At 34.4% G+C, this 72,089-nt stretch overlaps 1 protein-coding gene and 2 long non-coding RNA genes across 3 annotated transcripts in view; 1 reads left to right on the top strand and 2 right to left on the bottom strand.

Moving 5' to 3' along the window:
- Positions 1 to 14,314, bottom strand: part of LOC127843033 (uncharacterized) — a 15,751-nt gene extending 1,437 nt beyond the window's left edge. Inside the window, exons 1-10 of the long non-coding RNA XR_008032050.1 lie at positions 13,822 to 14,314; positions 12,899 to 13,529; positions 10,786 to 11,690; positions 7,226 to 7,724; positions 6,356 to 6,558; positions 5,751 to 5,824; positions 2,930 to 3,206; positions 2,431 to 2,534; positions 1,268 to 1,403; positions 1 to 814 (exon numbers count right to left, since the gene is read on the bottom strand). The exon at positions 1 to 814 is cut by the window's left edge and continues 1,437 nt beyond it. This is a non-coding gene — a long non-coding RNA (uncharacterized LOC127843033). The remainder of the gene's footprint in view (positions 815 to 1,267; positions 1,404 to 2,430; positions 2,535 to 2,929; positions 3,207 to 5,750; positions 5,825 to 6,355; positions 6,559 to 7,225; positions 7,725 to 10,785; positions 11,691 to 12,898; positions 13,530 to 13,821) is intronic.
- A 7,768-nt stretch (positions 14,315 to 22,082) lies between these two features.
- On the bottom strand, positions 22,083 to 65,977 carry LOC127840796 (uncharacterized). The gene is made up of 4 exons (XM_052369204.1): positions 65,760 to 65,977; positions 41,780 to 42,747; positions 22,182 to 22,305; positions 22,083 to 22,089 (listed from the first exon to the last, which is right to left on the bottom strand). The coding sequence occupies exons 1-4, from the start codon at positions 65,867 to 65,869 to the stop codon at positions 22,083 to 22,085; spliced, it is 1,209 nt and encodes a 402-aa protein (XP_052225164.1). The 5' UTR covers positions 65,870 to 65,977.
- On the top strand, positions 29,095 to 31,188 carry LOC127843042 (uncharacterized). The gene is made up of 4 exons (XR_008032060.1): positions 29,095 to 29,278; positions 29,750 to 29,831; positions 30,292 to 30,414; positions 30,798 to 31,188. It is a non-coding gene; the product is annotated as an uncharacterized LOC127843042 (long non-coding RNA).
- Positions 65,978 to 72,089: the final 6,112 nt, after the last annotated feature.

The following is a 72,089-nucleotide window of genomic DNA, read 5'->3' as shown; positions in this document are numbered from 1 at the left end:
CTTAATAAGATTATTGTATAGAAAAAGACAGACAGATCAAATAGGAAGCCTCAAACTCTCAACCTTTCTGCACAGTTATTTTAGCTAGCATTTCTATATTGCATGTAAAAACAGAAAACTGAAACATGCTTATTACATGAACAGAATCCAATACATATTTTGTGATTGCGTCCAAGTTATAAGCATTACAAGTTACATGAACCGAATCCAATACATATTTTGTGATTGCGTCCAAGTTACCAGCATCATTTAAACAGCTTTGAATTATCACAAGCTCAATGTATAAAAGAATGTCTGAAGTAAAATTTATTTTCCATGCATATAACGTTATCAGATGCAAGTGTCGTAATACAAACAAAGTAATTATATAGACGTGCAATATGTGGGCTTAAAGTATTACTTAACATACACGCCTTTATCAAGTTACCTTAATCTCATTATACTTAAAAACATTTAACATATCTCATCAATTGTTAATGACTGACAGCATCAAAGTTTCCATAATACATGACAGATTGTTTTTCTTCCAACAAACCATGGCTGGTCAAATTAATATATGGCTTTTCGCGTGAATTGTGCTTTTTCATTCTGCCATTTCAATCTGAACAAGGTTATTCATTTTCCACCCGTCACAAAATCCAAAGATGACACCTGTCAGAGTAAGTGCTTAACAGACCACGAGGTCTGTAGAGACTGGCACATCTTAAACAGTATTTATGTCTAAGCTTCCATGATTTGACTGGGGTCAATATGGTAACAACTGCTGCAACAGGCTTTGTTGCTGATTGGTCAGTTTGATTTCGTCAATTGGCGTCTGAAAAAAGAAAGATGTAATACAGTTTTTCCTTCAATTGTTGAAACCAAAGGAAAAAAGATACTTTTTGCTATCGGACAAATATTACCTAATCATAAATAACAATAAGGATGGGCCTACTAGATGATGGCCCCAAAAATATGCATTTGGCGAGAGTTTTTTTGAGAAAACTCAAATGACTTGTATGAAATAAGAGAAAGGTTTTCTACTTGTGTCTCAAAACTCAATTTATATCAAAGAAATTATGAAACAAAATACACAAGAAGGAAAGTTTGCATTATGGTAAATATATTTGGTTTCATCACACAAGAAGCAATACTTTTCAAGGTTACACTAGACACAAAATTTGACAGCTGGATTGATGTATCGACGGACAAGGGTGAATCTACATGCACCCACACATCTCTGAATTAGTGGGCATACCAAAAATAAACACATGACTTGAAAACTCACCCCTAGATTGCTCTGCATTATGTTCATAGACTGATGGTTCAGAGGCCAGAATCTCGAGAAGATGACTACTGTCGGTTCATGTACTGTGACTGCTAATGCATCCAGAACAAAATCAACGCTTTGTTATCCGGTTTTCCTGGAAATAAAGTCAATCATGTGCCAAATGAAACAAGAGCACTGCATAGCGGGTGCCAACTCTTGGCTGTGAAAGCTTGACAACAAGAGATGTGTTTGTCAGAAACACGAAACACAATGCCCCCTACTGAGCCACTTTGAAATAAAATTTCAATTTATCATTTGGCAGGTATAGACATCATCTCCCTTTAAAGCTTTATTACTTCCCTTGGATTTTGTCCAATCCAACCGGGGGGGGGGGGGGGTCTGTAGACAGTTAAAAAAGACCAAGCCAGAACATCACTGACAACCAAGGCCTGTGGTTTAAAAGAGATCATAGCTAGATTTTTTTTCTTTTTCATAAAATTTATTAATCACGTACCTTGGGGTGAAAAGCGCCCAAAGTATCCGCTTAAAAGACTTAAATTAATTATTAATTTTTAAATTATTCCAGTCTTTTCACGTCTGCACGTACATGTACGTAATGAAATGAATTAATATAAATCTAGAGAAATAGTAATGATTTTTAAAAAAGACACAGTCACCAACCTAAATGTTGCGGATCTTAATTAGTTCTTGCTGATGCCCTATGTTAGTGTCCTTTTCTTAACTGATAAAGATGGATCTTTATTTGCAGATAACGATGGATCAATATAAAATAAATGGGTTAAAGAATTTGCCATCTATTTTAATAGATAGAATTACAATGGAAATAGTACAGTTCATGGAATAACTTACAATAAATACACAATCTGTGAACAAATCCCTTTAAAATCATACACTTTCTTACTTCCATGACCATCCAAGCCCATAGACCATACAAATAACCCCCAGGTCAGTACAGGGGCAATGTGCGGGCCATTCTCAACATGGCAAGAAGAGGCAGAGTGAAATAAAACGAACACTTAATCAAAGCAAAGTTATATGTATCAATATGATTACAAATATTTTGATAAAATATAACAAGTAATATTAAATGGTTGAGAATAAACTAAATTTATACAGACATGTTTGCATTCATATTTCTTTATAGTTTTATGCATATGCACCAGTGTTGTTGATGTATTGCGTACAACTGCTGCTGCATCTGTTGTTGCTGCTGCGCTGACTTGGCTTGATTGCTAGGATACTGCTTGACACTGAACATGAACCACTGGAAAACAATTATATATATATATATTGGAACATTTGGTATAATGTAAGATTATTAATATTACAATAGTACATTGATTTAAAATCTTATATCACAATAGATGCAAGGGATATAATGCTTTCGTTGTTTTTAAACAAAAATACTCACACGGGTCTTTGCAACTGTGGGCACACGTTTAGTTACCCCCCCTCCCCTGAATCAAATATAAGTATAACAACCTCTGAATTCCCATGTATGGTGAGATACAGAAACAGTAAAATATTTTTATGCAAGACAGTGACTTGACCAATACTTACTAAGTTTTAACTTAATCCCTTTAGAAATGTAGATTTGGTGAGGTAAAAATATATTTACATAAAATTCAGACGAAACGCCCCTCTAACTGACCAACTTACATAAAATTGACTCCAATATAACCTCTCCTTGGTTTGTTGTGGGATTTAATGATCATTTATATACATCCCGCCCTACAGGTCATGTGAGGTTGGGATGTTCAGAGATAATTAAGGCCATAGGTGCATCATGAATCGGCCTCCCACGGCTGGGGCTGCTACTGGAGATCAGAGTGGTACAGATTTTACATTCCGCCTGGAATCTCATGTATATTAAGGTTCCCGTTTAGCGCAGTCGGCGAGGGTTTAGGAAGGGTGCCTTGTTCACTGGCATGTTGTCCTATGAAATCAAATATCAACAAAGTGAATATCTAGTTGCATCAGCAGAAAGTCATGCTTCTATTCACTGCAATGTCCTACCTTGAAGGCAAGTCAATATTTGACATTTAAATAGACACGTGCGATACACTATTCAAAGCATTACACAGTTATGCAATGTATGAGCTGTAAAAAAATAGGAAAATTAAATAAATTCTAATCGCATTTATGCTAAGACAAGTCGCAATTTTACAGACAGTTCGTATACCTAAAAATGAAGAAAAAAACTACACTACTCCAGAAGACTGGTTTTTATTAATCATTGCAGAACGGTCAATGTGTCTTCATTAGACGAGAACATTTTTATTAAGCCCACAAACATGATGGATAACTTTCATGAAGATCCAATTTAAATTGTCTTAAAACAGAGAGCAGAGGTTATAGGTGAGGCCACTGCCCAACAGCCCACATGCAGCTGCCACAATAATTCTATAATACATGAGCCTTGCTGGGAAAACCAAGCTTTTATTGCATTTTTCGTTTAAAGATAAATCTTCTTAGCAAAATCAAGTTAAGGGGGAATTTAGCGGTGTTTAATTCAAATGCCAAGAAAGCATTCTGACCATATTTCAGCATTATTGAGCCTTGACACCAAGTTTATTTTTACACAAGTGGCCCTGATTCAAACGCTGGCTAAGTTTCATCAAGATTGAATCTTAATCGTGACGTCTAGACTCTAGAGTGTCGACCATGATTTTCTGTTATTTGAATAGATGACCTAGTTTTAGGATGCATGTTAACACGATGCAAATTGGCTTAGATAATGTCCAGATTTCAGATCAAGTTTCATCAAGATTCAATAACAACTCATGCTTCTAGATTGGTAACAAGCTATAAGTTGAAGCAGCACACAGCATGATCCCTAACATAAGGTGATCACAATTTCTCACTTTGAGAACTTCGTGCTCAAATCAACTAAAATGATCATTAAATGTGTTGATTTGCAACACGTAACATTTAGGATTGTTCTGGGTGTAATAGTCATATGGGCGATTCCTGATGCAATCAATGAAAAGCTACTTACACTATTACTGGCATGTGCTTTGTTTACCATTAAAACTATAATCACATAGTGGATAGGTCACAATTGGTCATTAAAGTTGATATACAGATATCGACAACAGAAAAATTCATCTTATTCAAAGCTATAGACATCACTGAACTCTCTTATGCATCAATGGTAAACAAGAAATATCTTTTAAAATGATATAAGGCGTTGATTGTGGTTGGAGTTTATGAAAGGTAAAGAGTTCAATGAATGAGATCAAGGATAGCGAATGTCTTTTTCGGTGCAGTTCTTAGCTGCATCACACGCAGAACGGGATGTTACGTGGAGTTTTTGCGGCTTATTTTACATTATTACATCTTGCTGGTCATAAACCTATAGATACAAAACAGAAAACCAAAAGAATAATGGAAGTGAAATTAAAACATTTGAGTCAACCGGCCTCATGCGAAGTATCCGTACATATTTTAAATATTTATACGCGCGTTCTTTAAACAAACCTGTTTTAGTGGTTTGTCGGGCATTGCTATTTGATTCGAGTATAAACAGTATCGAGAATCATCGCGCTCATTCTTAATACATTAGTCAATATGGTGGAATAATTCTTGTTAAATTAATTAAAAATAATATTTATTATGGTATTGTCGAAAACACATAAAGAATCTATTATTGACATACCATAATTATATCGCTGGATATCTTCATTTAACATCTTTCTGGTCTTAAGAAAATTCCAGTTCAGCTAGTTCACGCTATAGCGTCTTTATTATATATAACGCAGCAATGACCTGTATATAAACTCTGACATTCACACGCACTAACCGCGAACTGACGATGGTGTAGAATCTACGCACAAATTGTATTGATGTGAAGAGTTGAGTGTAAAACTGTTTTATCTATCATGCCTTTTCATAAGAGATAAAATTGTTTCATGCTGAACATGCAGTAAAACTGTGTTAGAAAGACACGGCCGTGTTTCCAATGTTCTGGTGGTATTCTCAAATCAGCCAATGGACTAAATTAAGTGTATTCATTCATGGGTAGCCGCGGGCATTTTTATTAATGTATTACCTAAAGGACATCTTAGTTCAAAAGTGACATTAAACAGCTACGCAGAAAAAAGAATCATAATTACAATTAGTATGGGACCTGATTTTGTAAAGAGTTAAAGAGTCAAATATGTTGGTACCTGCTGATAAATTGTTTGTTGGTGGTGTTGTTTTGAGTGTTAATATAGCTCTGTATGATCAATTTAAAATGCAATATTGAGGGTTAAAATTGAAACTTCTTCTTTCTATATTCGATACAAGAGTTTATCGCTGAACTCCTAAATTGAAATAAGATAAACTGGTCAATTAAATGATGAGCAGAAACCAAAGTTTGAATTAGGTTTAACCTGCTTATTAAAGCTTTATTGCATCTAACGTCTTAGGCTATTGAGACTGGGTCTCCTGAATGCTTTGCCATAGTGGCCCCTTTTGCAATGGCACAAGAACTTACCTATTGAGATGAAGTGGCTGAGTTGCAGTTGGTCACCATCTTTCTTTGGACCTGAACTTTTGAGGATAAGGCTTCTGCGAACAGATTAAAAAATCTTAGTGCATCCCATAAATGTGTCCCATGTAAACCAAATTATTCAAAACATTCTGATATTGTATCAGTTATATTGGAAGTCAATCAATGTTGTTTAAGTAAAACATTTATAAGAAATACATCATGTTTGTAGGCTTTTGATACAAATGGGATATACACCAAAGACTTGATACAAACATAGCCATCTATATACTATACACTTGATTCTGACATGTTTCATCCCTCTGAAACCAATATTTATTAAGTGCAGTTCAACAACAAAAAGGTGGGTTGGACATAGGGAATGATGGAAGCAAGGACAGATAGAATTTACTGACAAGGATAAATCTTAAAGCCCCCCCCCCTTACACACTTTCAAGGCAATACAAAACAATACAAATATTTACGATTACCTGATGATTTTTAAAGTTAGCACCCATGAGAGAGTATTATCAATATATAACACACACAAACTATTTGAATTGAAATTTGGAGTAAAACAACTGCACATAATACAAAGTAAATTACACTACCAATCTACTATTTGGATAAGGTAATCTTGACCAGGAAAATGTGGAGCCCCATGTTTAGATTGGCTGCACTCTGCGAGTAGGACACGTTGAACTGCCAAAAAGTCCTTCGCCGAGAGCCACCCACCACCACCCATGCGAAGGAAGTGTCCCTGGGTGTCTGGGCCCAGCTGGCAAGAGAGCCTGTTGTACAGCTGGTTACCAATCTATGATTGAATAGAGTTCTGTAAGAACTGGCTCTTAAAACAAAATGCAGGCACTTAAATAAATATTAAAAATAAATAAAGAAAATTATTGTTTAATGTACTAAAGGCATTAAATAATTGTTTTACTCAAATTAAAACGAATGAAACAATTACATTTATTATATTAATTTTTGTTATACAATGATAAACTTTGGGTTCAGGGGCTGACCTTTGGCTGAAAAATAGACAACACTGTGCGCTGACCTTCTGTGATTTAAACTGATATGATATCAACCGTTATTTGCTTTTTATTTACCAAGTTTGATAAATTTAAAAACACCAAAATTCCCATTTGATGCTAGGAACTTTTCCTTAATCGGGCAGAAAGAAGACTGATACACTTATATGAGCCTCATTCTGGTAAAATGGGACTCAATGTATGCGCAGTCTGCACAGGCTAATCTGGGATGACACTTTAATAGGACTCAATGTATGTGCAGTCTGCACAGGCTAATCAGGGATGACACTTTAATGGGATTCAATGTATGTGCAGTCTGCACAGGCTAATCAGGGATGACACTTTAAGCAATATGACTCAATGTATGTGCAGTCTGCACAGGCTAATCAGGGATGACACTTTAAGCACATACATTGAAACCCGTATCCCAGAGCACCGCTCAAATACTACCTGTTTTTTTGTTATTTCTGCTGCTGCTGCCGTAGACAGAGATAGAGCAAGTCCTGACGCCAAATTCGTCAACCCAAAGCCGTGAATTCCAGACAACAACGGTTGTTAAATGGCCTTAATTGCTCGCAGACTGTTCTTCTGGTGTAAGGTTCGCATCATTTAAAAGCAACATATCAAGGTCAGTGACATTAATGGACACATCACTATAAGCTATCTGTTGGGTCAGATCGTTTCCGTTCGAGCGACTCGTCCCGAACAATTTGCCGTTGCCCAGCATCAATTTATTGCTAAGCCCCATCCACGCTGGAACGGAAGTCTAAATTACCAAGGATCCGCTGTTGGAAGTGTTGATGAAGCAAACATGGGAAAATATCTTGATAGGAAGCATGTAAGGCTGACACAAGAGGATTTCGTGCTGAATTTCTTGAGAGAGTTGTAATATTTTTGCAAAAGGGGGTCGGGATTGTACAATAATGTTTGTCTGGTTGGCTCATGTTTGCTGAAAAGGCAATGGAAAGCAAACTAAACCCAGATTGTATTTAGTGACGAATGAATATTAAAACAAACTTACTTTACACACCTTTTTTAATGACAAACATTGCGTCTATAGTGTTTTATACAGGAAGGAAAAAGGGCGTGGTGCAAAATTTCAAAAAAGGGCACTTTAGCGCGCGACATCCATAAAAAGGGCACACATATATCTGTATAGTGACTTAATAACAAGCTTTGTTACACACAAACATTGTATGTATAGTTTTGAGATTTATTGTTGAATAATTAAACCAACAAAATCCAGAATGTATATTTTATTATGTGTTTTATATTTTCATGTAGTAACAAAAAACAAGATTAAACACCATAGGATATATATCTTATACAAACTATAGCTTTTCAAAGAAGTCTTAGAATACTGTTAAATGAGTTACCCTCTTAAACAATTATTTATATTTAAAACGTTAAACACATTGCACAAACAAGTCCTTTATATGCATCTTAAATGGAGATTCACAAACACTAACACTTTGTTGAATAGTCAGAAAGTTCTGCGTAATGACATTGTTTTCATGACCTCGTGTTGTATTGTGTACATTTTGTTTCGCAAAAAGTGTAACTAGGAACGGCGCCGTACTGTCTTTTGTTCATTGTCAATTAATTCAATACACATTAATTGGTCTTCGATATAAACTTTTCTTGCTTACAATGCAATTTGCATTAATTTCTAATTTACGTTTTTGTCGAAAGTGGAATGCCAAAATCGGAAAGCGTACGTTGCGACATTCTAAACACGAATGATAAGTGGTACAAGTTCAATATTTTTTATAAAATTCATATCTGTGTTTGCCAATTAACATATTTTGACAAGTTACAGACGGGTCATAATGTTCTTAATTGAACCAATGGTGCAGGCCTACTACTGTTACAACAATTAACAACTTTTGGCCAAACAGGGTCCAAGACGGGGTATCAACTTCTTTGCCGACATTCACACGTTATTGTAATCAAAACATCGTGACAATAAACAAGCACGTGCTCCAATTAAGCGCGGTCTGCCTAACCGTGAACAGCAAACGTGTTAAGATTGTCGTCTGCTACAATTCATCAACACACATCTACTGTGAGCCTGCGCCAATTGTATTGGATAGGAGGCGGAGCGTTATTTTAATCGACAGCTTTAATATGAGCCTGCGCCAATTGTATTGGATAGGAGGCGGAGCGTTATTTTAATCGACAGCTTTAATATGTCACGGGTTGCTATTTTGCCATGGACGTCATGGGGTTTTGTAATCGGCGTATGGAAACAATTATCGGGCGTAATATACGGCCGTACGCCGCTTAGTGCAAGCCCTGTTTTAAATTAATTTTTATTAACTTAAAACTGTTTTGCATTAAATTTAAATCAAATCAATATTTTACAGATACAACTGGTGTTTTTTTTTAATTTTATTACGCGTAAAAATAAATGTTTTGATATAACTGAATTATGCATGAAATGCACAATTTCCACGTGAATAACATCGAGGTTTTCATCAAGTCTCCTATTTAACTGTGCACGATTGTATCCGGACCGATTGGTGTTACAAAGCCACTGAAATTATCGATTGATATTGACACATGGTTATTCACGCATGACGTATTCACAACCGCGCGAATCTTCGCTGATAAAATTTGGCTTAGAAGCTTGGTTAAGAGGAAATTAAGATGTTATCAATAAGGTCGCGCACGGTGGAAAACAGGGCGGCGGCCTTTGAAAAGGGCAGTGTGGCGCTGATTTGCTTTGAAAGGGGCAGCGAGGCGCTTCAAAAAAGCGGCGTGGCGCCGCGCCACGCTAAAACGGCCTGGATAAAACACTAGTCTATAATTGATATTCAGGATATCGCAATTAATTTTTCACCAATTTGAACTCAGAATAGCGTTGAATCAATGAGTTACTTTCACCAACTTTATATTAAAATTTTGTTGTTTAAAACCGCGAAGAATACACTGTAAAGTACAGTTTGTAGCAAGGTAAAATACTTATCTAAACAAAAAACAAAAACAGGTATAAATTTAGCAAATTAAAGTGTGAGACTGTACTCCTTAAAAAGTGCAACTATACAACAAAATGTGAGAATCAACAACTTTAAAATTCATGTAATACTATATAATTTTTAATGTGATACTCTTTAAATATGTCATTATAAAACTTAAAACATGATACTGTACACCTTTATATGTATAAAACTAAGAATGTGAGACTGAACAACATCAACAGTAAAACAATACAACTGTATGACATATCATCAGAAACAATAGATGTGAGTTAAATACTGTAAGTGTATGTGTACTTGATCAAACACGTTTTGTATATGAGTTAGACAGAAATACAAAAAACGATGGACATCTATGGTGAGAGAAACCTACGCCACTCTATCTGGCTACCAGGGCCATTATACTAGTAATTATAGCATTTTCTGATTAAATTAATTCGCTGTATTGATATTTGTTGATTTCTCGAATATATAGCCAAGTTTTTGTAGGACATACTTAAGACTTAAAGTTTCACTTCTGAAAGCAATAAAGTGCAATTGTTTTGCAAACATCCCGGCCATATTTTAAATAATAATCATGTCCAATTTTATGTGAAATATGTTTAGAACACCAACAACTTCAAAATATTAATAACACTTAGTGAAATTTGCAAATCAAGCCAATTATTCTCACAAAAGACTATTAAATGTGCTAGAACAGGGGCTAGCTCTGTGCAGAGTTTATTGTACATGAAACAATTTTTAAAATTAGGAAAATTTAGGAAAAATCCTGCTGTTTTGATTTAAATTGGGATTGTTTTATCATTAACAAATATTTAAACATTGAGAACAAGAGCTATCAACATTAATTGCATTAAGGTTCAACTTATAGAGCCGAATAAGGAAATGAACTCAATGTTTCAACCTATTTAAACAAATATTGAATTGAGAATTTTAGCCAGTAATTATGGGAAATATAGACGTTTTGAGATTACGAATGGGACTGAAATATCAGCCCCAATTTTCAAAATACATAAAACAGTAAGGTCTCACCTGAAGCTCAACAAGCTGAGATGACACGCTGGCCTCACTGATATTGTTAAGGATTGAGTTTGAGTTCTGATTAACTTCGGTTGAGCGTCGAATGGCGCACTGGATCATACAACAAAAATGCTGTTATATTTCAAGGCCTTCTTTAGCCTCGAATCAATACGATGCCCTTTGGGCTCGGAGTTTCAACTTCTCGTAACAAAACGCACGTGTTCGCTTTTAGCAGAGTGCTTCCAATATTTCGCGGATTTCGCGCCAGAAGAACACACCCCATTGATGTATCGTGTTCTGTATGTTCACAACCTAGTCATTACTGCCTTTGTCAGCATTAGCGTCAAAAGCGCATTCTCTTAGGACACTTTTTCCCCTGAAAGGACAAACCGTTAAAGTCCGCTCAGCTACTGTTGCCCGCACTATCAACATCAAAAGTATTCCCCTTGGCAAGGTAACACTGTTGAATTTATGGCTTGAATTGTTTCTTGATTTTCTCAAATTCTTTGCTGAATTTCTGTTCGTCCCATAAAAAAATGGAACACGTTATTTAACTGGTCATTCTTCGTGATGTCCAACATCGAGAACTGACTGTTAGCGTTACCAAAACTACTGCTATAACTCCTGGTGTCTTAAGCACTCGTCCCACTCGGGCACTCCAGCTAAACAAAACTACTCAGATGCGAGTGTGGGAAACTCGACACGGACATAGCGGTAGTTGAGAACAGCGCATGATATCTCGATGTGCTCAGAATTTCCTGCAGAACGGAATTGTCAAACACTGCTGAACCTTTAGGCCAGAGGTCTAGGGGAGTAGCTTTGGGTCAGGAGAGAAGAAGGGTTGCCCTGGACTGGAGCTCCTGCAGGCCGGACTGGAGCTGTTGCTGGGCTAACTACATATCAATGCTGGTGCTCTCCTAAAAATAACAATAGCACAGTGGGTGATATGAACTTGTTACAAATGTTTATATTACATTCTTTAAAAAATCTGCTTCTTGATTGGATGTTAAGGCACTGTGGATGATATGAATTCGTAACACATAATTGTATTACATTCTTTAAAAAATCTGCTTCTTGATTGGATGTTAAGGCACAGTGGGTGATATGAACTTGTAACAGATGTTTATATTACATTCTTTAAAAACTCTGCTTCTTGATTGGATGTTAAGGCACAGTAGGTGATATGAACTTGTAACAGATGTTTATATTACATTCTTTAAAAACTCTGCTTCTTGATTGGATGTAAAGGTTTTCAAGAGCAAAACGTCTATCTCATGACTGTCTAATCTGGCATTTTATTGGTTCCTTGACGTAAATAGCATGAACGTTAATACAATTAAACTATTGTGTATTAGGACATAACAAGTGTTGGCTAAAGCTTTACTAACCTGTAAATTCATAATTATTATCCTTACTTAACTTTTAGAGATGTAATTTCATAAGCCAATATGCAGCTCATCAATATTAGGATGTGTAGCATGTGAAATCCACATAAGCAAATCAGGGAGGACACTTTGGATTATTATAAAGAAGATACTTCTTTCCAGCAAAACCACATTAAAGAGCAAATTGATGTCCCTCATTAGCCTGTACTGACTGCACAGGCTAATATGTGACAACAATTTAAGCAAATGCATTAAGCCCCATTTCCCCACAGCATAGTTTATTTATCTTTATAGCATGATTTTTTTCGAATTGTACTCATTATAATATTAATCTCTTTACTTTTATAATGCCTTTACAGATGTTTTACTGTTAATATATTTTTCAATAAATGGGAGGAAACAATTAAATATTAATGTCTTTGCAAAGTTGCAAAAAACACACACCTAATATTTTACCATGCCTTTACAGATATTTGATTGTTAAAATCTGTTAAAATTCACACTAGAAAACAGTTCCAAAGTAAATCAACATGTAATAAAGTTGTTAGACATATTTAAACAAACAACTTAAAGGGCTACATCTCACTGCTAATACAGATCTTCAATTCTCTCCCTTCTTAGTGTCATTGATTAAACAGCAACTTAAAGGCAAAATCTCACTACTGGTGCAGATTTTTTATTATCTTCCTTGTTAGTGTCAGCTAAAATAATTAAAAAGCAACTTAAGAGGAAGAACTCACTGCTGGTGCAGATCTACAGTTATCTCCCTTGTTAGTGACAGCTAAAATGATGTAATATATGGATATGGATAGGCCGCGTCCCCGCACATTGCTGGACTTTGATACGGCTGAGCCTTTCATTAAACAGTCTTCCGCTGTGCTCAGCAATTGCTGTAACATTAAGGGGACCAATATGATATATTTTGGCTATGTCAGTATTTTGAACTTGTACATGTAAGTTAGTAATACACCAGCATTTTTTGCAAATTCCTAGCATAAAATCTTCAAATTGAGAATGATGGGTCTTTTTAATTGCACGGAACTTAATTGTAAAAACCCATCAAAATATTATTTTACATGCGTTTTTGTGGCAATGTTAAGTGTCAGTGCTCATTTTATTATTCCACTTGCAAATACAGAAGTGTCTATTATGAGTGCTTTAAACAAGATGTGTTTGTGAAACACAATGTCCCCCTATATGACGTTTGAACTTGAAGGATGACCTTGACCTTGACCGTTCACCACTCAAAATGTGCAGCTCCATGAGATGCACATGCATTTCAAATATAAAATTGCTAGCTTCAATAGTGCAGAAGTGACATTACATGAGCGATTTTGACCCATATATTTGACCTTGAAGGATGACCTTGACCTTTCACCATTCAAAATGTGCAGCTCCATGAGATACACATGCATGCCAAATATCAAATTGCTATCTTCAATATTGCATAAGTATTCATAAAATCAGTGATTTGGGCCACATATATTTGACCTCTGACCTTAAAGGATAACCTTGACCTTTCACCACTCAAAATGTGCAGCTCCATGAGATACACATGCATGCCAAATATCAAGTTGCTATCTTCAATATTGCAAAAGTAATCATAAAATGAGCGATTTTGGTCACATATATTTGACATCTGACCTTGAAGAATGACCTTGACCTTTCACCACTCAAAATGTGCAGCTCCATGAGATACACATGCATGCCAAATATCAAGTTGCTATCTTCAATATTGAAATACTGCAAAAGTGTACATTAAATGAGCGATTTTGACCCATATATTTGACCTTTGACCTTGAAGGATGACCTTGACCTTTCACAACTCAAAATTTGCAGCTCCATGAGATACATATGCATGCCAAATATCAAGTTGCTATCTTCAATATTCTAAAAGTTATTGCAAATGTTAAAGTTGGCGCAAACCAACAGACCAACCAACAGACAGGGCAAAAACAATATGTCCCCCACTACTATAGTGGGGGACATAAAAAAGGGAAATAAATGGCTGTTCATATACACCTGGGAGTAAAATTATGTTACAGACTACTTGCCCTTAATGACTACCTCCTGACAAAACTAGTTCGTTCGTACTTTGATGACGCCCAAACATAGAAAATTTCACATTTACCAATACCAAGACACGATCTTTTTTTGAAAGTAAATTGCAACATTAACTTTGTTTGATTATGTTAAGGGGAAATTAAAGTTTCAGAAAAAATATACCCAAAACATCCACAAACAAAAATCAAATCACAGGGCTTGTTTTGAGTCATTTTTGTGTCATCCTTCGGTCTTGAATTTTTTTTAAATTGCGAAAAAGAGTACATTGTGAAAATTTCAGTTGCAAACTTCTTAAAATTGTGAAAATTTGAGTCACGAAATTCAGAAATTCATGAAAAATGCCATTCCCTAAGAAGGAAAAATAGCCCTGAGTCATGGCTCCTTTCTGACAGACTATTATTTCAAAAAAGGCCCTGACAGATAAAACAAAGCAAAATATTAGTCACCAATTCAAGATGGAGACTGGAATGTTTACCCCCTGATACTGGATAATGATTTATATTTGTTGGCACCTCCAGGTTATAAAAAAATACTTGTTCATGGACACGTAAATTTGTGGATTCCTGATTTTGTAATAACACGAATTAGCCCCGGGTCATTTTGTTATGTGTTTGAGTTTATTTAGTGGATTAGTAAACCCACCAAATGAACATTAATTAATTTCCAACAAATAATAATGAATTTAGAGTTTTTTTTCAACATTTTTTTAGTAAGAGTTTGAAAAGCTTTATTGTATTTATTTTTTAATTTTGATACACAATTGTTCATTTAGAACAATAATTTTAAATCTTTTTTAGAGAGGTGTATTCCTTGCTCAATACAGGCGAAAACCAATAACTAAACCTCGCTGGGACAGACGACAAAAGTTAGACCCATCTGGAATTTGATCGAACTGATTTCAAATAAATGTATGTTTACTAACATAACTTTGCAATAATTTGTTGAATTAGTAAGAACAGAAAATATATACGTCATATTTTTAAGTCATCAATATTTTAAAATAGTTAAATATACAATCAAAAAATTATCATATGTAAGGAATAACGCTAAGAATCAAAGCAATTATAAGCATTTTATACACATCACCGAAAAATAAAACAGCACGATATGTATTAATTCATTTTTTTTTTTTTAAGAATGACATGATGTAAAGATACAAAATTAGAAAGTATCCTCTATGATTAGTCTGTGTGTGCAATACACAGACTAATGTGTGGATGACACTTTGAATGCGTTAAGAACCCGTTTCCCAGAATGAGGCTCATCTTGTTAAACTCTGTGACAGACTGTAGGTGGAATTGCTTTGAGCCTCCTTTTGAGAAAACAGCAATTTATTATTAATATTGCGTAAAGTGTCTTCCCAGATGAGCCCATACAGCCACACAGGCTACTCCGCTAGACGGAATTTCGTTTAGAAGAGACTTCCTATATTAAAAAAATTCCCTAAATGCATGGATGACATTAATGAAACTACATACTGTTCTTTTCCACCTCATCTTTTTTTGCATTCTAAATAAACAGGAAATACACATGCATACATTTTCCTTGCCAAGTTATGGGTCTGTTCAACAGACCCAAACCCAAAGCGTTTATTAAAAAAAATAATATCCTCAGGATAATTATATCTCAATCATATTTCGATAAGATCTAAATAAGAGATGTGTTTGTCACAAACAGAATGCCCCCTATTGCCCCGCTTTAAAATTAAAATGCAATCCCCAGCCATGGAAAGGCCGTGTCCCCCGACATCACTGGACTGTTATACAGCCAGCCTTTCACCAGACAGTTGTCTTCTTTGCTGAGCAGTAGCTGTAACGTTGAGCGAACCAATATGGAATATGCAAACTGCACAGGCTAATCTGGGACATTTTACACACATGCATTAAGTCCTGTTTTCCCATGCAACCTTACATTGTTGCCATTGCATGCATGAAAACTAACTCTAAAATTTTTATTACACTGTTCTGGGAATGAGGCCGGGGTCCTTATTGAGAACAAATGCATTCCATGGAATCATATTTATAAGCTTTATTAAATATCTCACAACTTTATAAAAACTCAAGGCCTTATGAGGATGACAGAAATTCTCGGGGTGTTGTGTAACTGAGGTTCCTGTATGATAAGTTGGAAAGCATCGAGCTGAAGAAGAGTTTGAGTTTTTGATCCTCAAGTACAACAAGTCCTGCTGTAAACATGATATACACAATAAAAGACGCCATTTTATGTTTTGTTAAATCATATCATTCTTGTCAATTTCATCTTTTCAAAGTTCCCCCTATTAATGCATGTGCTCAAATTCTTATCCCTTATAAGTCTGCGCAGTCTGCACACACTAATAGGGACAACACTTTCCTCTTCAAAGGTTTTTTTCGTTGAAAGGAAGTGTCCTTTTTACAAAAATCCAGTCTAGTCGTAAAGTGTCCTACCTGATAAGCTTATGTGGACTTGACATGCTTATCTGAGACGACAACAATTAATATTATTGATGAGCCGCATATTGGCTTATAAAATAACAGCTCTGAAAGTTTAGTGAAAATGATAATTTTGAATTCACAGACGCCATTTTATGTTTTATTAAATAATATCATTCTTATCAATTTCATCTTTAACATTCTTTGTACACAGGTTACACTGTAAACCATTATTATTTGAGGGACATTATTTTTGTTGATTTTAAGGGTTGACTGATCCACAAATTTATCATACACAGAAAAGTAACTGACACAAATTCATCATTTATTTTTCTGAACTAAGAAATCCACAAAATAAACTAATGTGTCCGTAAAAGTCTTTTTGACCACGAAAAATCGGATGAATATATATACGAGTTTACACTATACAAACAAGTAAAGAGGATATTTTATCTTAAGTACATTCATACTTTTCTTTTCCACCTCATCTTTTTTTGCATTCTTAATACATAGGGGATACATAAGCAGGTCTTTTCCTGGCGTATTTATGGATATGTGAAATGGACCCATACGCAAAGCGTTTTTCTTTCTTTAACAAGGGCTGTTTGTAAAACATGCATGCCCCAAATATGGGCTGTCAGTTGTAGTGGCAGCCATGGTGTTAATACGTTTTTTGTCACTGTGACCTTGACCTAGTGACCTGAAAATCAATAGGGATAATCTGCCAGTCATGATCAAGGTATCTATGAAGTTTGATGATCCTAGACCTAGGAGTTTTCTTGAGACATCATTCGGAAACAATTTTACTGTGTCGAGTCACCGTGACTTTTGACCTAGTGACCTGAAAATCAGTAGGGGTCACCTGCGAGTCATGATCAATGTACCTATGAAGTTTCATGATCCTAGGAGTAAGCAGTCTTGAGTTATCATCCGGAAACCATTTAACTGTGTCCGAGTCACCGTGACCTTGACCTTTAACATAGTGACCTAAAAGTCAATAGGGGTCATCTGTGAGTCATGATCAATGTACCTATGAAGTTTCATGATCCTAGGCATAAGCATTCTTGAGTTATCATCCGGAAACCATTTTACTGTTTAGGGTCAATGTGACCTTGATCTTTGACCTAGTGACCTGAAAATCAATAGGGGTCATCTGAGAGTCATGACCAATGTACCTATACAGTTTCATGATCCTAGGTCTAAGCGTTCTTGAGTAATCATCCGGAAACCATTTTACTATTTCGGGTCACTGTGACCTTGACCTTTGACCTAGTGACCTCAAAATCAATAGGGGTCACCTGCGAGTCATGATCAATGTACCTATGAAGTTTCATGATCCTAGGAGTAAGCAGTCTTGAGTTATCATCCGGAAACCATTTAACTGTGTCCGAGTCACCGTGACCTTGACCTTTAACATAGTGACCTAAAAGTCAATAGGGGTCATCTGTGAGTCATGATCAATGTACCTATGAAGTTTCATGATCCTAGGCATAAGCATTCTTGAGTTATCATCCAGAAACCATTTTACTGTTTCGGGTCACCGTGACCTTGACCTTTGACCTAGTGACCTAAAAATAAATAGAGGTCATCTGCAAGTCATGATCTATGTACCTATGAATTTTCATGATCCTAGGCGTAAGCGTTTTTGAGTTATCATCCGGAAACCATCTGGTGGACGGACATACAGACATAAGGACGGACGGACCGACATGAGCAAACAATATTTGTACTGTATTGAGTCACCTTGACCTTTGACCTAGTGACCTGAAAATCAGTAGGGGTCACCTGCGAGTCATGATCAATGTACCTATGAAGTTTCATGATCCTAGGAGTAAGCAGTCTTGAGTTATCATCCGGAAACCATTTAACTGTGTCCGAGTCACCGTGACCTTGACCTTTAACATAGTGACCTAAAAGTCAATAGGGGTCATCTGTGAGTCATGATCAATGTACCTATGAAGTTTCATGATCCTAGGCATAAGCATTCTTGAGTTATCATCCAGAAACCATTTTACTGTTTCGGGTCACTGTGACCTTGACCTTTGACCTAGTGACCTAAAAATAAATAGAGGTCATCTGCAAGTCATGATCTATGTACCTATGAATTTTCATGATCCTAGGCGTAAGCGTTTTTGAGTTATCATCCGGAAACCATCTGGTGGACGGACATACAGACATAAGGACGGACGGACCGACATGAGCAAACAATATTTGTACTGTGTTGAGTCACCTTGACCTTTGACCTAGTGACCTGAAAATCAGTAGGGGTCACCTGCGAGTCATGATCAATGTACCTATGAAGTTTCATGATCCTAGGAGTAAGCAGTCTTGAGTTATCATCCGGAAACCATTTAACTGTGTCCGAGTCACCGTGACCTTGACCTTTAACATAGTGACCTAAAAGTCAATAGGGGTCATCTGTGAGTCATGATCAATGTACCTATGAAGTTTCATGATCCTAGGCATAAGCATTCTTGAGTTATCATCCAGAAACCATTTTACTGTTTCGGGTCACCGTGACCTTGACCTTTGACCTAGCGACCTAAAAATAAATAGAGGTCATCTGCAAGTCATGATTGATGTACCTATGAATTTTCATGATCCTAGGCGTAAGCGTTTTTGAGTTATCATCCGGAAACCATTTTTCTATTTCGGGTCACCGTGACCTTGACCTTTGACATAGTGACCTCAAAATCTATAGGAGTCATCTGCGAGTCATGATCATTGTTCCTGTGAAGTTTCATGATCCTAGGCCTTAGCATTCTTGAGTTATCATCCGGAAACCATCTGGTCGACGGACATACAGACATATGGACGGACGGACCGACATGAGCAAAACAATATACTCCCTCTTCTTAGAAGGGGGGCATAAAAAGAGAATTAGGCATTCGATCTCCAAGTGTGGATTAAAAGTGTTCACTGGTGACACCACATGTCTGCACATGTGTAGATACAGTTATAAAGACAAGGGCTATTTGTAAAACATGCATGCCCCCCATATGGGCTGTCAGTTGTAGTGGCAGCCATTGTGTGAATATGTTTTTTGTCACTGTGACCTTGACCTTTGACCTAGTGACCTGAAAATCTGTGGTGGTCATCTGCCAGTCATGATCAATATACCTCTAAAGTTTCATGATCCTAGGCCTAATTTTTCTTTGAGATAACATCAGGAAACCATTTTACTGTTTCGAGTCACTGTGACCTTGACCTAGTGACCTGAAAATCAATAGGGGTCATCTGCCTGTCATGATCAATGTACCTATGAAATTTCATGATCCTAGGCGTAAGACTTCTTAAGTTATCATCCGGAAACCATTTTACTCTTTTGAGTAACTGTGACCTTGACCTTTGACCTAGTGACCTGAAAATCAATAGGGGTCATCTGCCAGTCATGATCAATATACCTATGAAGTTTCATGATCCTAGGCCTAAGCATTCTGTAGTTATCATCCGGAAACCATTTGACTATTTCGAGTCATTGTGACCTTCCTCTTTGACCTAGTGACCTGAAAATCAATCTGCCAGTCATGATTAATGTACCTATGAAATTTCATGATCCTAGGCGTAAGCATTCTTGAGTTATCATCCGGAAATCATTTGACTATTTCGAGTCACTGTGACCTTGACCTTTGACCTAGTGATCTGAAAATCGAAAGGGGTCTTCTGCTAGTCAAGATCAATATACCTATGAAGTTTCATGATCCTAGGCCTAATTATTCTTGAGTTAACATCAGGAAACCATTTTACTATTTCGGGTCACTGTGACCTTGACCTTTGACCTACAGACCTCAAAATCAACAGGAGTCATCTGCGAGTCATGATCAATGTACCTATGAAGTTTCATGATCCTAGGCGTAAGCGTTTTTGAGTTATCATACGGAAACCATTTTTCTATTTCGGGTCACCGTGACCTTGACCTTTGACCTAGTGACCTCAAAATCGATAAGGGTCATCTGCGAGTCATGATCATTGTTCCTATGAAGTTTCATGATCTTAGGCGTCAGCATTCTTGAGTTATCATCCGGAAATCATTTTACCATTTTGAGTCACTGTGACCTTGACCTTTGACCTAGTGACCTGAAAATCAATAGGGGTCATCTGCCAGTCATGATCAATATACCTATTAAGTTCCATGATCCTAGGCCTAAGCATTCTGTAGTTATCATCCGGAAAATATTTGACTATTTCGAGTCATTGTGACCTTGACCTTTGACCTTGTGACCTGAAAATCAATCTGCTAGTCATGATCAATGTACCTATGAAGTTTCATGATCCTAGGCCTTAGCGTTCTTTAGTTATCATCAGGACACTATCTGGTGGACGGACAGAAGGACCAACAGGCCGACATGTGCAAAACGATATACCCCCTCTTCTTCAAAAGGGGGGCATAATAAGTGCCTTATGATTAATATGTCTCAATTATATTTCAATAAGATCTAAAAAAAGTATATAACTAGCATAATATGATTTTATTCTTTTAATTTTAAGTTTTAGAAATAGTTATATTAAAATTGTTTTTCTGAAATCAATGGACTTTTCGCACGAAAAAAATAAAAATCCCAAAATTACATTTTTTCCCAAATTGGCCATGAAAAGGCCTGGTAATTAAAACGTCTTTGTTACCTTCTGTATTCAGGTCATCCTTGTCCACCACATCCTCAGCATCCTTGTCCTGACTCGGCAGCGACTGTAGCAGCAAAATAGCTTGATGTTTTTCTTGTATGTATATTTAGGACTCACACAAATTTATATAAATGTAATGAAAATCAATAACAGATGTTCAACAGCATAAAATATGGCAAATTAATAAATCTCACATCAAGTGTTACCTTTTTGTAAACATTGCGTAAAATATCAATATATACTCCTCCAAAGATTACTTAAACAATTTCATATTTTATATAAAAAATATTCATCCATATACATTTCTTACATGGCATGATGTTTATAGAAATTAAAGTCTAAAAATAACCTCAGTTGCTATGTACATGTGCATCTATGTACAAATATTAAATTTTCAGTTGAAATGCTTTGTTTTTTTCATGCGAAGTTTACAAGAATTAAATTTTAGGACCATAATTACACAAATGTTATGACAACAATAACATAATATGCATAAGATCTAATGTTCCAACAAAAACCCTCATATTGTATAATAAGATAACAATATGTGTACATGTACATACATTATTTGTATCTTTCACTACACACTTAATGTTGTATTGTAACATCACACACTACTATGTTTGTATGCTAAACAACACATTGTAATTAAAATACTTATCACTAATTACAACAACTAATACATACATGTACACACTATTCCACTCTGAACACCAGGATGTTGTTGTTCCTGTACTGTCCCACAATGATGGAGGATGTAGTGCTGCTGTAGCAGACTGACTGTGGCAACCTCACTCCATCCTCCTCAGTAGCAAGATTAGCCAGCTTACTCTCTCCCTCCCAGTCCACCTGTAGTACAGTGTGGGACCAGTATCCACAGACCAGCACCTGGCCTGCAGGGGTCACATGTAGAGCAGTTGTGTACCTTAGTGCTGGGTCTGTGTATGTAGCCAGGAGTGTGCCATCCCTGGCCAGGGTGAGAAGCTTGTGCTTGTTGTAGCTGGTGATGTACAGCCTGTCTCCTGTGGGACTCACAGCACACTTGTATACTGCAAAACAGAGTAACATCAAGATATTGAATTACTGTAAATGTTAAATAATCTTATTAAACATACTGCAGTGATATTGTATTACGCATATGTTGCTATAAAGAGGCCTTTACACATCTAACATATATGCATACATTTCAATGATTCAATAGTTAAGCGTGACAATAAACTTCAGTAGCAGAGCTATTGTGTTTACGTTTGACATGTTGAAATGCGACTGGTGAGTTAGATATGAATTGAAGCAAAATTACACAGATGGAAACAATTACACATACAGAAACAATTGCACAGTTCAATCAACATGTTTATGTTACTATGTGCAGCATGAATAGATTTCCCACACATGTATACATGTGATAACTATGTACAGAAATTAGTGAAATCGACCAAAGCAGACATAATGCATGTGCCGTGTTACAACGTTTTTTGTGTTTTTTATAACAAGAAAAATAATATCACAACAGTTATTGACTTTGTTTTAGCTAGTTAGTTACAAAACCAATTTCAACAACAAAATGTTTAAATGAACATACTACTATAATTACAATGAAATTAATACATACATTTGAACACTTCATAAAAGAATACAACCACAAGAGTACCTTTGTTATATGGTGTTACGAAATTATTCAATTTATCAAACATATTGTACATGTACAATCATTAAACAACCACAAAATTAACATCAGGTCAGAAAGTGTCTCTTTCCCAGGAACTCAGTTTCTATTTATAGACATGTCATGTAGTGACAGTCAAAATACTTCATTACTCATGTTTATAAATCAATAATTCTGAATCTTCTTTTGGCTCCTGTAGCATTCAAAGGGCACATATGAATTATAGAATAATTACTTTATTATACATTAGGGGGTTTTCTATTATGTAAAAATGGCCTTAAAATGGACCCAAACCCAAACCAATATTGTAAAAAAATATTCCCAATTAAAAACAAGATGTGTTTGTGAAACACAATCTCCCCCTATATGATGTTTGACCTTGTAGGATGACCTTGACCTTGACCCTTCACCACTCGAAATGTGCAGCTCCTTGAGATACACACGCATTTCAAATATAAAATTGCTAGCTTCAATATTGCAGAAGTGACATTACATGCGCAAATTTGACCCATATATTTGACTTTGAAGGAAATGTAAAAGTGACCTTTCACCACTCAAAATGTGCAGCTCCATGAGATACACATGCATGCCAAATATCAAGTTGCTATCTTCAATATCGCAAAAGTATTCATAAAATAAGCGATTTGGGCCACATATATTTGACCTCTGACCTTGACGAATGACCTTGACCTTTCACCACTCAAAATGTGCAGCTCCATGAGATACACATGCATGCCAAATATCAAGTTGCTATCTTCAATATCGCAAAAGTATTCATAAAATAAGCGATTTGGGCCACATATATTTGACCTCTGACCTTGAAGGATGACCTTGACCTTGACCTTTCACCACTCAAAATGTGCAGCTCCTTTGACCTAGTGACCTGAAAATCAATAGTGGTCATTTGCCAGTCATGATCGATGTACCTATGAAGTTTCATGATCCTTGGCATAAGCATTCTTGAGTTATCATCCGGAAACCATTTTACTATTTCAAGTCACTGTGACCATGATCTTTGACCTAGTGACCTGAAATCAATAGGGGTCATGTGCCAGTCATGATCAATGTACCTATGAAGTTTCATGATCCTAGGCCTAAGCATTCTTGAGTTATCATCTGGAAACCATCTGGTGGACGGACCGACAGACCAACATGTGCAAAATAATATAACCCCTCTTCTTTGAAGGGGGGCATTATAATATATGCAATCAAAATTAATTAATTATAGACAACGCATTTTTACTTAAACTTTTCATTAGAAAATAGTGCAAAAAACAACAACAGTTAAAAAATGTATGTTATATGACACTCAGATCATGCATATTTATACATGTATGTAGCAATATTATTCAATAACATTTCAAAACATCAAACCCTCATTTCTAGCTTATCACTGAGGCACTTGGTTATTAGAATTTGAGTATGAAGTACCTCCTTTGAATTTAAACTGTATTGTTATTTGCATTTAATCAGTATATTTGCTTGTTGTTGTATTTATATAAAAGAAACATGCATTTTAATATCTTGCTATTACTTTTTTATAGGTGTTTGAAAGTGCTAATCAGTCATGATGACTCTTCAAGTCCACCAAGTTAGAGTAATTCCAGGGATCAGATTGAATGATTTCATGGGTAATGATATCAATATATATCGTCTCCAAAAATGGCTATTTATTCTTCATAGAGTTGTGCATTTATGTATATATTTATGTAGATATAATTTTAACTATACAGTAACATGCGTCTAGTTCAAAGATTCTTAAGATTAACAACCACTTTTTTAATATGGACGTGAATTGTTTTTGTGAAAACAAAACATAACATACTTTATGTGGTAGGACTAGGAAATCAATATTAACTTTATTGAAAACCATTCAAATTAACATTAAGATTAATGTATGTATAATAATAAACTTATTCATTTTAGCATCCAGGCTTATTGAGATACTCTCAAGTCTGTTTCCTGGGAAGAACCAGTACATAGCGTTTTTGTAAAGATCATGAGAACCCTCCCCAAGTAGGGATCAAACTTGTGGCCTCCCAATGGCTAGGCAGGCACCATATCTACAATGCCACAACAAGATTATTAAATAATACAATATATAAATAAATACTGTATACATGTATATAAGATTTATGTATTTCATTTATGCCAGGTCACATGCTGATGACACCAGTGTCGGTGATGGCAGCTCTGAAAGTGTCGGTGGGCAGGCATCTCCTGACGAGCATGAAATCTCCACAAATAACAAACAAGAGGGCCATGATAGCCCTGTATCACTCCACTGCTGAAGAAAAGGCTGAAACAAATATTCTGGCATGTGCAAATACTTAAATATAGGTCCTATTTAAGCACATGTACACTTTTGTGACCCCCTGGGCTGGGTCAAATTTAACCTCAGGGGCATAATTTGAGCAAACTTTGTAGAAGACTACTATATCTCACTACATACAAAATGTGGTAGCCCTAGGTCCTAGAGTTAAGGACAAGAATATTTTAAAAGTTTTCACAAAATAAGCAAGATATGAGCATATATAATGTTCAATTTTGTGACCGGCGGGTCAAATTTGACCCAAAGGGCATAATTTGAACAAACTTGGTATAAGAGGACTATAAGAATGATGTTACTGCATACCAAATTTGGTAGCAATAGTCCGAATGGTTTTTGACAAGAAGATTTTTTTTAAAGATTTTACAAAGTAGGCGCTTTATACGCATTTATTCAATTTTGTGACCCCCAGGTGCAGGGTCAAAGTTGACCCAGAGGCATCATTTGAACAAATGTGGTAGAAGTTTATTGTCTATACTTACCAAATTTGGTAGCCCTAGGCCCAATATATATGGACAAGAAGATTTTTAAAGTTTTCACAAAATAGGCCCCATTAGTGTAACCCCTGCGAAGATTTGTTCTAGAAATTGGAACGGTTCTGGAACTGTTCTAAAACATTAAGAACAGTTCTAGAATGTTCCATAGTCGCGTTCTAGAACTTATGTTCTAGAATTGTTCCAGAACTGTTTTCTAGAATAATTCCAGACATTTGTGGAACAAGGCTTAGTTCTGAAACTGTTCCAATAATATACAAGAACATTTTTAGAACATTTCTAGAACAAAATAAGTTCAAGAAATTTCTAAAAATGTTCTAAACTGTAGTTCTAGAACACATTTAGAACTCTTTAAGAACCAGTAAGTTCTACAAACATTCTAATGGGGAATAAGAACACATATAGAACAGGTCTAGAACCAAAGTCTACAATTGTCCTACAATTGTTCTACATATTTAAAATAAACTAGTTCAGACAATGATAATTTGACTTCTTTCAAATTATATTTCGAAACAATTTTCACATTGAAACTTTGCTTGTTGTGGTGTCTGCAAGATATTGCTGTCATATCATGAGATATATATATATCATACACAAACAGAGGACTAATGTTAAGGAGGAGTGTTTGTTGATAGGTCTGGGATACTTTGTCTTATTTCTAATCCTAAAACATTATGTGGGTACTCACTAGAAACAACGTTACGAGGCACTCCTATTGAGTATCCAAACATAAGCTTTTATGGAGAACTGGAGAAAATTATCCCTGAAATACCAAAAAGTACTTCTCCTTTAAGTCCTTACAAAATCTTCTGCTACACACATACATATACATGTATATAACTGACTATCATTTGTCACCAAATTACACATTATTTTTTTTTTTTTACTGTATCTGTTCGGAATTCTGCATATAATCTTGTGTTAATTAAAACACTAGGACTTCACAGAGTTCCTCAACATTCACCATCACAAGAATCTCAGAGAACTAAACTGGAATTAGGTGAATAACTACAGGAGCTTCTGGTAACTGTAATGGGTGGATTTCGTCCATCTTTTTCATAACATTATTCAGATATTTGTGTAGTTTTTCTACTTTAAATCTGTCTTCAATAGTGCGTAGAACGTGGCACTGGAAGTGTTTCATCATCAAAATACAGTTTCTTCACACGCTTCAGTGGACCTGGAAAAAAGACATATGAATGTATATTTTGAAACAAATATAAACTCTTTAACTCATTAACAGGTTTATAATTACAGAAACTTAATTCACAAGCAAATGATTGTGGTTTACAAAAATCAACATGTTCAAAGAAAATTAAATTCTGTACAGTATCAGGTTGTTTTGCTCCCAAGTAGTGTCCTTTCCCCTAGTTGTTTTGCCTCCCAAGTAGTTACCACGGCCATTCTACCTAATGTGTGAGCCACACTACCAAGTGTGAAACTACTTCTGGAAGGCAACATAATTCGGGCAAAATAACACTTGTTTTTTCGTTTTATGTAAACAAAGTGTTTTCTTCTGTAATGATGTTTTAGAAATATGCTTTTCTTAAAATTTCTGTAATTTACCTTATTCAGTCAGGCATTCCAGAATACAGAGTAAAGGTGACCAATGCCATTTTACTCTTGCATGTTATGAATGTTAATTTCACAAATTTTTAGATTATTTAATGTTTTGCCAAGTCTCGTCTTCTTGTAGTCATCGATAGATTAAAGTCTCATAATAAACTATTCCCGGGCCTCAAGAAGTTATTTTAGTGAGCATCACAGGTCTATAATCCCAGCCTGAAGTTGCGTGCAATGAGACTTTCAATGTAAACATTGAGCATTGTTAAATACTGAAATCACTTGCCTAGCTTGCAGTGTAATCTTCAAAAAAATAAGCATTGGTGTTTATGTGGTTTAAAAAAATGATAACCAGTTATAAAACAGAAAAAAAAAATGCTTCCATTTTCCTTATACTCGCCCTTCAGCAAATGGACCATTTATGAATTGTAATAACAGCTGTATTAAGAATAGTGTTCAGCCCACAATACACGTTGACTTACTTAACCCCTGTTTCGAAGTGTACAGTTAAATCCGGTAATCTTGCGTGTCCGGTAATCTTGCGCACTTCGCATTTGCGAATCTCGCAGACAACGAATGGTTTTCTTTAGTGATGAAAGATGGAATTTCACATTTTAAAGAATTAACGGATTTAAAAGTTACGTATTCCATGCAAAATTAAATTCGATCATTACATTTAAACACCGGTTGCGTCATCCCTATACATCTTAAACACTGGCCTTCTTACGAAAAATTCAAAATGAATCACAAATTCCCGGCAATCTTTAGCGTTTTCATACTTTAAATTAAGAATTCATAAATCCAACGTGTAATTAAGCATTCCATTGCACAATATCCGATCAGTTATGGTATTTTTTGCCATGAAAATATATCGCATCAAACGACATAGTCATCATTTCCCGCCATTCTGTCAAACCAATTTGGTATGATCTCCGCATGCGCAATGGCCTAGTTTTGATATTTTCTGTACACTATGGAAGCATGATCGTGGTATCAAACCTGTTATGCATTTTTTTTCATGCATACCGGTACTTTTTTATTACATTGTTGTAATTGTCCACTATTAATAGTGATTATATTTTTTGATTTGTAGTGAACAAAAACTGCACTAGAAATCCACATTTAATTTCAATGGTTTTGCAAACTGATTTTTAAAATATTTTTCTGGAATGTTTTTTGTCAATAATTGGACACCATATGTCTACAATTTTGCCTAAACAAGGTCATTATACAAAGTGCGCAAGATTACCGGACACTGTGATAGATTGAAAATGAGGTGAGTCATGTTTGTTTTGAAATCAAATCGGACAGTTCTTCACTGAATTAATCAGCTATTTTTGTGTTAATAAGCACATGAACTTATAATTTTCATAATAAATTTAGATATTATGTTGCCAATTTATAAAAGAACATGTTTTTAAACCAATTGACCCTTAACTGCGCAAGATTACCGGACAGCATCGTAAGAACTCTCTGTCTGGTTGATTATTCTTTATCACATATCAAGCAATGGTACTTACCATTTTCCGATACATGAAGATGGTTATCCTTTCGATGTGTCATTGAAGATATGAATTTAGTAAGGAGGGATTAATTTTAAGTTGGAAAATTAAATTCCAAAGCTTATTTCAGCACCGCATCATACGGGTCTCTGAAAATCTACCCAGCCTAACCTCATATGTAAGAGATAATTTCATTGGCCAAAATTAACAAAACAGAGCTGACTGGTTTTTTATTTTATTTACGAAGACTGTCAGCGGAGCAGCATTAACAAAAAACAGTCGGGTGCATATAAGCGCGCTTTTTTTAAATGGCAGACGTTATTTTCTTGTTCAATCGCGTTATGAGCTTTATCGAACCACAAAATGTAGTCGCACCCAAAATAGATGTTGCTCACTACCAGGAGGGAGATCTCATCAAAGCCACTTACCAAAAACAAACATACGATGCGGTGATCAGTGAAATCCATCGTAAGTAAATTCGTTTGATAACCAAACTTTTTGGTACCAATCTAAAAGGTTCTTGAATGGGATGAACACTTTTTTATGACTGAAAGCGTTAAGCCCGCCTCGTCACTAATGTTAATAAATTCCTGCCGGAGAATACCGCAAAATGATATTTCAGTTCGCTCAACGCGGACCTATTTGACGAGGCGGTGTCTCGGTTAACAATGTCCCCTAAAAAATGTCCATATTTCAATCGCCATAGAGCAAGTATATTTCACTTACTGTTTATAACACTGTGTATTGATAAAAAACACAAAGTATTGAAATAAATCAATATTAAAGTTAAGGGGTCTCCCTGATCATTGTTAAACAATTTGTTGTAAATAGTACAGGTTCGGGCAATCATATTTTCGGATAACGAAAAATAATCTTGTAAATAAATATATTTATTATCATAATAATAATATTAAAATTTGTATTTACTGTTGATTACAGATGACGAGGTTTCTCTTAAAGCAAGCAAAGCGACCGCCTAAGCATGCTTTCGAGGCAACTTAAGATAGGAAAAAAACTCAAGGTAGGTATTATTTTCAAGGCATGTTCACAGTTCAGTGACAGGCAGGCAGTCCAAAATTACAGGCTTTAATATTTATGAATGTGAGTTGGACACTTAAATGAGACTCAAGAAATTCAATTTGCCTCCATTGAATAAGTGTTATTTTAAGTATTTTTTTATCAGTTGGTCAACACTGCCTATAGATATATGATTTTTTCCCTGTTATAAATGAAACATGAACACATTGTTCACCGTTATCCAATTTCACACTCACTCACTAGCCAGGGGTGAGTGAATTTATTTGAAAAAAAAAATCTGATGAACAAACGTTCGATAACATTAGCTAATTGTTTGTATGAGTAACTACTCAGACTAGCCAGAATTTCCAAATGTGAAATTTGATGGACTAAAACAAAGTATTCATGATCGCAAGACACAATGCTCAAGTTTGGTTTTCAACACATTTCATAAATGATTTTAGAGTTCAGTGATCAAACACCAACAGAGCCTCGTGATAAGTTGCCTGTAAAGAGGAGCATGATCCCATCAGATGCCTCCGAAGAGATTGACCTGACGATCAATGCTGCAAAGCAAAATCTCAGTTGTATGTTGGTTGTCTAATACTTTTTATTTTAATCCCTTAGAAATATATAAAATCCAGTATTTAATGCGTTCAAATCATAAAAACCTGCAACAGTGTCTTGAATATATTGCGTTCGTATTTAAGTTGGTGCTGAATGTCAAATTGTGTTATCCATCACCAGTTTACTTACAAGGTTTGCTGTATTGAAGCATTCTCAATTTGAAAATACTAATGTTGTGATCAAATGTGTAATAATTTGTTTGAATACTTTGATAATAAGTACACTCAATATTGACTTAATAAAAAAGACGTTATGTCTATATTTGTAATACTGTCCAGCTGGATCATTTAGACTTCTTGTTTAGTTTAAGATGTGACTACATTTGTTATCTAAATGATTTCAGAGCAAAGTGCTCAAACACCTACAGAGCCTCGTGACAAGTTGCTTGTACACAGAAGAGCCTGATCCCATCAGATGCCTCCGAAGAGATTGAAAAGAACTGTTTACGGACATTTTCAGAACTGTTTTAGAACATTTGTTCCAGACTTATTTGAAGCAACCCTTCGAAACTGTTCTAAACATTTCTAGAATTGTACTGGAACACACCGGCTAGAACTGTTCTGTAATCATACTGAAAATGTTCTAGAATTATTCTGGAACAGTTGTTGAACGTTAAATGAGAAAAAATTTCTAGAACAATTCTATAACAGTTCTGGAAATTTATTCAAGAAAAATTCTCGAATAGTTCTAGAACGATAGTTCAAGAATTGTTCTAGAACAGTTGTTGAACGTTAAATGAGAAAAATTTCTAGAACAGTTCTATAACAGTTATGGAAATTTATTCAAGAAAAATTCTGGAATAGTTCTAGAACGATAGTTCAAGAATTGTTCTAGAACATACCTTTAGAACTGTTTCAGAACAAATTGTTCTAGAAATTATTCTCATTTCACGTTCAACAACTGTTCTAAATCGTTCTAGAGCATTTTGGATGATTCCAGAACACTTCTAGTCATTAGTTCCAGTACAATTCTAGAAATGTTATAGAACAGTTCTAAAAATCTTCGCAGGGGATGTTCAGTTTTGTGACCCCCCGCGCAGGATCAAATTTGACCCAAGGGGCATAATTTGAACAAACTTGGTAGAGAACTATTAGATGTCACTACATACCGAATTTGGTAGCCCTATGCCTTGTAACACTTTTGTCCTAGTGAGCTGACTGAATTCAATTCAAACTATCATACATGTAGGGATGCTCTTAAGCCTTGGTTATTTGGTGGTCAGACCGATGTTAAAACGGTCACGAACTGCTTGTTTACTGGAGTTAGGATAAAATACTCCAATTAGACAGGGTGATGGAAAGTTTTGTTTACTTGCTGAGATCACGTTTTCTGGAACATGACCGTTTATATAAGCATTTATATAAGCATAAGTATAAAAGAGGGGTATTTTTAAAACAAATAGAGCCATTATTGATAGCAACTCGCACAGTAAACAGCATAATTTTACGGCTTTACGTTAAGTGCAGGAGAGACAGACATTTACTTTCTGGACGGATTATATTTGTGTTGGAGTATTTTGTTTCTTTCTTGTTTTGATCTTGTTCAATTTCTTAATAAGAATTACATACATTTACAATACAAATAAGAATAATATACATTTACAATACCACATATACAAACATTTTAAACAAAGAAAAAAGACTATATATGCTATAAAAAGACTTGTTGCTTTCTTTCACAAACTGATGAGTAGTTAAACGAACCTCGAACATTTAAGTAAAATCCAAAAATTACACAACGCGACTTAAACAAACCTTTGAACACTAATATATTCACAAAAGGGTAGAAGTTCCACAGCCTTATGGTTAAAGGACAAGAAGATTTTTAAAGTGTTCACAAAATAGGCACTGTATAAGCATATAATCAATTTTGTGGCCCCCAGGGCAAGGTCAAATTTGACCCCTGGGGCATAATTTCAACAAACTAAATAGAGGACTATACAATGTCACTACATACCAAATTGTGTAGCCCTAGGCCTAATGGTTATGGACATTTTTTTTTTAAGTTTTCACAAAATAGGCATTATATAAGCATATGTTTAATTTTGTGACCCCCGGGGCAGGATCAAATTTAGCCCCAGGGATAAAATTTGAACAGATTTGGTAGAGGACTATTAGATGTCACTACATACCAAATTTGACAGCCCTAGACCGGATGGTTATGGACAAGAAGATTTTTTAAGTTTTCACAAAATAGACCTTATATAAGCATTTGTTCGACTTTGTGACCCCAGGGCAGGGTCAAATTTGACCCAAGGGATAACATTTGAACAAACTTGGTAGACAACTATAAGATGTCACTACATACCAAATTTGACAGCCCTAGGCCCAATGTTTATGGGCAAGAAGATTTTTAAAGTTTTCACACAATAAGCTCCATATAAGCGTATGTTCAATTTTGTCAACCCCAGGGCAGGGTCAAATTTGACCCTAGGGGCATAATATAAACAAACTTGGTAGAGGACTATAAGATGTCACTACATACCAAATTTGGTAGCCCAATGGTTATGGACAAGCCCTTTATAAGCATATATTCAATTTTGTGACCCCCGGGGCAGTTTTAAATTTGACCCCAGGGGCATATTGAACAAACTAAGAAGAGAACTATTATATGTCACTGCATACCAACTTTGGTCGCCCTATGCCATACGGTTATTGACAAGAAGATTTAAAAAAAAAATCCCACAGTAGGCCTTATATAAGCATATGTTCAATTTTGTGACCCTCGGAGCAGGGTCAAACACCACCCCAGGGGCATAATTTGAACAAACTTGGTAGAGTACTTTAAGATGCCACTACATACCGAATTTGGTAGCCCTATTGGCCCAATGGTTATGGACGAGAAGATTTGTAAAGTTTTCACAAAATAAACCCTATATAAGCATATGTTCAATGTTGTGACCCTGGGGAAGGGTCAAATTTGTCCCCAGCTGAATAATTTGAACAAATTTGGTAGAGGACTATTAGATGTCTCTACGTACTGATTTGATATCCCTATGCCCAATAGTTATGGACGAGAAGATTTGGAAAGTTTTTACAAAATAGGCCTTATAAAAGATTTTATTTTATTTAGAGACCCCCGGAGCAGCGTCAAATTTTACCCCAGGGGCATAATTTATAAAAATTTGAAAGAGGTTTACCCCAGGAACATTCCTGGGAAATTTCATCAGAATTGGACCAGTAGTTTAGGAGAATAAGATGTTTAAAGGAAAAGTTAGCGCACGGATGGACGCATGACGGACACAGGACCATGATATAAGCCCCGCTGGCCTTTGGCCAATGCAGCAAAAAATCAGAAATAACCATCAAATATGTTAATGCCTCAGACGATAAAATCATGTTTTATAGTGGCTTGCCAACTTTCGTTATTGTTAATTCTTTGTTTTTGACATCGATTGTTTTTGGTGCCTACGAGTTATGTTCTGAATAAACTGAAAACTGTTAAGATTGAGAAGGGCGTAAAAAAAGTTGACCTGTTGATGAGATTCAATGACATAATAAAGAAATTATTTGAATAGTGATGCAACAAAATGAGAAAAACCCTCTTCATTGCAAGTACTGTATTGATAAATAAAACATTTGTTACTTTTGAATGAGTTGTATCTTTTCATTGTATTGTTGTTCTTTGAGTGCTATAATGTACAGTCACATGTGACAGTAACATATACTTTCAAATCACATATATCACAGGCCATATAAGTATAGATTGATATATTTATCACAACAGTCCATATTTATTTCCCAATTAATTAAAACTAAACAATTGGCCATGTGTTTATATAATGAACCAACAAAGACTTGAAGAATAATATGAAAATAGTTTTTATTGTTACTGTGCCCATATGAATTTATAAGTGTATTTCTTTGATGTCAAAATGAAACACTTCCGGTATCTGTAAAAAAAACTGTTGGAATTATTTTTGGTTCAATATAAATGAGTATATATCTATTTACATAATTTTGCAGACATTTATACAAATTAAGGGATACAGTGATATTGCTCATTTTTAGAATTTTCCACTTTTACCACAATTATTCCTAATTTTAATTGTATCTCTATTGATTGTTTAACTATATATTATATGAAGAACAAAAATTAAGGAGACACTCATCGAAAATATTCATTAAAAATAATCCAAGCAATTTAATTTCACGTGATTAAATCACAGGGCTCGACATTAAAGGCAATCCGACTGTCCGGGACAACCAAATTGTTAGTCCGGACAAGTTAATAAAGAATTTGCTAGTCTGACGGGACAAGTGGTCATTATAATTGTAAAACTTAAAAAAATGCCTTTAAAGCCATTCTTTCTGTGGAGATATCACTCAACTTTTCCGAGTATATTTTGTATACGCTTAATCGTCGAAGCCTGAGATATTCCGATAGTAATACATGTACTACACTGTACTGTTCACAAGGGAAGCAACCCTTAACATTTTTTTCTTTGCCAAGATAACAAGAATATTCTCCCTTGTAAAGAATAAGCATTTTACTACACCGGTACACACCGATTTTACAGACAATTAACGTAGTGACGTCCTCTCTATGTATAGAATGATTTTTTTTTAATATCAGTTAAGTACTGTACATATACATCACTTTTAACATTTTTTGTTTGATGTTGGCAACACACAAGTTTTTGTCAGGTACTATGGCTTTGTATAATGTTTAAAAATCAATAATCTTGAGTTTTCATGTTATTCTAGTCATTTCTTTTTTTATTCAAATTGCCTACAATTATGTTTACATGTATTTTGAACTATTCATTAGTCTTTATGATTTGAGCATTTTGCATTATTTCATTATTTTGCTGAGTACTGAGCAGAATAAGATATAATGGTCAGGACAAGTTGCTTTTTGGTCAGGACAAGTGAAATTATGGTCTACTTGTCCGACTGGACAAGTGGCTTCAAAAGTTAATGTCAAGCCCTGAATCATTGTCAGTAAAAAACATTAATATTAACCCACTGGAAATAAAATCAGAATCTTAAAGCAAGCAGACGAATAAGGCACTTACTTAATAAATTAAATCTTGTTGAGAGGCACAAAACATTTGATCTAGAAAGACATTCTCCTAGCCGAGTTGTCGTTCGTGCCTCAACATACAACATCTCTGCAGCGGGTTCAATTCCAGAAATCTTGGCGAAGCACATCAAAGTAATTTTACGCTCTTTCATGGAAATAACTAGGACACCAAGCATAATATTTTAAGTAATTACCTTTAAAAACTGCATATATTGTTAATTTATCGAGATATTTAATAACAATTATGAGAACAATTTTCATGCCCATTTACGCAGATAGCATCACTCCGCTAAAATGTAAACCAAGGCCGAAATGGTGATGAAAAGCAAGTGTTAATCTACAAACACATTGAAAGTTTCGTGTATGTTTATATAAATGTGTAATCAAATGAATTAGCTAATTATGGGAACATATCGTAAGTTTGCAATTTGGATAGATAGATAATAATTATTTTTTATAATTAATAGTGTATCATTGTATGAAGATAATGATGAATGTTTTTGTTTTGTTTTGTTCTGCTTATTTGGCTAGGCTGGTCTTGGTTATTGCTCTGTCATATATTTGTATACTACCATGTGCTTAATAACCACTTTGCCATGCTTATTTTATGTCTTTAATTGTCTTCATTAATTTGTAAGCTTACGGTTTAGATTAGCGCAAATGTCTCAGTTATCATTTATAACTATTAGGTGCTTATCATTTTGCTTTATCTTTTGCTTTGTGTTGCTTATTTGGCTAGGCTGGTCTTGGTTATTGCTCTACCTCATATATATATATATATATATATATATATATATATATATATATATATATATATATACTATGTGCTTCTAAGGACAGCATTTTTTTTTAATTATTATGTTTTACGGGAGCGCCGACCCTATTTTTCTACAAATAAAAATAAAAGTCACTTCGTTTTTTTAATTTACATTTCACCCGCCGACCTGGTATTTTATCCAAAACTAGAAAAAAAATTGCGGAGATTGCCGAAAGTGTTGCTCAAAATTTGTTTATAATACGGGTTGTTTCGTTGTGCCAAGTCGACTTTTAAAGCGTCAGCGATTTTCATTAGCTATTGCAGCCAATACCACAGGCTATTAGCCAATCAGTGAGTATTTAACAAATGATTTTCATATTGCATTTCCGAAATGACAGACATTAACAACAACAAGACGAATGTAGCATATTGTAAAATCACATGAATTAAAAACGGAGCAAAAACAATTTCAATTAGAACAGTTACTCTAGAAAAACAACATTGTTGATATCATGCCCATATTATGTGATACGAAATTAAAAATAATTAGAGTTTTTGCACAGGTGTCACCATCAATTACTTTCGGTGTGTTTAAATGATTTGGGAAGGTTTAATAAATGTGCGTATTTATTAAAATGTAGATCCTGTAATGTTTTTATAAAACTTTTTTTTTAGATAAAAATCAACATCCCGAAAATGTCCATGAAGTACTACTTCACGTTTCTTTATAATGAACATGAGGACTGAACCGCAGGTACTTGCATCAATAATCCCATTCTCCACCCACCCATATATATTGTTTATTTAGAAAAAAAAATATTCAACACAGCTTCTGAAGAAAATTAGATTGGGTCCCGATGTCTGCATGTCCGTCAAAGTCACAAGAAAGTTTTAATTATTTTTCTTAGCAAATAAACATGCTTATTATTCTTCATTAACTTAAAACAAAACATTTTTTCCATATATTAAACTGTATAACTATTTTTATATCAACATTTTAACCATTTTTCCGGTACCTTTACCAAGTTAGGTCAGTTTAAATCAGTTCATTTAATTGAATTTCTACAGACGAAACCAAAGTTTTGACTTTCAAAATGTCATGAAAAAGCAAATGGAATTTATTTTTTAAATATTTGATCAGTTTTGTAAATCAGAAATACATCTTTAATGTATTTTTCAAAAATGAGTTATTATTTAGCCGAAATATGATTTTCTATCAACTGTACATAATGTTTTCATACTGCAGGATTTGTTCTGCAAGGAATGCAAGTAAATTTTTCACACCTCAGGCTCTGTTGATAAAATGTGCTCAATTGGCTCTATGTATTTGTTCCAAGGGTTATTATTTTTTCACATTTATATAGCTCTCTCTGCTTATTATATATCCAAGAAAATGTCATTGCTGTTTCTCCTTAAAATAATACAGACAACACATTCATACGAATTTTCATTTGAACTTAAACTGTGAATAAGAGAGGAACAAAATAATATGTGCAAAAGTTTACAACATTTTATTTTGACAATACTGTGAGTCTTTTACGAAATTATTAAAATAAAATACTATTTTAAAAATATACAATTACATAGTTCAACAGTTGTTTTCTATATATAATTAATATTGCGCGTGAATTATATACAGTCAGCAGAGTAATTCTACTAGAATAATTAAAATACTTGCTACATGTACTATTTAATTCTTTATACGGCTTTCACTTATGAAAATGTTCAATGAAATAAATCTAGGTTTCTAGGTATATTGTGTCTTTTACCTCAATAATTTGTAGGGGCTAATGTGAAGCCAATGGACATGATACAAAAACTACGAAGATTACCACCATACAATGTCACATACAAAATAATTATCACCTAACCCATGCTTTTTGAGAGAATAAGATTGTTTAAGCTCCTTATTATATAAGTAAATATTAATCATGTGAAACAAGAAAGAGTTATTTTTTACTCCAAATGTTTGATTTGATCACACCTAGAAGAAGAAAACACTAACATGTTACACCAAATATTGAACCCCAGACCCTTGCTGTTTCTGTGTTGTTAGGGATTATCAAATACCTTATTAGTCTATATAAATCAGTTGACCCCTGAAGCGCAAACAGTTTTGACCACGGAGACATGCTTTGAGGAAACTTAGCAAAGAACCACTATATGGTTGGCATGCAACGTAATAAACCAATGGGCCTTACGGTTTCAGAGAATAATTATATTATTTATATTTATAAGCAAAACAGTAACCCCTAGGGAGCGCATAATTTCTGCATTATTTGAACAAACTTCAAAGAGAACCTCATAACGATGTTACACACCAAATATTGTATTTGTCTGATGCCCCTTGTGTTCACTTTACATATATAAACACTATAACTCTCTCTGAATATAAAATAAAATGCAGCACATGTTTTTATAAGTCTATAACTCTTGGTTTCTTAAATGAAATATTCACATTTTATGAACTAGAACTTTCACTACACAAAGTTTGAATCAAGATCAATTCAAGCAAAGTCTGATTAGGATCCAAAGTGTTCGGTTTAAACTCTTTAGAAGTGATGACTAAATGTTGAACAGTTTGGATCCTGATCAGACTGCTCTTTTTGGAGCAAAAATGGTCGCAATCGCCCTAAGGTTCAAGTTCCTGTTACTTGGCTCATTTTTTTTCTCATGATTGATACAAATTATGATGATATAAAGCAAGTCTGTTGTATATTAAAGAGTATTTTTAGTGTGCATATTCCACCCATGGATGAAAGTTACAAAGTTGGTTGTTATTTAAAGATATTAATCCATGTAAAAAGTTTTCAAGTCTTTTTTATTTAAGTCAAATGCATGCTATATTTGTTATAAACCTACATATGATATACACTCAACAAAAGTTTAAAGATCACTATAATACACTACACACCTGGCGTGTTTTTTACAGTCTCTATTGAAGCAATATAGCATAATACCTGCGAAAGGTGCTTTTACCTATAAATATATATAAAAATATGTTTACTACTATTATAACAAGATGCGTTTGTGAAACACAATGTCCCCCTATATGACGTTTGACCTTGAAGGATGACCTTGACCTTGTGAAGGATGACCTTGACCTTTCACCACTCAAAATGTGCAGCTCCATGAGATACATATGTATGCCAAATATCAAGTTGCTATCTTCAATATTGCAAAAGTATTTATAAAATAAGTGATTTGGGCCACATATATTTGACCTCTAACCTTGAAGGATGACCTTGACCTTGACCTTTCATCACTCAAAATGTGAAGCTCCATGAGATACACATACATGCCAAATATCAAGTTGCTATGTTCAATATTTCAAAAGTTATTGCAAAACTTTACTGTAAGGTTAAAGTTTTGCGACAGAAGGACAGACAGTCCAAAAACAATATTACCCCGATCATTCGATCCGGGGGCATAAAAAGTATTAATTAAGGACATTCGAATTTACACCCCACCGTCCCTTTTTCTCGTATTGCTTTCTATTATTAAACTCATCCTCTACAATTGCGAAGAATACCTAAAATATCCTGTTATATGTAATCAAGTTTGTTTAAATGTGTGTACTTTGATGCATTGCTGAACTTTCTGAATATCCTGAATAATGATATTGACATTGAACAAAACAAGGACATCCACTACTGTATCAGCAATGCAGGTCTTTCTTCAGAAATGTGCACAAGGGAAAATATGTGTGATTTACAGGGTACTGGGTTACTCCTTTGAATTTATTTGATGTTAGGCACTTAACCAAATGTTACTGTACTTAAGAAAGTGCAATAATTGAACAAATATATATTATAACTAATCAGCCTTTAAAAACCTGATGACTCTTTAATGTCTTTCATGGTATTGAAGAATTACAGCAACACAAATTGGTGAGATAAAGTAATAAATTAAAGATTCAGGCACTAAAGTGCTTAAAGAGCCGGGGGAAAAGGCATGAGTATTACAAGTATTGCAATTTATTATTTATTTAAAAGATCATGTAAAGGTTAATTTGATTCTGTGCAGTTTTGATTCTGTACTTTTTTGACAGATTGTCATATTTCTCTTATATAATTTTGTATTTTGAAACATTATTCCTAAATGAACTTGTAAGTGTATGATAGATGCTTCCAGTTGTCCCCTGTCAGGAAAAGCATGGGACAATGAAATGTATATTGTTAAAACAACAATTACAAAACAACTGTACTGATGTTGGCCTGCAATTTATTTTAACATGTATTTTTTACCATAGAATTAGTTTGAGTAAACATCTTCAGGGTCTATGTGTATAAAACTGGCATTGCATTGGTAAAACATTAACAGACTGTTTACTTTGGTCAATACTTATATTCAACATTTCTCATTCACTCAATATCTTGTCAAAGCAGCAACTAATTATTGATGCTTCTGTATAATTTTGTATTATTTTCTAATACAGATATACAGCTTTGACTCATTGTTAATATTGCAATATGTTCATTTAGTTAAATATGTGCATGAAATAAAATTTAATAGCACGCGCCCAGTTGTAAACTTCAAATACTATCAGATAAAGCAAAGCTGATTGGCACTGACATTTTGAATATGCGACTATGATCATGTGACTAAAAGTAACATGCGGTAGAAAGTAGTCCGTGAGCCCACGACAAAGGTGAATGTAATGAACCGTAGTGTAAGAGAGTGCTAGAAGGAGTGCTGTATTCGAAGAAGAACCCGGTCAATTAATTTTGTCAGTGGACATTAAAAATAAACAACACAACACTGAACTTACTATGAACAATCACAACACTCTCACACAGTATTATAAAGAAGATATTTAAACCAAAAAATCAGTTAAAAAACATAATAATGTATTTATCGTAAAATCAAGAAAATAATGTACTAAGTTAACTGTTATGAAATTGCTGTTAAAACAATTTTTCTTTCAGAAACTGATAGTCAAGTGTGACAGTGACAGAAGAATATCAATCAATATTTAAAATAAACCCACATTACTGAGGTGAATGAATCAATGAAATACTTGACAGGAACGTAATAAATGTTGGGAATCAATTGCATAATGCAACAGGCACAGTTTTAAAAGCAGAAAGCTTAATTATCAGTGGTGCTAAACTTTTACTGATGAAAAGCTTTTGGTTGCAAAGTTATATGGCAATACAGCATTAAAATACTAATGTACACAAACTAGTATATAAGTATATCAATCAATAAAGAAATACCTGTATATATAAAAATTCAAATGAACAGTAAATATTACGATTTCAGAGATCTGAGATGCATAACTTGTTTTCGTTTGGTTCGTTTACTTGTTACCCGATTCCTACCTGAATGTGAGACAACTCTTGTTTGCCCTTAGTTTCAAAAAGACCGAATATTTGTTGTTAAGAACATATCGGTCCATTTAGTCAATAACGAAATTCCCCAATGTGCCATTTTATCGATTTTAAAAATATCAATTTGACGAGACTCTTTTTCTTAAAATGGCTAGAAAATCTCTGTACATATCACACATGTTATTAGGATGAATCCACCATGATTCTTACCTATGAAATCAGCTGATGAATCTTCATAAAGTCTGCAGACCAGTTTGCCACTCAATGTGAACTTGTACAGAGCAGTATCAGAGCAGATATATAGGTCACCCTGGTTGTGGGCAATACCTGGACAATAATGTTGTAACTTAAGCTTCCTGCCTTTGGCGAGTTGGCTCTGGCTTACTGTGATAAACTGGACCTCATCATGCACAGCCACTGCAATCTCAGTGGGTGTGATAAGACACATGTCCAGTGGCTTATCCCTCACATCCAAGTGGCTCACCACACGGTACTGTTGGTTCAGAAGCTTGACATTTTTATTTTCCCTATCTGCAACCAGGACCTGTCCATTTGGGAGAGCACATACTGCTTCTATCATGCATGTGTCTGAATCACTTGGCATTTTTACATTGTGCACAGACTTCCCATTCACAGTGAAAACATGGTTTGAAAAGTTCTCTTTTATGAATATATCAGATTGTTGTATATTTTCCAGACATTTTTTACTGGCAATAAAAGAGAGTTCAGGTTTACCCAGTACTTTCGGTATGGCTACATGGAGATGGAACAATTCATAGTGAAGTCTAATGCAGCTGTTTTTCACAACCTTGAGAGGAGCTTGTTTCAGGTTTAGCTCTTCTTTCTTCTCCTTAATAGTGCTTTTCTCAAAAGCTGCTAATAAATATTTGATTTTCTCACGCATGTCAATGACTGTGTATTGCATATGTTCATGTGTTGTATTAACTGTGCTGGTTTCACATTCGCGTAAATACGATACTATATTCACACGCAAACCATCCACAATAAGCCTCTCGTGTTCTTTGTATGAAACCTTAAGAGACTTCATTCTGTCCTCCTGATACGTCTGACATTGTTTCATTTGTGAAAGAGTATTTTCCGTGCTGACAGACAGGTTCTTGAAGTCTCTTGACTTCCCTCTGGCAGCCTGAGGTAATAAAGTTACTTGTAAGCATCGTCTGAAAAACAACCACACAGGAGACAGTAAGTGATTGAATAGTAATCAACTGACCAATAACCAACTGTTTACCCCGAAACAATATTAATTATAATACAAATTTAAAGGGACATTTTAACAAAAAAATATTTAGGCACATACAATAACAATGCATGTTACATGTACATCAATTCACATGTTAGTTTTCTAGAGGCAATACTATATTGATTGTTATTAAAATAAAAATATATAAATACAAATGTATCTTTCTACTGTGTGTTTGGGAAATAATGCAAACCGCATTGAACAACAAATTCTGCATTAATTCATTTTACTACGGTTGCACTAAGGTGACATCACCGCTCCAAAAAAAAAAGGTCGCCAAAAAAAATTAACTCGGGGTAACACAAAATAAGTCTGTTTTCAGGAGTTTTTATTTTTTTGGCGACGGGAAAACAAAAGTTCTGTTTTCACGTCTTTTTTTTTTTGGAGCGGAAAACACAAGTTCTGTTTTCCCTTCTCTTTTTTTGTGAGACTTGAAAACACAATCGCTTTATTGTGCGCACAAGATAATCGGCCAATCACAGACGCGGATAATATGGAGGGAACATTTGAAAACGTCCTAAAGGCAAGTTCTGATAAAACAAAATATACTACTACTACTACTTCTACTACTACTACTACTACTACTACTACTACTACTACTACTAGTAGTAGGAAAACATAACTTGTGTTATCCCGACTTTTTTTTTTTGGAGCGGTGATGTCACCTTAGTGCCACCGTATTATACTGATATAACCACGCTTTAGTAATGTCATTACTAGAATGCATGTGTATAACATAAATTTAACTCATCATTATTATACTGATTAAAGTGCCACAGGACAAAGTGTGTTTTTATTAAGACATTCAGTGTTTTCAGTGTTTCATATTGAAACAAGGGCTGTTTGTAAAACATGCATGCCCCCCATATGGGCTCTCTGTTGTAGTGACAGCCATTGTGTGAATATGTTTTTTGTCACTGTGACCTTGACCTTTGATCTAGTGACCAGAAAATCTATAGGGGTCATCTGCCAGTCATGATCAATGTACCTATGAAGTTTCATGATCCTAGCCATAAGTGTTCTTGAGTTATCATCCAGAAACCATTTTACTATTTCGGATCACCGTGACCTTGAACTTTGACCTAGTGACCTGAAAATCAATAGGGGTCATCTGCGAGTCATGATCAATCTACCTATAAAATTTCATGATCCTAGGAATAAGCGTTCTTCAGTTATCATCCGGAAACCATTTTACTATTTTGGGTCACATTGAACTTGACCTTTGACCTAATGACCTGAAAATCAATAGGGGTCAGCTGCGAGTCATGATCACTCTACCTTTTAAGTTTTATGATCCTAGGCCTAAGCGTTCTTGAGTTATCATCCGGAAACCATTTTACTATTTTGGGTCACCGTGACCTTGACCTTTGACCTAGTGACCTGAAAATCAATAGGGGTCATCTGCGAGTCATGATTAATCTACCTATCAGTTTCATGATCCTAGGCCTTAGCGCTCCTGAGTTATCATCCGGAAACCATTTAACTATTTCGGGTTACCGTGACCTTGACCTTTGACCTAGTGACCTCAAAATCAATAGGGGTCATCTGCGAGTCATGATCGATGTACCTATGAAGTTTCATGATCCTAGGCCCAAGCGTTCTTGAGTTATCATCCGGAAACCACCTGGTGGACGGACCGACAGACCGACCAACAGACCGACATGAGCAAAGCAATATACCCCCTCTTCTTCGAAGGGGGGCATAATAATTCTTATGAAATGGCAATCTTGGTATAAAATAAAATATGTTTTTGCATAAGCCATTAATATGTCTCTTTTACTATAATATTTTTATTTTTTTTAAGGTTATAAATTATGAGAACTTAATTCCTCTTCACTAATTGCTTTCTTGCATTAATTGGTATTAGCTTCATTAATAAAAAGATGAAGAATGATAATTCATACTTATTGTTAAATACTGTAACAAGGGCTGTTTGTAAAACATGCATGCCCCCCTATATGGGCTATAAGTTGTAGTAGCAGCCATTGTGTGAATACGTTTTTTGTCACTGTGAACGGTGGTGGTGGTGGTGGTGGTGGTGGTGGTGGTGGTGGTGGTGGTGGTGGTGGTGGTGGTGGGTAATAGTAGTAGTATTAGTAGTAGAAGTAGTAGTAGTAGTAGTAGTAGTAAGTAGTAGTAGTAGTAGTAGTAGTAATAGTAGTAGTAGTAGTAGTAGTAGTAGTACTAGTAGTAGTAGTAGTAGTAGTAGTAGTAGCAGTAGCAGTAGCAGCAGCATTACAATACCAATACTTAAGAATGATCAAATGGGAAAAGGTAACCTAGCACTGGCAGTAAATATGGGGCTCATTTACAGGTCAGATTTGGAATCTCTGCTGTAAAATGAGATTTTAAATGAATTAAAGGGAGGCAAATGCTGTAATAAAAAGAAGATGCATAAACGTAGTTGTTTCCCTTGTTTGAACCATGCTAAATCCTTAAAATGCCTATTTTTTCAGTAACTGTGACCTTCACCTGTGACCTTGACCTTGTGACCTCAAAATCAATAGGGGTCATCTGCGAGTCATGATCAATGTACCAATGAAGTTTCATGATCCTAGCCCTAAGCGTTCTTGAGTTATCATCCGGAAACCACCTGGTGGACGGACCGACCGACCGACCGACATGAGCAAAGCAATATACCCCCTCTTCTTCGAAGGGGTGCATAAAAATTAACAATGGACTAGCGCATACACACATACACTCAACCATTTCGACACAAATCATATTGAAACTCCATAATTTTAAATCATGAGATAAATTCTTGTTACCTTCTAATGTAAAGCAATTTGACCAATTTAAAGTGATTTTTCAAAAGTATAATTTGCCCCCTTGGTGCAAAAAGGTATCATATGACATTGAAATGAGAAGGCACATAGCATTTTTTGCACCAACATGGCGAATTGATCTTGCATTTAAACATGTTATCATTTATGAAACCATTTCTTTGAATATAATAGTTTCAAAATGTTTAGCTCCCATCCTTATTGGTTGCATAATAGCCCACACTTGACTTTCCTCTGAGTATAAAGAATGTAGGCATCATGTCATATTAAAATTAAACAAAAAACATAGTATGAATAAAGAAGGCCATCATGGCCCTTAAAGGGACTGTCAACAACGACGACAAAGAAAAGAAAAGTTGTTAAATACCGCATTTTTTACAATTATTAGTTTATATTAATTAAAAAAATGGTATATTACATAACTTTAAAAATAGTTAATATTTTCAGTATATTAGGTAATACAATTTCGCGATGTGAAATCAAAAGTACACCGCGAAAATATGTGACATAACGATATACACACTACACTGTAACTCCAATATAGCGCGGTCAATGGGGTCCAAGCCGCGAAACAGCGTTATAACGGATCCGCGTTATAGGTTTTGAGCTCATTTACTGCAGGGCGCTATAAAAAAAACAGGTATAGAATAGCCTATAATATAGGTCATGTATATTGCCATGCTGTGTTGACACAAATACATGCATATAAACCGAATCGTATCGATAACAGTATACATACCGCTTTTCTTATGTGCACATTTATCTGATAATCCAATAAACTGCAACATCACTTAAAAAATAATAATCTTGAACATTAATGACGATATATGTTTAAGAAATTCGTAAACACAACCGTACGCATATATGCCATTTTCAGAAGTGTTAAGAGTACAGTGCATTATGGGGCAGAGCTTTCATTGGACGAGCAACTTTAAATTTAGATTGAATGCAATACGACTCATGTACAACAAATTGTTTTATTGCGTCATACGCATGCAAAAAACGTGTTTCCCGGGGACTTTCTGATACCGCGCAAAAATGAAAGTGAAACTATGTTAACAATTGCTGGTACACTGCGTTCGCATGTAAATAAATCGTCTGCATTATTTAATTTCTTATACACGAACTGAAAGAGATTAAATGACATAATACTAGAATGATGATAAAATGACAGAAAAAGTTGTTTTATACCATATCAAAGAAAGAATGTTTCAATCGTTTTGAATTACTTGAATTGTATAACTATCCCACTTGCACTTAACTTATGGAAATTATCGCACTGAACCGCTCTGATGAGATATACATGTAATAAACACTGACACGCCAGTTTTTCACACCTTTATTGACATTACACAACAGATTAACACCAATTAGCTGTCGGTGTTGTTTAACCTCGAGGCGATTATAATCGGTTCAACGGACGGTTGAATAAAGCAATCAACATAACTGTGATTGCCGCCATCTTTGAATTGTCTGAAAATAAATGAAGTTGCATTATACGGATTTGAATCAGAAATAAAATGGAAGGTTGGAGAAAAAATGGGATCCAAGCACCCTCCGCGTTATATTTGATTCAGCGTTATAACGGAGCGCTTTATATTGGAGTTACAGTGTATAAATAACGCAAGTATATTGATCATTTTATATATAAAATATATACAATTCACTACGCATGCACAATTTGCATTCCTGGGTTTACCACGTGACGATGATGTTCAATCTACTGGCGTTATTTATATTTTTGCCTGGTAGTAACCTGTTAGACATACCCGGTAAAATTTATTACCGAATATACTGAAAATATGAAAACTTAACAACTTTTTTTCAAGTTATGTAATATACCAGTCGTGCTACAACTTTTCTTTTTCTTCGTCTAATCTGAGTTCCTGGACATGAATTGAAGGCATCAACTGGTCTATTGTTTGACCCCACTAGAGTGTTAAGAATTTAGTTTGAGATTTGACTTGGTGACATTGTTTCTAGACGCATGTTATCCTCTTTCAGACTTATACGGTTCATGGCAGTGTGAAAAACATTGGAATTTCTTTATTTAATAAGCCTTTATTATATTTTGGTAAAACATATGATGTGTAATGAATTCATATACACCGTTGTGCTGCATGCAACGTGAAATCTTGGCACCAATTTAAGGCGTATTCAATAATGAAGTTTTGTATGTGCCGCCCACGCACATGAATCAGATTCATATTTGGCCTTAATACTGTCTAGATAAACATTCTAACAAAGTTTAAAGTTTCATTGATAATATATTAAAATGTGAATCTATAGTGGTAACAAAGACGGTACAAAACAGACACTTAACTCTACAGCCACACACCGAACTACACCGAAAAGGGTGATTACAATTATAGCACTTCCTGGTCTGGTGATTAAAACAGCCCCAACATCTGGTGGTCATTTAAAAAAATTGTTTAATGTTTATGCAGAACAGATATTATGACAACACACTTTATCAATGTTTTGAGCATTAGTTTCATTAGAAGCGGGTCAAACATGTGAGCCGCATGTGACTTCTTGTGTGAAAAAAAAGATACATGTAATTTTAGCAAAACTACCGGCCGCATTGAAGACATGTTTATTAATTGACTTAAATCATATATTATTTTGTGGAGAAATAACTCAAATAAATGCTCAGCAAGTTTCTAGGATATTGAGGAAACATATAATACTTCTACTGTGTGTATATAACATTTTCTTTAAATATGATCTAGTGATCTAGCTTTGAACTCAACCTTGAAATCATTTGGACAAATGTTATTACTTCAAAAGTTTTAAAATCGGCCGAGATATCATTGAAACAAATGCTTTTACGAGCATTATAAAATCAATTTGGCCTCTAGAGTTTTAATAAGATTTGTAATCATGCAGTTTTACATAGTGACTTAAATACAGTAGTATGTTAAGTTGGAATAAGACATCAATTTGTAATCATGCAGTTTTACATAGTGACTTTAAGTTAGTTTTTCACCCTACAGCACCAACTTATCATTTATGATCTAGTCTGAGATATGATTGGGACAAATGTTCTTACCAAATGTCATGAAAAAAATATGCAATAAATGTTATCTGCAAGTATGTCAACAAACCTTCTCTTCAATTTTACCTAGTGATCTAGTTTTACATCCAACATGACCAGTTTAGATCTCCACTGATATCATTTGAACAAAATTTAATGTTATTACCAAGTTTCATGAAGATGGACTATACATGTGAGTAATGTGCTTCGTATAAATGAATGATTTGTTTTTTACCAATAACATGCATAACTAATGTCAGTTTGTATTTATTTGTATAAAATATTTGTATAATTTTATGTCGCTGGATAGAGAATTTAATAAACAAGAGGCCCATGGGGGCCTGAATCGCTCTACTGCTAAAACACTGTGCAAGTTTGGAAAGAATAAGATGGAAACTTTGTACGTAATCGTGCAAACAAGGAGAATTTTCTCAAATTCAAAGGGAGATTAGTGTGTACTTATTTCTCCGATACTGCTCGTATTCAATAGGGTTCAAGTCCTCATTGATATAAAGATACTGTGCAAATTTGGAAATAATTGGATGAAAACTGTGGAATTAATTACGTAAACAAGCGGGATTTCAAAATTTTCTCATATTGAAGAGGAAGTCATTCTGGACTTATTGCTTCAATATTGCTCTTTTTAAACAAGGGCTGTTTGTAAAAAATGCCCCATATGGGCTGTCAGTTGTAGTGGCAGCATTGTGTGAATACTTTTTTGTCACTGTGACCTTGACCTTAGACCTAGTGACCTGCAAATCAACAGGGGTCATATGCCAGTCATGATCAATGTACCTATTAACTTTCATGATCCTAGACCTTATTATTCTTGAGTTATCATCCGGAAACCATTTTACTGTTTTGAGTCACTGTGACCTTGGCCTTTGACCTGAAAATTAATAGGGGTCATCTGCCAGTCATGATCAATGTAACTATGAAGTTTCATGATCATAGGCCTTAGCATTCTTGAGTTATCATCCGGAAACCATTTTACAATTTCGAGTAACTGTGACCTTGACCTTTGACCCGGTGACCTGAAAATCAATAGGGTTCAAGTCATCATTAATATGAAGACACTGAACAAGTTTGAAAAGAATCAGATGAAAACTGTGGACTTTATCGGACAAACAAGAAAAAGTAACCATTTTACTATTTCGAGTCACTGTGACCTTAACCTTTGACCCAGTGACCTGAAAATCAATAGGGTTCGAGTCCTCATTAATATAAAGACACTGAACAAGTTTGAAAAGAATCGGATGAAAACTGTGGGCTTTATCTGATAAACAAGAAAAAGTAACCATTTTATTATTTTGAGTCACTGTGACCTTGACCTTTGACCTAGTGACCTGAAAATTAAAAGGTGTCATCAGCCAGTCATGATCAATGTACCTATGAAGTTTCATGACTTTAGTTTTAGACCCCAGATGACCCAAATACAATCCCAACCCAGATTTCATCAAGATAAACATTCTGACCAAATTTCATAAACATTGGATGAAAATTGTGACCTCTACTGTCTACACAAACAAATTGTTGATGGTTTTTCTATTATTTGACCTAGTGACCTAGTTTTTAACCTCAGATGACCAAAAAACAATTCCAACCCAGATTTCATCAAGATAAACATTCTGCCCAAATTTCATAAAGATTGGATGAAAACTGTCACCTCTACTGTCTACACAAACAAATTGTTGACGGACGCACGCACACAAGCACACACAACGCATGCCGGACATCACACGGTCATCAGTGATTTTTTTTGCTTTTTTTGTTACAGCCTGTGGCATTTGGATTGGGAAAATTAGCGCGATAAACCATGAGATTGGGGAAAATAGCGCGGTAAACCATGAAATTGGGAAATATTATAAATATGATTATAAGAACAGAATAAAAATTGCTAAGTTCATGTCTGACAGCATTTTTTTATCATAAAATGTTGCTTTCATGTCTTCTTACAACGTTTAGTTAATATCCTTCCACATGCATATTAAACTTGCAATAACCTATAGATTCTTCAATATACATGTACCATTAAGATTTAATCATAATTTCTTTAAAAGTATGAATTTAATTCAGGATGTTTTTTAAAGTAAAATTTGATATGGTGAAAACATGAACAAATATAAACAAACACGCTTTTGTGTTCTTGCTGTGTTAATGTTGTATTAAATGGAGCTAAAATAATACATTTCATTTGTTAACCTTTAAATATCTTGCACAATTGACATCCTCAGTTCAATGCTATTTCACCAAACTATACAGCGTGACAAACATAATAAAGCAGAATATGCATATGAATCTGAATATACACAGATCCACTAACATATAAATCAAATCATGTTTGTCTCTTTCCATTTTCGAACGGTTCTCGTCTTAAATGCTTTAACTTTGTGAACTCCAATTACCAAACACAGATTTCCGTGACGCACATTCACTGTGAACATTTCTAATAAATATTTGTTGTTGTTCATCTCAAACATAGTATTTTGGGAAAATTTGGTCATTTTTTTGGAAATTTTGTTCAGATTTTTGGGAAAAAACGTCATTTTTTTGCAATTGGGAAGAAGCAGAATATCTGCGGTAATTTTGGGCAAAAAAAATCACTGGTCATACAGTACAGCCAAAGCAGAACAAACGTATTTCGCGATCCGCGGCGGCAAGGTGAAACGAGTCGATGCCGCGTCAGTCATTGAAGCCGCGTCAGTATGCGGCGGCAAGTCGCATTTCGCTGCGAAACTTCGCATCTGTCTGCCAAGGCATGCCGCGATCCGCAACATGATGCCGAGTCGATGCGCATCATGAAATAAAAAATCTTTTAAAAATTATAAGTTACATGAAGTTAACAAATTTTGAAAGAACAATTATAATAATAATGAAAATCATAATAAATTTATTGTGTGCGGATTGTATTAGCATATACATGTAAGCATAGTTAATGTGTCTGGCCAATTAAGTTTGTTTCCCGCCCGTAATGTATGTATTTCACACATAAACAAGGTCACGTAATTATGTTTTCGCACATACAAGTGGTCAAGGCTCCTGCATATGGTGGATTTATAAATTAATTGCATGTTGATTTTGCTATTATATTTAAGCTGAGAAAATTAGCAGTTTGAAGCCACATCAATAATCAAGACGGTGACAACGTATTTGTTGTTTTGTTAATTATCTGCTTATTATAACTATTGTTTGAATATGCGTATATAAACACGTTTTATTTTGTTCATATAATATAGTTAATATCGCTACTAATTACCCGATAATCCCGTATATTCCAGTTTTGAAGCAAATGCTGGTAAATATTTAAGCTACACAAACATTCTCGATATTTCCTTTAGTATCAAAAACATTTTGGCATTTGTTACTATTTATAAAGATGATGAAATAACTTCTAATCAGGGCTTTTTTTTCCCCACTGAACACGCGATTAACGCCTGACGTGATGTTCATGTATTTATACAACACAAAATACACCCAAACTTTCCAAACGACGTTCTACATGTCTGCATAATTTTCACGCGCTTTTTATGAAACAAAGGATATTTTAGCACTGTTTATTTGACGCTAGAATTTGCCAAATGTCGCGTGAGTTCGGAAGTGTGTTTCGGATTACAAATTTAATAATGATGATCGAACAAAACATTAACAGTTGCGCATAATTAATTCTACGCTACACATACATGTATGTACATGTAGGTGGATATCTTTTCATTCGATCCGCCGCGTGCGTATGCGGCGGATTTACTCTGCGAAAGTACGCGAGGTTAATACAGACTCAGCGTAGTTGCGCGGATCGATGCCGAGTGCCACGGCGATACGCCACATGAACACATGATTCGGTCGCCGCGTACTAATAATCTGGCCGTGGTGTAGCCGCGGATTATGTTTGTGCCGCTTTGGCTGTACTGTATAAGGTCACCAAGTCACTTTGTGACAGGTGAGCTAAAAATGAACCAATTAAATGCCCTGGAAAAATTCTGTCAGCAAAAAGAGCGTTAGTATGGAAAAGCATGTGTATAAAGACGCTATCGCTATTTTTGCACCTTAGAAAACTTTCAGAGCCGTTAACAATTAAATCTTTAGATCTACAAACCAAATAATTGGTTCTCTTTATTTTACCAGACAATCGGCCCGGTATATTTGACTGACAGGCTGGACCTTACAAAATTTTACAGGACATGACCGTCGGTCCGGCAATGATTGACTGAGACTGTGGCAGCCATGTTTTTCAACCAACCGGCATCATTTTTTAAATTGTCCAAGATATTTTTGGGATGAATCTTCTGACCATGCAAGTTTCATGAAGATCAGACAATAAATGTGGCCTCTAGAGTGTTAACAAGATTTTACTATAGTCATATATAGCAATATAAGGAAAAATGCCCCGCACCTTTGTGGCCATGTTTTTCAAGTAAACATAAGCATTTTCAAACTCAACCGTCATATCCAGAAAACACATGTTTTGGCCAAATTTCCTGAAGATTGGACCAAAAATGTGACTTTTATAGTGTTCACATGTTTTTACTATATTCATATAGAGAAATTGCCCCGCCCCCTGGTGGCCATGTTTTTTCATCGATCTAGACCATTTTCATACTTGTCCGAGATATCAATAAAACCAATGTTTCAACCAAGTTTCATGATGATTGGGCAAAAATTGTGACTTCTAGAGTGTTCAAAAGGTTTCTCTAAAGCCATATACGGAATACTGCCCCGCCCACTGGCGGCCATGTTTTTCAACGGATTGAAACCATTTTTGAATTCAACTAACATATGATTTAGACAAACATTTTGACAAAGTTACATGAAGACTTGGCATCAAATGTGACTTCTACAGTGTTCACAAGGTTTTTCTTTTTTTTTACCTAGTGACCTAGTTTTTAACCCAGTTTCGAACTCAGTCAAGGTATCAATGGGACAAGTGTTCTGACCAGGTTTCATGAAGATCGGACAATAAAGGTGTCTAGAGTGTTCACAAGGCAAAATGTTGACGACGCACGACGCACAACAGACAAAAAGCAATCCCAAAGGCTCATCATGAGCATGTTGTGCTCAGGTGAACTAAAAAGAAACATGACAGCCAGAAAGTGAAGGACAAATTGTCGTGCGAATAAAAAGCACTGTTTCCGTGGCTTTGTACTTCAACATATGACGACTGCAAACGACTCCATAAAATGTGAGCTTTGCAAACATGCTTGTTAAGTTCCTATCATAATTGGTTGCATAATAGCCCACACTTGCCTTTCTTTTGTGTATGACACATGAAAGCCTCATGTTATATTGGAATTAATGTCAAACATATAACATATGAACAAAGAGGGTCATCATGGCCCTTAATGGCTCATCTGTGTTGCTGAACATGCATTGTGGAATACTTCAATTGGCGGTCTATTATTTGACTCCACTTGACCCAAATTCAATCATTGAAATTGTATTGTCAACAAAAACACTATGATCACGTTTCATTAAGGAGGAGTTATAAATGTTGCCACTAGAGTGGCAAGAATTTAGTGAAAGATTTGACCTGGTGACATTGTTTCTAGACCATGTGATCTACTTTCAGACTTGGCCTAGATATTGTGAACACACACATTCTGTGTTTTGTCCAGATTGAGTCATGAAATCTGGTCTCTGGAGTGGCAAAAATGATTTGTTATTGTTCATCTGCTAATCTACTTTCTACACGCACATGACACAAACATTTAAACTCAGCCTTGACACATATTCAGGATGCAGGATAACATGGCTTTATGGGGTTCACAAATTGATGTTAATGGATGTAAACACACCGGTAAGTCGTGCTTTTTTCCATATAACTTTTAAAAACCATTTTTCAGAAGAATTTCAACTAGTGCATAAAAGACAAGTTTTATGTGGTTAATGGCAATGTGAAAAACATCGGAATTACTTTATTTAATAAGCCTGCGTTCTTAGCCAACCATTTGATTTGTAATGGATTCATATACATGGTTGTGCTGCATGCAACGTGAAGTTCTGGCACTGATTTCAGGCGTATTCAATGATGGAGTTTTGTATGCACATGAACTAGATTCATACTTGGCCTAACTATTGTCTGGCACTGATTTCAAGAGTATTCAATTATGGAGTTTTGTATGCACATGAACCAGATTCATACTTGGCCTTACTATTGTCTGGCACTGATTTCAAGCGTATTCAATGAAGGAGTTTTGTATGCACATGAACCAGATTCATACTTGGCCTTAATATTGTCTAGATAAACGTTCCGACCAAGTTTCATCGATAATACATTACTTATGTTGCATCAAGAGTGGTAACAAAACGGTGCAAATCGGACACCTAACACTGCATGCTGCACACCAACTACACTGGACGAGTGGTAATAAAACGGTGCAAATCGGACACCTAACACTGCATGCTGCACACCAACTACACCGGACGCCTGACAAAGGGTGATTACAATAGCACTTCCTGGTCTGGTGATTAAAACTGCCACTGGTGGTCATTTTTTATAAAACAAAACACAATCATCTTTTTATTCAGAACACATATCATGATATCACACTCTTTCAATGTGTTGAGCAAGTTTCATTTAAAGTGGGTCACACATGTGACTTCTTTAGTGTAAAACTGATTTTACTATGGCAACATAAGCATAACTGCCCGCACCAAAATAAGATATAAATAATATCTTATTTTGCGAATAAATCACTTAAATCAATTGTAAGCAAGTGTCAATATTATTGAGGAAACATATACTACTTCTACAGTATTCATAGTCTTTTCTTGTTTTATTACCTAGTGACCTAGTTTTGAACTTGGACAAATGTTATTACTTCTACAGTTTTCAAATCGGCTGAGATATCATTGGAACAAATCTCTCACGAGGATTATACAATCAGTGTGGACTCTAGAGTTTTATCAGAGTTTTGTTCAGTTTGACCTTGTGAGTTAGTTTTTCACCCTACCCAAGTTTGATCTAGTCTGAGATATGATGGGGACAAATATTACTAAGTGTCATGAAAACAATGTGAAATAAATGTTAACTACAAGTTGAAATATGTTAACAAACCTATTCTTCAATTTCACGTAATGGTCTAGTTTTACATCCAACAGGACCAGTTTCGAACTTCACTGATCCACTAATATCATTGGAATAAATGTTATTACCAAGTTTCATGAAGATTTGACAATACATGTGAGTAATGTGATTCGTACATTAACAAATGATTTGTTTTTACCAATAATATGCATAGTGTAAGTTTGTATTAATTTGTATAAAATATATGCATAATGTTATGTCCCCTGACATGGATTTCAATACAAAAGTATGTTTGCTGTGATAGACCACGAACATGTTTAAGTGATTACATGTATATCTTGTATTGATCTGGCAAATGGTTGTCGGACTGAATATCTGATACAGTATTACTCTTCTTGAGCTTTCAAGACGTATGAAATATGTCTAAGATTTTAATAGGATTAATGTTGTTACTAAGTTTCAATTGACAATTAATGTGGCCTCTCGAGTGTTCTTTTAAATTGTGTCTTACAAACTATTTGTTTGAACCATACATGACCCAGTTTTAAATATATTAGGTTCATACTTTGGACACATGTTCTGACAAAGAGTTTCATAACAAAATGGGCAATAAATGTGTCTTCTAGTGTGTTCACAAGATTGTTCTTTCATGTAACCTAGTTTTTACCTCACATGACCAGACTTAACACGTGGCCAAGATATCATTATGACAAAATGTTCTGAACGAGTTTTATGAAGATTTGCCAACAAATGCCATCCTTGGGTGTTCAAAAGGCAAATGTTGATGACGAACAAGGGGCGACAAAACATGGACAAAATTTGATCACAAAAGTTCACCATGAGAATGTTGTGCTCAGGTGATCTTTTAATGTAATGTGTAGTGTTTGCAAGGTATCACCATCGGCATGTCCGAAGCATGTCCCTCTTTCCAGCTATATCATTAGAAAACAAGGGCTGTTTGTAAAACATGCATGCCCCTCATATGGGCTGTCAGTTGAAGTGGCAGCCATTGTGTGAATACGTTTTGTGTCACTGTGACCTTGACATTTGACCTAGTGAACTGAAATATCAAAAGGGGACATCTGCCAGTCATGATCAATGTACCTATGAAGTTTCATGATCCTAGGCCTAAGCATTGTTGAGTTATCATCCGGAAACCTTTTTACTATTTCGAGTCACTGTGACCTTGACCTTTGACCTTGTGACCTGAAAATCATTAGGGGTCATCTGCCAGTCAGGATCAATGTACCTATGAAGTTTCTAGATCCTAGGCCTAAGCGTTCTTGAGTTATCATCCGGAAACCATCTGGTGGACAGACCGACAGACAGACCGACGGACGGACCGACATGTGCAAAACAATAATCCCCCTTTTCTTCGAAGGGGGGCATAAAAATATTCTGAAAAAATCTTAATGAAGATCGGTCAAACCAGACATTCCCAAAAGTATTTAAAGGTCACATCCCTTCTCGAAATAAAATACGCTTTTTAACAGAATACACTTAAATAAGTGCATTTATTCTTCGCTTTCTCCAAAAAAGTGTATTTTTTCTGCGTCTTTCGTTTTAAAAGTACACTTAAGTGCATTAAAGTGTATTTTTCGAAATTAGAGCGCGTTTTTTCATAATCTTTTGAATTGCCAAGTGTATTTTTTCTGTACTTTTTCATGATTGAGTGCGTCTTTTCAATGGAAGTGTATTTTTAACTATATCTTTTCCAAGACAGTGTGTCTTTTCAATTTAAGTGTATTTAAGTGTATCTTTTCTGGGTCTGAACATATTTTATACTTTTTATACATTATATATTAGTAGCAAAAATTTTGAAGTATTTACAAAAACAACACAAATACAAGTGTTATGTATGATATTATCAAATGTTTATTGATTATTTGAAAACATCAAGAAAAAAATACTTTTAATAATAAATATTTACAAACAATGTTTAACAGCTTTAAAAAGCACAAGTTCAACTAAATCAGGCTGTGGATCACTAATTAAAAATATTGAACGTGTCAAAAATATTATGTGGGCTTCTGGCAAGCCCACATAATATTTTTGACACTTTCAATATTTTTAATATTAAAATTATATTTTCTCAACTTTCTTATACTGATATTTAACCCAAATAAAATTAATATCTACCACATTGACTACTAAACACATTTTTTTAAAGGCAATTAAAATAATATTTATAAAAGAATTATAATTTTCTAACACCATTCAGTATGTTAAATTGAAATATTCACAAATAAATATAATATGCTAAGGGTTATGTGCATGTATTGTAATTTGTGATTTCATAAACAATAAACAGATTGTCATTTCTCAGTAATGATATTCAATTTAAGGTCACAAAGAGAAGAATTGTTATCAGTGATGTGTATTATTCCATAAATATTTTGGTGTTGAAATTTGCCTTCATCAGTAGATATATCTCAAGCTGACACAGCAGATAAGAGGTATCGGGTCCGTTCGCCCTAGTTACACGTTCGCCCTGGGTCCGTTCGCCCTGGGTTCGTTCGCCCTATATTATCATGTGCATATCGGGGTATGAACAGTTAATTGATCACACATATAAGCAAGTTTAAACCTTAAGTTTTCATGAATTAATATAGCAAGCAATTAGAGAAAATAACTGGCCTTTGTTACAAACACGCTTACAAGTTAAAGAGCGCCGTTTTGATTTTTCACACATGTAAGCAAGTTTGTACCTTAGATTTCATCATTAATTAATATAATAAGCAATTAGGGAATATTACTGGCCTTTGTTACAAATACGCTTACAAGTTAAAGAGCGCCGTCTTTTATATTTCGGTAACACTTTTTTGTTTGATATGTTCGGAATAACCTAACTGTGAAATATCACAGTATATAAAATGGAGCTCAAATGTCTGGTTCTATTATTTCAAAAATGGATAATGTGTTGTGCATTTCGTGCAATTTGGAGGTACGACCAAGACAACATGCGATTACACGCGACGTTTGTGAACGGTGGCAGCATCAGCTATGTGGAACTGGTTAGTTTAATTTAATTTGTCAATTGCATATAATAAAAACATATCGTACGTACTTTTTCTATATATTTTAATGTTCCTTAAGGATTTCATTATTTCCATCTAATGTAACTGGTAACGGGATCTTCATTTACGTACGATAAATTATTTAGTTCTTAATAATTTGTTCTGTCCATTACGGTCTTAGTGAATGTTGTCTCTATCGTATTTCATTTTCAATTAGCATTAAATGCTACCATTCTTCGACTTATGCGAATTAGCGTTAAGTGCTAATATCCTTTGATCCATTATAGATGTAATTAATTAAAGAAGCTTACGTTTGCGTTCTTGATTTGGTAAACAATTTAGATTGGAATTTGCTACTCGCTCTCTTAGCTTACTAAACTGTTTTATTATAGTACATTAATGTATTTTTCCATATGTTAGAATTTGTAGCTCACCTAGCACAAAAAGTATACCGATGTGGTTTTGTGAAAAATGGGCTTAATGCGTGATACGGACTGCGCAATTCCTTAAGTATTTCTAACAATATACAATAGTTATTCTAAACAATATGCAATAGTAATTTTAAACAATATGCACTAGTCATTTTAAACAATATGCAATAGTTACTTTAAAAAATATGCAATAATAATTATAAAATTTTGTTAATTGAAATTAAGTAAAACTTTATTAATTATGATTAATTAAAATTATTAAATAAGTTAAAATGGAAATTTAAATATTACAAATATGTACACAATATAAAGTGCATCATTTATTATTCTATATATAAGCTGTATATATTAAATTTATAAATTATTTGTACATTTATATGTGTAATATAGTCATTAAGATTATGAGATTTTGAGTGTAACTTCTTGCGTTGTTTATGGTTCTTTCATTCAGCAATATATAACCACCGTCTGTCGGATTATCTAAATTCTTGTCGATCCCTGCATAGGCAAATAAATTAAAAATTCATATGAACATCATTATATCTAAAAAAAACATCATCAATATTCAATTTACTAAACTGATCAACTTCCAATAATTCTCGCGTGTATTGCGCGGTGTGAAGTAGCAACCGGCCTTTATTGATCGGTGTCGATTAATTAAGAGATTATAGAGGTAACGATCTGTGTTAATTGATTGATTGAGTGTCGTAATTACCTAATATAGTTAACATTGAGAACAATTACTAAATCATATAGAAATAAGTTATGTAGAATATGATTATTAAGTTGAAACTATTATCCTAAAGTGTATACTTAATATTGCTGCATGCACAAATCATGTTTATAAAACAGAACTGTTATTATAATTTTTTTTAGAAATTATCTTTAATATGATTATTAGCGTATGATTAAGAAAATAAACATAAATTATGTAAATGAAACAGAGCGGTATATTTTAAATTGTGTCTCAAAGAAAATGTTCAATTATAATAAATACATTAAGTAATAAGATTATTATTAATTAATTATAACAGAACTATATTTTAAGCAATTAAAGCCGTATTGTCAGTGAAATTTGCCGATGTCATTGTAAGTTCATGAAATTTGTATATATCGTCCGCAGAAAGCAGGCCCCATATGTATATACAAAGAGAACTGATGTATTTATGGAACATGAATGATATATAAATCATTTACGTTTTTAAATAACTAAACAATAAGATAAAATTACTGGCATTCGACGGCTTTGTTACAAACACGCTTACACGTTAAAGAGCGCCTTCTTGTTTTTTCACACATATAGGCAAGTTTGTAGCTTAAATTGTCATTTATATATTAAAATGTTATAAAAGATAAAAAATTTCGTTACATTTATTGCTTCCCTGCTTTGATAATAAAATTTAGGGCGAACGGACCCAGGGCGAACCGGTTTTAGGGCGAACAGGATTTAGGGCGAACAGAAATTAGGGCGAACGGACCCGGATTCCAGATAAGAGATCATCTCTCCCCCAATTAAATCAAATATGCATCATAAACACTAATCTCCTTTATCAGTGATGCAGCAATGCCTAACAAAGGGGTGCATATCATCTGCATACTTTTGATTGGTTGATAGTTACTTTTGATTGGTTGATAGTTTTTGTTTTGAAAACAAGTCACTGTTGATTGGTTTAGGGCACAGGAGGTAAATTTGTTTAAACAAGCAGATGTCAGCAACTGATAATGAGCTACATGTTTAGACATAATTTAGCAAATTAAGATTTTAAATAGTACTTGTAGTGTCAAATGTCTTGAAATACTGTCAGCATGAAGTATTGTGTGATGAAAACAATGTGTATTTACTACAATGTAGTAAATCAAAGTAGGTTCAAAGTGGCTGGATACTTAAAAACAGTTGTAACAGGTTTGTATTTTCATTTCTGCATCCCTTTTTTAATTAAGTTCATTGAATTAATTATGATCATTATCATTGTTTATGTATTGTCTCTGGTATATGGATAAGAAAATGCATTGTAATTTTAAGAAAAAATAACACCAATTGAAACAAAAATAGATAAATATACAAATTAAAAAGTGTAAATGTTATGTAAAGTGAATTATTATGGCTGTGTTTTATGGTTATTGTCATCTTTAATTTTATTTATAGCTAAGTCTGGTCATTACTGAATGGATTTCTTTCCCTCATATTTAATGAGAACTTTTATATTTTGATTTTAAAGGTAAAACTCTTGCCCCAAGGAAAGAATGTGCATTATCACCTGCTAAAAAAGGAAGAAACAGGGGGATACTGACTGATGTATGGACCAGGTTTTTACCCTTCAAGAGTTGGCCAACTAGAGTGGAGCAGGAGAGTGGGCAGTCACTAAGAAAAGCTGGATTTGTTGAAAGGTAAAACTATACAGGTTATTGCATTTAAAAGGCATCACACTTCCAGCCAATCCAGACAGCCAAATGAGACCACGCATCTTAGTTCATTTTCAAACTGTATTTTCTGCAAAACGCAATTTTTTGATGATAAGAGTTTAGTCACATGTGATCACAGGATTAAATTGCAAAAATAAGCAAACAAAAACAACAAGTAAACAAACTTGAATTGATTTAAATTTCTAATTATTATCGCAACAAGATTACCATTACAGAAATATTTCACAGTTAAGTGAAACAAAAAACTTACAATTTAACAAGTATGAAGAATGCCTCGCCCTTTTGATAGTGTGTGATATCATGTTTATCTTTTGCAGATCAATACGCATTCAAGATCCTCAAGAGGAGAAGGACACAAGCAACATCAGTGGTAGATGTCACTCCAGCCCCTGCTTTTCCGGTCTCGCTTGCTGCTTGCCAGGTCCCTCCACCCGCCAAGATCAGGTCTAGGCACTGGCTGCCCTAGCGGTTGCGGTCGTGTTCCCAAATGGCTGCTGTACTGGACTACTGGTCCCACCACCATATTCGGTCAAGGTCTCTCCAAATGCTGAAGTCCAGGCTCCTCCGGCCACTGCGGTTTAGGTACCCCAGACAGTTGTGACCTAGTTCTCTGCAGCAGCTGCGATCTAAATATATTGACCCACTGCGGAACACTGCGGTTAATCGTTTTTTTCCATACAATCTTCCACAAATGCCTCATTTTATAATGAAGTGTACAATTCTTATGTTCATATTTGTTTGTGTTATAAAGATGATTTTGCCTGCACATTGTGTTTTTTTCCCTAAAAACTGCATGAGGCTATTACTTTTTTTACTGAAACATATCAGCACAAATCGTAAAAGACTTAAACATACTTTAATACAAAAAAAGTGTTTTAACCCACAGGAAACCACCTTGCCAAAAACCCACAAAAACTTACTGAGCAGGTTATTGTTTGCCAAAACCTAGCGAGTGTGTGTTTCATTGTCCATAGTGCTTATAAATTTAATAATTAGAAAGAATTATCTTTAATGTATTTTTTTTAGATATATAAAGTCGAGAAACTTACATTATTTTTGCGCCACATTACTAGTTTATTAAAATTTGTGTCACTCCTAAGATGTTCCCACGGCCTCCGAATGTCTCTCGTACCCTCTGAAAGTGTTTGTGTTAAGAAATTATTTATTACGTTATTTTTAATAAATAAATCTATTTCAGGCTATAAAATAATGTTCTAGCTGTTGATATGTCCCCTTTATAGTTAAAACTGAGATAACTTGTGAGTAAATAGTTGTAAATGGTTGTATATATTTCCAAGTTTGGAAAGTTATGTAGATCTCAAATGTGCTTCCATGTCCATAGTGCTTATATATTTAATAATAAGAACAAATTATCTTTGATGTAATTTTAGTTTTTTTCATATAAACTCGAAACACTTACATAATTTGTGCGTCACATTACAAGTTTGGCAAGAAAAAATCTTTAACAATATTAAAAACCATGTGAGGATGTAGAAAGATTTTTTAAAAACTTTTTTGCTATTTGACAATTTGGTAAGCCTACATATATGTCTTTGTCTTTCAACATATTTAATTTTCCATTGTTATTTATTGTGATATTGTTTGAAAAAAATGTATATTGATATGTTATTTTTCAATGCATTCTTTGTATGGAACAATGTAAACCCAAAAGTATCGGGACAGGGGGAAGCAGTTGCAGAGGAAAGTGGAAAAGCTTTCAAGCACCCATAGAATGGTCTTAACTACTTGTTTATTTTAAAATGATTTATGTTAATAAATGTGTTTATTTCAAAGTTTATTTGCTGTTGTTCTTTCAGATCATATTTAAACCGGCCACTTTTCATATCCAAATGAATGTTTTTTTAATAGACATTTTCAAAGATACACTTAAGTGCACTTATACACTAAAAAATACACTAGAGCGTTTTTTTTCTTCAAAAAATACACTAGAGCGTATTTTTTTCAAAAAATACACTTGAGCGTATTTAAGTGTATTTTTTCATGTTTTCCTTAGTAAATTAAAACGCTTAAAATACGCTTCAGGTGTACTTTTTTGGGAACAAAAAAAAAAGGTAAGCGAATTAATACGCTTAAATATACTTAAGCGTATTAATTCACTTAAATACACTTTAAATACCCACAAAAGTGCATTTATTGCAGGACATTGGGTCCTGTTGACTTAAAAAAAATGTACGACCAGACTGGGATTCATAAGACCTATACATCACGTCATCAACTCAAATTTATTGACAAAATGATTATTGGGACAAGAGCTGTCACCATAGGATGACATATGCCCCCTATAAACGCTTTGATAGAAGTTTTCGAAACATAAACGCATATTTCGAAACCTAAACACAAACCCTAAGTTCAAGGTCAAGGTCACAGGGGTCAAAATGTTGTGGCATATGGAAAAGCCTTGTCCATAATTATACACATGCATACCAAATATGAAGGTTACATCTGAAGCGACATAGAAGTAATGAGCATTTTTCGAAACCTAAACGCATAAAGTGACAGACAGAAAGACGGACAGTGCGATCACTATATGCCCTCCTCCGGGGGCATAAAAATGAAATGAAAAATAAACACAGCACTGAACAAGTAACACTAACAAATCACAACACAATCACAGTATTCTTAAAAAAAAAAATTAAACCAAAATGAAGTTAAAGACAATGCAAGTTGTCAATTGAAAATTCAGTAATTGTATACTGGCATGCACATTTCTGTGAACACCAATGTTTTCACTGATGCTGATAGTGAGGTGTCACAATGACTGAAGGATGTAAATAAATTATTTCTACATAAAAACCTTCATACGTGAAAGGACTCAATGAAGTACCTCAAACAATTTAACACATGTTGCTAGTAATTACATAATTTTACAGACTAAGTTTTTAAAGCAATATAAGGTATTTACAATATTTCAATAACATACATTTCCCGGTCTGGAAATTATATGAAAACTCAGAATTAAACTACAAATATAAACAAACCAACCACAAAGATATAAAAATCAATGAAAAAGCACTATTAAGCGTAAATTAATATCAAAACCAACTGTAAATACCCGAATACAACGATCTGAGTTGCAGAACATGTTTTGGTTTAACAGTAAAAACTATTGACACATTTACTTGCATATGAGAAAGTGTTCGGTGCGCATGTGCAGTAACATTTCATGACTGTTAACAAAAAAACAAGGTAATTTGTACTGCTCATATTTCATTCAAGCTTGCTTTTTAGTTTCATGTTTTAATTCTATGAAATAAATAAACTTTTGCTCTTTAATTATTTACTGGACATGTGAACCGACAACAAAGCATTTTCAATCGGACCTGTTTTAAAAATGTGGTCAGGTACGACAGTTCGGCACATTAAAGAAAGAATGCGAACAATGCTTTTGTTGTATAGAGTTGAAAAACTGTTGTTTTTTTCAATTTGACTATGTGACTTACATTTTTTATCTCACATAGCCAAGTTTCAAATTTGGCAGAAATATCATAGAGGCAATTTATGTTCTTACCAAGTCCCATGAATATTGGGCAATACATGTGGCGCCTCTATAGTTTTCATTAGCTAATTGTTGGACAGACAACGAACAATCAACATAAAGAGATCAGGCTGAGAAAAGCTCACCATGAGCAGGTTATAAGCTCAAGTGAGTTAAAAAATGCAGGCTCAAACATTCAGCCATTAAGTGTGACCTATCCTTCATACATGTACATTGGGTAAAGGAATACATGCATCAGACATTACACAGGCAGGTTGATTAAAGGTTTTTTCTGAAACAAAGCTCGCATTGCCGCATGGGAGTCATTACATTATTTATGAGAAATGTACTGTTTATTAACTGTTGATTGTCACAGCTTTAGGTCCATCATGATTATTGCATTTACCATTTTGACTTGAAACAACAAAGAAAGAGTTTATAATTTAGTCATTTCAGTGAAGGACTTATTACACTATGTTTTTTTGCTGAAATATGGCCAATATCTTGTAATTCATATAATTGAACCATTGAAGAGTTATTTATTAACAAACACAAATTAACAAATTAAAGCTGAACAACAAATTGTTCACATGCACTGATTTGGAAATACTTATATAACTTATATTACAATAATCCAAACAAATTAAAATGGATGATGGTAATTGAATTATACAATGCAGAAATTTATACTGATATAAAATAAACAATAATTTTAGCTACCTGTGATTAAGCTCAACACATTTAGAGCAGCACAGATGATTGTGGTCCGGGCAGAACATTGTTAACTTTTCACCCTTGTGTATGATGCATATTAAAAGAGAAGTCTCCATCTTCTTAGAAAGTGGCCACTTCCTTATTTTATCCTTTCCATAAGGATATTTTTTATAAAACCACCTACCATGCTGTCTGTGGGAGTTTATACATGTTCTGCAGAAGTATTTAAGACATTTTTCATTTTCACAGTAAAAATCTGCATCTACTTCTACAGACCGCTCTGTTTTGCACATTGTACAACAATAATACATAACCACATCAGAATTTCTAGAAATTCCAGATGTCGCCATTTTGTTAATTCACTTTCAACAAACAAGATTTTACAATCTGAAATAACTTGAAATAGTTATGTCCAAGCATATGTTTTACACACACCCACACAATGTTATTAAACATAGACAAGTGATATGAAATTTCTAACTGAACAGCACCCAAGTTAACCGTCAAATGGGGCTTGTATGATAGAGGTTTACAGTGTAACTATGTATACTGTCACATGACTATTGGGTAATGTGTGTTTTGATTACTTGAGTTTAAACTGTACCAACGAAGCTGTATAGATAAAACCTTTAAACCAAATTTTTAAAAACACCACATTTTTAATTGCTCTAATAAATGACATGTTATTAATATGGAAGTATAATGATAATATTAAGCAGGTTCTAACATAAACCAATTTTATTACAATATCAGATCCTTTCCCCCAAACAGTATTAACAAGAGGGCCATGATTGCCCTGAATCGCTCCACTGTTTTTTTTATGCGACAAAAGCGTGCAATGCGCATGGGTTGAAATGTACTCAAGCATGTGACTGTCTCTTTCTATCCCTCATCCCACTGGGTTCTTAATATTGGAAAGGTGAGCATTTTTAAATATGGAAAATGTTACAACGGTGTTAACTAAACAGACTAAAAAGCCCTGGAATTGTCGCACAGGTCCTTTGCTTATTGTGTAGGTACATTTATCTCTCCAAAAGATATTGACGTTTTTTCTATTTCACATATTTTTAGATGCTGAAGATCAAATTTACGCATGTTCTACAAGATGAATAAAAGTTCATTCATTCAATCATGAATCTTTTTACATTAAATTCCAAAAAGTGTATGTTGGTTTCAAAGTTTCTGTTTCTTATATAGTTCATGACATATGCAAAATATCTAATGAGGTAGATCACCTGAACTTTACTTCATTCTTGAGGCATTTGTGAGTGTAGCAGGATTGTTAATGCGGTGAAGAAATTGTTAATTGTACAAAGAAGATATTTGCCTGAGGAAACATAAAGTTACAAGTTTTTTTGGTTCAGGTTCATGAGGTGCCGAAAGGCAGTAGGAATGATAACTTTGTAGAGGTTGTTTGTTTAACAAAGTAAATGTTTATGAGACAAAAATTTGAATTAAATTCATCAAGCTGTTGCGATCATGGCAACACGACTTGTATATGGCGTGAGGTTTAAAGAGATATCATGACAAACAATTAGCTTGACCTAACTTTCCTTTACTTTTTCCATCTGACGTTCCAATAGACCATACCTCCTTCTGAAGAGTTTGTTTTCGTTTTGAAAACAGGACTTCTGGTTTCAAAAAGGAGAAATTGCTCATTATGAGCAATTTCTCCTTTTATCACAATGATTTTTATCCCACTCAGCCACTTTTTAAATAGTCCTTTACAATATTATTTCTCGTCTGCAATCTCTTTCAATTTGGGGCAGTCCAAAATGTGTCATTTGGTAAAGGGTTAACATTTATGGATAGTTAACATGTTTGTTTACCTTTCACGCTCGACATGTATGCATTTATCTCTTATAATTAAAAAGTTATTCCAAGTGTATTTCGATAAACTTTTAGTTTGAGACGAAAATAGTTTATTCATCCCATACTGAATAAATAGCAAACACGCATAAACATGCAAAGTTCAACTTCCTGTGGCCATGTTTTTTGACGAATCAAATTTTCTTAAACAACTTTTTAATGGGAGCCTTAAAGGGATAAATTTGGCCCCAGGGGCATAATTTGAAAAACTTGGTAGAGAACTATAAGATGTCACTACCTACCAAATTTGGTAGCCCTAGGGTCTACGGTTATGGAACGTAAGCATATGCTCAGTTTTATGACCCCCCGGGCAGTGTCAAATTTGAGCCCAGGGGAATAATTTGAACAAATTTGGTAGAGGACTATTAGATGTCACTACATACCCAAATTTAGAAGCCCTATTCTCTATTATTATGAACAAGAAGATTTTTAAAGTTTGCACAAAATAGACCTTTAATTTAAGCATATGTTCATTTTTGTGACCACCGGGGCATGGTCAAATTTGACCCCAGGGGTATAATTTGAACAAACTTAGTAGAGAACTTTAAGATTTTAATACATACCTAATTTGATAGAAATAGGCCAATGGTTATGGTCAAGAATTATTTTTTTTAAGCAGGGCCCTTTTTACCCCCGAATATCGGCGGCTTCCCCCATGAAAAAGTATACTTTTTTCCCCTATCTTGTGGAAAAAATTCCCCCTTGAAAAAAAAATCAAAACAAAAAAAAATACACGAAACCCTTAACGCTGAACAGATACTGTTAATGTTTTCTAGCCTAATCGTATCGTAGACGGGAAATATTACGTTTCGCGCACCTGCATGATTTATACGTCGACACCTATTCCGGGAAAAAATGTCACACAATTCTTTTCTTACTGCAGAAAGCTTACAAAAAAAAACAATTTCATCATGCAAAAAAATAGATATTCTTTTTAAACAAACTGAACTTGATCGAATTAATATAACCCAAACCACGTCCCCGTCATCAAATGATCAGTCTATGGAGATAGATGATGATTCTGTGCAAAATCATGAAACACAAAACTGTCAAACACTTGCATCGGCGACAGCGGCATCTTCATTGTTAACATTTGATTGTTGAAAATAATTGTCGTTCGTTTTATTAATAAAGTAATGAATATCTGTATTTTTCACCAGAATTTATTTTATTCACAATTCCTTATAAAGTAATGTAATATTGTTTTTATCCCACAGTTTATATTTTAAATTAAAAACAAACATATTCGCTGACTAGTTAAGAGATGAGAGAAGAAAATGTGTCTTTAAAATAACTATTTGTGCACTGATAATGGTATATTGTCATTAATAACCCTTCTCGAAAAAGTGCACTAAATGCGCATTTAATGCGCATTTAATGCACATTTAATGCGCATTAAATGCGCATGTTATTGGCACCGTATTTTTTGCTGAACAAGTGCATTTTATTCTGTTTAAAAAAAAAACTTTTTACTAGTGTGTTTATACATATAAGTGTATTTTTTCCACGAAATAATACACTAAAGTGCGTTTATTATGATAATAAGTGCGCTTAAGTTTATTTTTAAGCGCATTTATACACTTGAGTGTTTTTTAAGACATACAAATAATACACTTCATGGTCAAAGTAAATTTTTTAATGCGCATTAATACACTCATACAAATAATACACTTCATGGAGTATTCAAAGTGAATTTTTTAAGCGCATTAATACACTTGAGTGCATTTCCAGACATACAAATAAAACACTTCATTGAGTTTTCAAAGTGAATTTTTGTAAGCGCATTAATACACTTGAGTGCATTTCCACTGATACAAATAATACACCTTACAAAATTAAAAGTGAATTTTTTTAAGTGCATTAATACACCTGAGTGCATTCCCAGTCTTACAAATAATACACCTTACAGTATCAAAAGTGAATTTTTAAGTGCATTAATACACTTGAGTGCATTTTCAGTCATACAAATTATACACTTTATGAAGTGTTGGAAGTGAATTTTTTAAGCGCATTATTCGCTCAAGTGTACTTTTCATCACTTCAAATTAGTATGCTTAAAAATTTACCAAATTTTTTAAAAATCCCAGCATTTTGAAGCCAGCATTCATTCTTTAAATGAAAGGTTTGTGTAAACACATGCATAAAAAATAAAAAGGACAATTCAATAGATAAGTACACACTTTATTAGAATGTTAAACCTTAAAAAACAAAAACAAAGGTTACATATCTACATAAGAGAGGACTCAAACGGGCTATTGCCTATCTGGAATTAACAACTTTAAATATCAAGCTCATACCAGTGATTTTTCTCCCCTCTGATTACCGGTTACTGATTAACAGCCAAATACAGGTGGTTTCCGCTTCAAAAATATTAAAGTTTTCCCCTCCTTAAGCTGAAATGTTTTCCCTATCATTTACTAGATTTTTATATATTACATTAATTCCAAATCCCTTTTTAATATGGACAAAAGCAGCACATTCAATTCAATCATATTCTGGATCCTAATATATGATAAATGAACCGTATTCATGAAATTTATATAAATCTATACCTTATTTCTTAGATCTTCCTTTTTTGTTCATTATTGCGCTAAAATATGCCCTTCTGAGAGCCAGTATATACAGGTTGTTTTGAATTTCCAAGGAAAATCACTGCATACATGCTGACAATATTTAGCAGCTTAGCCCCTGTCACTATATTTGTTGTTATACACTGTTCCTTACAAAGAATGCATTCATAAACCACCCTTTATAGAGCAGTTCACCAGTTGATCAGGTCTGAATACTACTGTCATGGTCTGTGAGGCGCATCTCGTGCATGATTTCATTTGAGATAAGGTCCTGAAAGATATTTTATAATGTAAGTGTTAAATATTGCTGTTATGGTAATCTTGTTCAACAGTTGCTATAAATATCATAAATTTAAATCAAAACAAGTTTGTTGGCTTGTTGTATTTGTTTGTTTATTTTTGCAATTTTAATCTCGTGATCATATGTCACTTAACGCTTTTCATAAATAATTTAAAGAAATAACGTTTGGTAGAAAATACTGTTTATAAATGTACTAATATATGTGGTCTCCTTTGGCTGTGTGAACTGGTCGGAAGTGTGACGTCTTTAAAATGCAATAACCTTTATTATATAGTTTTACCTCTCAACAAATCCATCTTTTCTTGGTCAAGGACAAGCTACAGGGCGCGGTTTCCCACTCCTGTTCCCCTCAAGTTGGCGTGCTCGTGCAGGGTAAAACCTGGTATAAATGTCCATACATCAGGTAGTCCCCCTTTTGCTCCCTTTTTTGGCAGGCGATGATGCACATTCTGTCCAATGGATCTTCCGATCAATGTAAATTTCATCTTGGGGTTTAACCTTCAAATATAAAATATAAAAGTTCTTATTAAATATGGGGGAAAGAATTAATGACAAGAAATAGGTATAAATAAATTTTAAGATGACAATAACCATAAAATACAGCCATAATAATTAAAATGGTGTTTTTTTCCTTAAAATTGCATTACATTTACTTATCCATTTACATTTCCCAGTGACAATACATAAATATGATAATGATCATAATTAATTAAATTAAAAAGAGATGCAGAAATGAAAATACAAACCTTTAACAGCTGTTCTTCAGTATTCCAAAAAAACGGCAGTTGTTGAACTATGAGACCATATCACTTTAACCACCCACTTTGAATTTTCTTTGCAACAAACTTATTGTTGATATACACATTGTTTACAAAAAACAACTTTCTGTGCTCCAAATAACTTGCTGAGCTCCAACCAATCAAAAGTGGTTTGTTTTAAAATAGATGGTGCCATAACCAATCAAAAGTCTATAAACACCCCTTTGTTTGGGCTAGATGGAGCACTGATAGGGATTAGTGTTTATGATGCTAATGGATCTCTTATCTGATCCTAATCTTATCTGATATTATTGAATAATAATTATATTGAATAATACACAGCACATTTAGAGCATTATATTTAATTGTTAATATTTCAATATAACATACTGAATGGTGTTAGGAAATAATAATAAAAATTATTTAAATTGTCTTTTAAAATGTATGTTAATAGTCAATGTGGTAGACATTAATTGAATTGGGGTTAAATATCAGTGTAAGAAAGTTCAAATACTTATTTTTTATGTTGTGGAGATATAATTGATTCTGGCACGCCCACATAATATTTTTGACACTTTCATTATTTTTAATTAGTTACCCACAGCCTGATTTAGTTGTACTTTTCCCTTTAAAAGCTGCTCTACTGATTCACATATTTTATGAGCAGACAAATTGCAACAATAAGACCATAAACAAGATAAAAAGATAAAAAAGAATTCAGTACAATTCTCCTATTAAACACTATATCTCTGTCCTTTAACTTCAGTTAGTTGCTATAGTGTTGCTCTTTTTTATGAAGATGCACTAAAACTACACTTGTACAGAAAGATGTTTTTTT

The sequence above is a fragment of the Dreissena polymorpha genome, chromosome 8 (genome assembly GCF_020536995.1).
Source record: "Dreissena polymorpha isolate Duluth1 chromosome 8, UMN_Dpol_1.0, whole genome shotgun sequence".
Lineage (NCBI taxonomy): Eukaryota > Metazoa > Mollusca > Bivalvia > Myida > Dreissenidae > Dreissena > Dreissena polymorpha.
Note: the sequence above shows the minus strand (reverse complement) of the source record. Positions and strands in the feature narration are given on the sequence as shown.

Bases quoted from the DNA above. Each gene is read 5' to 3' on its own strand.
- LOC127840796 (XM_052369204.1), bottom strand. From the start codon at position 65,869: ATGGAGACTTCTCTTTTAATATGCATCATACACAAGGGTGAAAAGTTA. The intron at 42,748-65,759 runs GTAGCTAAAATT...GTTGTTTTTCAG, and splicing joins TGTGTTGAGCTTAATCACAG to ACGATGCTTACAAGTAACTT. The intron at 22,306-41,779 runs GTAAGAATCATG...TCTGTTTTGCAG, and splicing joins TTCATCAGCTGATTTCATAG to TATACAAGTGTGCTGTGAGT.